This window comes from Amphiura filiformis, chromosome 10 (genome assembly GCF_039555335.1).
Source record: "Amphiura filiformis chromosome 10, Afil_fr2py, whole genome shotgun sequence".
NCBI classification, from domain to species: domain Eukaryota; kingdom Metazoa; phylum Echinodermata; class Ophiuroidea; order Amphilepidida; family Amphiuridae; genus Amphiura; species Amphiura filiformis.
Window position 1 is genome coordinate 23,827,620 of NC_092637.1, and position 72,089 is coordinate 23,899,708.

The 72,089-nt window shown below is 37.1% G+C and overlaps 2 protein-coding genes across 2 annotated transcripts; both read right to left on the reverse strand.

Annotated features, from left to right (window-relative positions):
* Nucleotides 1-8,437: 8,437 nt before the first annotated feature.
* Nucleotides 8,438-43,230, reverse strand: LOC140162663 (uncharacterized). Its single transcript, XM_072185938.1, has 7 exons — nucleotides 43,207-43,230; nucleotides 24,044-24,094; nucleotides 19,003-19,211; nucleotides 16,417-16,602; nucleotides 14,192-14,321; nucleotides 11,744-11,972; nucleotides 8,438-10,186 (listed from the first exon to the last, which is right to left on the reverse strand). The coding sequence occupies exons 2-7, from the start codon at nucleotides 24,072-24,074 to the stop codon at nucleotides 9,823-9,825; spliced, it is 1,149 nt and encodes a 382-aa protein (XP_072042039.1). The 5' UTR covers nucleotides 24,075-24,094; nucleotides 43,207-43,230; the 3' UTR covers nucleotides 8,438-9,822.
* Nucleotides 33,504-34,007, reverse strand: LOC140161754 (uncharacterized). The gene has a single exon (XM_072185052.1). It carries the CDS (start codon nucleotides 34,005-34,007, stop codon nucleotides 33,504-33,506), a length of 504 nt encoding a protein of 167 aa, XP_072041153.1.
* Nucleotides 43,231-72,089: the final 28,859 nt, after the last annotated feature.

Here is a 72,089-nt window from a genome sequence, read left to right on the forward strand (position 1 = left end):
TACATTTTTTTCCTTCATGCTCCGAAAATGTCAAACTCAGTACTTTATCTCTCATTATAATAGGTTGTTATAAACTTCCATGTTTAACCTTCTATTGTTTTGGCTGCTTCATTATGACTTTCGGTGGGTTTAAGCAATTTCAAACAAACACAAACAAAAGGCACTATACCCAGTCACCTTCATGACAATTGAAACACTAGGTAATTTCTTTGCTATATTGAAGTTCTGGCAACACTGTATCCAGGCCGGGCACCCAGAGATATCGATCCACAATGCTAGTATTAGCCTAAGATTTCACGCGTGGATTTGAACATTTTTCAGCTGGTAGTCAAAAATTATGGAATCAAAACGGAAATTCTGACAAAACTATGATATATCGCTCACGGTGATTTGTGTTAGAAAGTTGGGAAAAATCCTTCTTTAGCGAACTATATTACTTTGAAAAGCTAAAAGATTGATCCAAAAAAAGGCTCGCGGGCAGAGTTGAAGCCTATCAAAATCGAAAATCTTACACTAAATGACTGAATTTTACGACTAAGTTTAACACTAAGATTTGAAAAAATACAGTATCAAGCATTACAGTTTTTCCTGACATTTACTGAAAAAATGAAAATTATTGCTTTTCATTTGGCCGAGAAAATTTTTTTTTTACACTGACAAGGTGTAACTCAAAATTGTGTTCATTTGAATACCAAATTCGATCGTTTGTATTGCCTTATTAAATGACTGAGTGAGCCTTGCAGAACAATAACAATCGGTAGTCCAGCGTCCTAATTAACTGTGCATGGGTGAATACAACTGGTACCTTAAGGTTATTAGTTATTTTAAACTGTTGTGATTTGGTAGTTCACAACATCTTACGAATGGTAGTGAGCTTTGGCAAAAACTGCATTGCACAATTCATAGTGAGCGTGTAGAAGAATTAAAATATCACAGATATACTTTTATAGGTGCTGCGGTTCTTGAGTTACATTGTAAAGAGGGCTGAAACAACAACACTTTTGTAAAACGTACATAACTCATTAACAACAATAAATTAAGCAAGTTTGCAAAGTATACGATTTGTAGAATGAACTTTTTCAAAACATCAAGGTGTTAATTTTCAATAATATATTGATCTAGATAATGAAAATCGATTTTAGGTTGCTTCGACCAACAATACCTCGTCTACCCTTAATTGTTTGGCTTAATGTACAGTAAGCCAAACAATTAGGGTACCAGTTGCGTTTACCCCCTGTATATCCTAAACAAAGGCAGATATGTAATAATTGGAACCAACAGCCAATAGCTGCATCTTTTAGCTCGAATTTAAGACCTCATTCGTTGACATTGTTTAAGAAATAAAGACACGGCGATCCAAAAACCCAAGGAAGATGCAAATTTGCCACAGTGCATGCCCTATTGATTTGTACACAAAGCGTCTGCGAACAAGATAACTAGCGCTGTGCTTTCATTGATTAGCACGAAAAACTAGCGTGGTGCTTTCATTGATTAGAACACAAATTTGCAACTTTTTATTTCGTATCTTCATCAGGTTTTGGACTACAATTTCTTTAATTCTCAACCAATTTCAACAAATAAGGTCTTAAATAAGAGCACAAGAGTACACGCATCGGCTGCTTATTTTAATGTTTACACATTTGTCTTTATTTAGGATATACAGGGTGAACACAACTGGTACCTTAATTTTGGGCTTACTGTATATCAATAATCGGCTCGCATCGTCTTGAAAATGTAAGACTAAGGAGATCCATCGGAATGACTTAGTCGGCGAGATTCTACATCGGGTCCGTATATGCGTTTAACTATATTCAAGTGGTATACTTGGTTGAACAATTATCATCGATTTTGCTTTAATACATAAATACAAATGCTGAACTTTAAACAATACAAAACACAAAACACGGACACCCAATTTCCATTGTTTTGTACTGTTTTTTACCCGTTGATTTCTAATGTTTTAATTAAACGGTTTTAATCTCATCATAGCATCACCATCTGCTGAAGACGCCAGGGAAAACGTTCCAGATGAGCGAAATATAGTGTAGTGTTGAAGTTAAAACTTTCATTTGGTTTTAAACATGTAGCAGGTTTATATTTGAAGATGCTGTAGATATTCTTAATCCATGTCATGACTCCCAGGATAGCAGATCGTTCTTTGCCGTTATATATATCCTAATCCCACTATTTATCATGCTCATATATCAACCTGTGATTTCTTGAAATGTTAAAGAGTACTTTGTTCTTTCTATAATAAGGACCAGGTGCAAACATTCGCTGACTAAATCATTGGCGTGACCGGAACACAAGACGCCGACCCAAGACGATTCAACTAACGGTTACAAAAAAGTAAGCCCCCCCCCAAGAAATAATCTAAAACGGCTTGATTAATTCTCTTGTTTTAAAGTTTGGAGTGATTAGTTATGCATCAAGTGTTAATACTTTTTATCATCTTCATTGCAAAATACAGCCATTTATGAAATTTTCGGCCAAAAAAGGTTGCATTTTTCTACATAGGCTTTTTATGCTTTAATTTGAGTTTGACAATTTTTTCCCCTTTACGTGAGTATTTTAATGAAAAAGTTGCATTTTTAATTTAATTAAATGGAATTTAGGTGTCACACATTAAAAAATAGTTTTTATAGTTCATTGAATAAATTAAAATGAAAGCTGCAGCTTGTTAATGTCTTTCAATAACGAATAGGCCTTCCTCCATGTCAGATGGTTTTCAAGCATCGTTCTTCTCTGCTGTTGGTGAAGCTGGTTCCCCGCATGTGTATGATTTGCTGCAAAGTCCTTTAAGGTGATGTTGTCTCTCACTGGTCTGCTTGTAACAGGTTGAGTCTTGATAACGGCCACCCAAATAGAAATAGATAATTTTTGAACCATTTAAGGAATGACCAATGAAATAAGTGTATTGGGATCCAGCATAACAAATTTAACCAAAAATATGTTGATACAAATTAATCAATAAACAAAATACACACATACGTATAAAGGTGTAAATGGCGTAAATTGGAACTTTATTATTTTATTTTTTAATTTCAATATTTTATTTAAAAAATGCATTTTTTCATTAGGTCTAATGAATTTACTTAGAATGAACAACTTGTTTAATTTATGCCTTTTAATGAATACAAAAAGCCAATTTAGAAAAGTGCACTTTTGTTTATATGTATACAATTTCATAAATGGCTATGTGATTTTTCATTAACATCTTAACTTCAGTCATATTGATAAAAAAAAACAATAACAAACAAAACATATAGAAATATTCAAATTTGATTAATTTGCTTTAAGTGAAAGAGGTCTGAAACCAAAAGTGATGCATAAAAAGCCTATGTAGAAAATGGAATTTTTGTTGGCCGATAATTTTATAAATGGCTGTATTTCTCAGTGAAAATGATAAAAGATAACAATAAAACCACCTTCACTTGATGCAGTCTATGTTCCGCACTTTAAAACAAGAGTAAATAAATGTTTGCAACTGATGCGCAGGTACTCTCAGCGACTTAGATTGTAATTACCCCCAGCAGCTTCCCAATTTACACCTGGGTGGAGTGAAGCAATTTGGGAATTAAGCCGTCTTGCTTAAGGACGTACTGATCTTAGGGAGGACTTACTTTTTTGGAACCGTTTATGCTGTGAATAAATATACCGTTGCAATATGGAATAATAAAATATGTGACTGCTCGATAAAAAGCCATGTTCAGTCGCCCGTATTATTTACATTTGAAGATGCGGTAGCTATTATTCTTTTATTAATAGATAATGAATTCGTGTATGATTAAATTTGCAGAAGAAAAAGACAAAGAATATGAAGAAGTAAAGAAAAAGCAGAAAATAAAGCAGCAGAGGAGTATGATGAAAACGAAATTAAATTTTGAATAACTAACGAAAAAAAGCGAAGTAAAACAAGTGAAGACCTGAGCGCAAGAAGACCATAAGTCCACTTGGCCCCTAAACATGTATACACTAAAGTTACGTATAGTTTCTATAATGTTTAATACATGTTCCAGGGTGAAAACATTATGAAAGGTTGTGAAATATTTGTTTTGGCCCCTGAACATGTATACAACATTACCAAACTATACGAAACTATACGCAACTTGAGTGTATACATGTTGAGGGGCCGAGTGGACTTACGGTCTTCTTGCGCTCAGGTCTTCATGTAAGAGATACATGAAGAGCAAGAACAAAATCAGTACTTATTAACTATAATGTAAACAACATTATAACAGAGAAGAGAGAGAAAAATGATAACGTACTAAAAAAACGATTAATGAAATAAAGTACATCATATTCCTTGGTTTATACATTCATTAATCTGTCATTATTGTGTTGAAATCTGATACTTTAGATGTGATCCAATATCGCGAATCGCGCTGTTAGTTTTGGATTTAATGTCGGTAACAACAGTATTTCTCAACAAGCTAACAGCGTCTTTGTAATTCGATACAAATATTTACAGAGGATAGTAATTGTGTTCCAATTCTCTAGCCACGAACGTCTTAAGGTTATATGCTTGTACTGTTGTTTTTTTAGCTTTGCTTTAGTAATAAAGTTAATTTCTTCAGAGTAATACATCGATCTTGCAGTTACTGGTCACAATTATACTTACTTTTCCCTAAGAATGTTGGCGGGTTATTTGTTCTCACTATTTTGGGAACATACACCACTAACAAATACACCGCTCACACCCGCCTTAAAGGGCCAGAACTGGAGATAGCCAGGGCACGTTATTGGATTGCTTTAATTGAACTGTGGGGCTAACTACAGATTTGTACAGGTACACCAATGATTTTTATTATTTAAAATGTTGCTCTGGTGAAAAACTCACTAGTTAAAACGACGTTTGCTTCCATATTTCTAATACAAATCTAATATTCTAATTTTATAGTAGGAAACCGAATTTTAGTATACTTTTTGTACAAGATGAAATATAAAATTATTAGGGATGTTGATCATTTCATCGGTAGCAACACATTGTGGAGTACGTGATGTGTTCCAATCAGTATGTTTTTAATGTTTCAATAGTTCAAAGGGAATAAGTATTATGTTATAGCTAGAACGAAACTTGTACGTCACTATGTGAAACGGAAAATTTTGAAATATTACTCTACACTATGTATCGTGACCGACGATTTGTAAGTGCCGGGGGGGTAAGTGGTTTATTGTGCACCCCTCCCCACCAACAAAAATCAGAAAATTGCCCACCGACGTATGAAAGATAAATTCTGGAAGTCGAAGGAAAAGAAAAGTGGCACTGAGTAGGCAGTTCATCAAATATTAGCCCGATAATGGGTCAAATGTACAGTCACTTATATCTCGATATACCTTTCCCACTAGTAATACCGGGGTAAAATGATTCGTTATTTCCATATAAAAATACACAGAATTACACAAAACTATGCGAAACGAGATTTGTTTTCGTCTTTGCCCTGCAATTTGTATTTTGTAAAATTCCTGCCCCACACCCCGACCAAGAAAGCTGGCAACACCAGTGCCAACATGACTGTCATTTCAATTGTTTTACTGTTGGTTTATTAACTTTGTTTATACGTTTTCTGTTATTCCCCAATTGGATGCTGCGTCATATTTTCCTTGTTCTTAATATTGTATACATCTATTCTTTATCACGTGCCCTGCCCATCTCCATTTCGCTTCACTAATCATTTCCATAATGTCTTTGACTCATATTTTAATTCTTACGTCCCTGTTCCTGACTTTATTCCGTACACTTATGTTTACCATGCGTATTGCTATGGTTCTCTGTGTTGTTACCTTTAGTTGTCAGCTAGGTTTCAGCATCGTAAGGAAACAAACCAAAAGATCGATGACGTCCTATAAACGTAACAAGTTTCGTTTCTCAGCCTACCCCCTCCCTCCCTGTTAGAAACGTAATAAAGAAATGTTGAAAATGTTGACATAATAATAATAATAATGACACATTTTTCAGACCGATGTTTTTGTACAAACGTAATCGAGTATTTTTACCACCTCCCTCTAAACGAAACTAGTTTAGTTTATAGGACGTCATCGATCTTTTGGCTTGTTCCCTAAGTCATGTTGGATAACACACATTGATTGAGCATACGCCTCGACCATGTGTATACATGTCAATTCAGCTTGGGTCAGTGCTACGTGTGGCCTGGTTTGATCGAAATCCGCATAAGCGTCTGGCACTATTAGTATAAGAATCGGAAGATTCGACAGCTCCTCCTAAGTTTGAAGTAGCTGACAAGTCCAGAACAAGTTATAAGAGAAGTTATAACAGCAAAAACAAAAATAGAACTTTTTGAATGACTCTCGTTGTAAAAACGGTCACAAACAGGTAACAGTCCCTCGTTAACATAAGTGTATAAATATTATATAATAAATAACAAAAACATCCGTAAGAGATCCAATCCCGTAAGAAATATCATTGTGCGACTTTGTGACATTTATCTTACAAATAGTATTATACCTTCTCTGTCTCTGGCCCGAGGGAATGGAACAAACTCCCTAAAGCAATCAGGGAGTCTCCATCAATTCCAGTTTTCAGGAAGAAACTGAAAACTCACCTTTTCAGTTAGCTTCTTTCTTGTTCCGCTGTGTTTCCTTTTTTTTCCATCCTTGTTCAGCGCTTTGATAAATTTTAAAGGCGCTTTATAAGTACCTTTATGTATGTATGTATGTATGTAACACGTTGAAGTATTGTATATCACTCTTAACACGATCTAGACGATTTGATTAGATATCAAGTGAAATAAAATCTCACTATTTCAGCCAAAATTATGCCTAGAATCAGGTTATATTTGAACATGAACATCTAGAGAGATATTATTACACTAGAAATAATTTTTAAGAGTCAAGGCGCTCATGATATGATTAGTTTGAAGCTTATTAAAGTCTGCGATATCCATGGACATTATAACATGTGTTTTTGATGTGGTCTTATATTACATAGTCTAATTAAGTTGTGTTTATCATGACAGTTTTACGTTTCTTTAGTTTACAACGCTAGGTAATCTAGTAAGCTGTTATGTAACATACACTTGGAAGATAAATTAAAGTTTCATAAAGTTTGATAGGCAACCTAGATTCCTAGTTATAATTCGCTGCAGAAGCCGTGATTTAATAATAACTATAGCGATTGGTCAAAAGTAATTTTGACTGATTATAGCAACACTAGACGTACGCTGTACATATGCATCGCATTATAAACATCTCAAAAAAAGTAACCAACCCCCCTTAAATAATGGTCATTATTTAAAAAACGAGCGATTGTATTACAACTATGTAAAATGCGTTGGAAGCATAATGTATTTTCCCACATGTTGAAACCTTTGTAGCAATTGACTAAATATTGACGTCACAGCGTACATTTAAATCAATGTAACCCAAGGGTTGAATGCTGCAGTAAATTATATTGACATATGATTGATTTGTATTCAGTATAATGTAAGGAAATCTGTGTAATGATATTGAATGTGTTTGTATTGTTGTAAGGGCAACTTTCAAATCTGGACCTCACTACAATAAATTGACCGATGTGTTATTGTTCTCTGCATGGGTATCAAGTGGTGTGTCAGAATGCGCAGAAATAAAGTCTGCTTCCAACGCATTTTGCAGATTTGTAATATAATAGCCCATATTTTTAAACAATGCCCATTATTTAAGGGGGGGGGGTAATTACTTTTTTTAGATGTTTATATTTATCAAAGAATGCATAACGACATGGACCGTAATTTTATAGAAATTTCACATTATGCTGATTCTCTGTACGTTCGCTGCACATGTACAATAAGTGTCATTGAAAAGACCGGTATTTTATTCAATCTATGATTGCAAGCATACACTGAGTGCAGCTTGTTTAAATTGCGAGGCAATCTATTCAAGATATCTTTTGACCCATCGCTATTGGTAACTAATTATGTAACATAACTACTTCTACAGCGAATGGTTAGATGGGCCATATACTGATTTTGATAGTATCGTGCAACATTTAAAATAATTCTACAAACACTGATTTTTTTTTTTCATTTTACCAGGTTGTCGTTGTGAAAACTTACGTGAGCTGATCGAGAGTACTATTTTGGTTGAAAGACGTCGTAGTTTTACGTAATTTTACCAAAAATATCAACATCAATTTAGTGATATAAATATGAACTTCAAAATAGCGATGTGGATAATACGCGTCACGTGGGATAAAATAGCAAGTAAGTCAATGCGATCAAGCAAAATCAGTCGGAACTCGGAAATATTAAATGTTCAGTTTGTTATAGGATAGTAAAAAGCATTTAGAAAGAGAGACAAGAACAACAGGAAACAAAAGGAAATATTACCTTGTTTGGCTATATCTCAAAATTAATATTTCCGAGTTTCGACTGATTTTGCTTGATCGCATCAAATATGTTGAGAGAACAGTTTAAAATATTACACCTGATATACACTGTTGTCAGAATTAATTGTATTTTATTATCATTGTCATAAGCAAAGAGATCGAACGTAATCCATGCCTATAAATTTACTATCTACCTGCTATGTCTGTTTTACGAAAGTTGAGGGCGTTGTTTATATATTGTTTCCCGATAAAGCACAACTTTGACAAACCCTAATTGCCAAACTTGTAAATAACAGTTTGAATAACTAGCGCCCTCGCTGTATTTTTAGTAAATCATAATTTGTACATATAGCTAACATACGTGAATGGAATCCGACTATACATGATTATTGTATGTGAACATTTCCCCTTCAAGTTTACGCCACAGTCTTAAATCACGAAAATCATACTATTTGGGAGCAAACAATACCACATGTCCTCCACATATTTCACCTTCTCCCAAATAAATTCACAAGTATTTTCTTTAATTTCTTAAAATAACTAAATTTATGTCACCGAAGAGTCATTTTTCTGCGTAGTTTGACACCTCATACCGCACGTAAAAGGAGCTTTTCGAAATTAAAAAAAATTACACTGACTTGTCACCCAAAGCACAAACATTATGAGTCTATGTGCTGTAATTAGCACGTAACAAAGGGTAGCGGAAATATCGTAGAAGCAGGATATATCAAAATGTGTTACTTTTAAAACTAAACATTGTCATTCAAGTGCGTATAACTTGAGGAACACTTCTCTATCTAACTAATGTTTGTGCACAGCAAGTATTGTCCCCAACTAAAGCTTCACAAGTACCAGCTCTCACGAGAGCGCACTAACAAACGATGATTTGGTATATACGATAATGTTGTTCCAAATCCACAGTTACCACGACCCCAGCATTATGACTGGGATGTAGTTATGAAAAATTCCTACCAATGATGACGCCTTATCCCTAATTTGTATCAATTTGGCATCATGCCTATTGGATTCGTTGGTATTGGAAATATGGGTATTTCCCCCACATCTAGCCTCATAGGATATTAGCAAATCATGTTATAGTAAAAATAAATATCGATACGGTGTCATTTTGGAAATCAAGATGGCTTATAGGCTCAAGATGAAATATAGATATTTCTATCAATACTTTTCTTGTTCTTTGGGACTTATACAAGGTATCTAAATAGGTCGGATGTTTTAAAAATACACAGAACGATATATCATGCCACAATCTAACTATAAGCAAGTTAAAATATTATGTAAGAAAGCTGGAGATTTTGTATAACACATTGCATTGAAATGTCAGCGCCGCAGTTATGATTAGAGCAATATTTATACTTTTAATAGCCTTTTTTGACAAGTCGATTACTGGCTTTTAAAAATTAATATAAATTATTTAGAAATACATAGTTACATTACAGTTGTATTAAATGCGATGCAGATTTACTTCATTTAGCCGATCAGGCTTTAATAATATTCTTAGTATTTTTAGGTTTCTTAGGTTTTCCTAGGATGTTTAGCATGTACGTTGCATCAAAGAGTTCACGCGTCGAAACGTAATCCTCATAAGGATCGTTAGCTATGGCTTTCAATCCAACCTTAACAATTGGCCCTACACCTATCACAAAGATGGTTATGTCACCCTTCATGCCATCTTTCACACGAGCAATATTTGATGGGCCTTTGACATCATCTGCTGAATTCCCGTCGGTAACGACGACTGCCACGCGACGTGCGTTTGCACGTGCACCTCTCTCTATACTAAATAGAGTATTGGTCATGACCTTTATAGCGTCGCCTTCTTCCGTCTTGCCCATCAGAAACCTGAAAGATACAGGTACATGTAATACAGTCAATACCTCGTCGGCAGAGTACTACACTATCGTAAGTACATTTTGGACAGTTTTACAGGAGGAGCATACTTGTGTTTTGCGTAGTCATATAAATGGTGTTAAAGTTTTAGTGCAACACTATCGTAAGTGTCACATACGATAGTGTTGCACTCAATTAGAAATGTGTGTAGAGTGCAACACTGTCGTATGTGCCACATACGATAGTGTAGCATTCATTGCTAAATTAGGATATGCGTAAAATCGGCTCAAATGTTCAATATTTTGTCATTTAAGTATTAATTTATTTTGGCACATAACATTTACATTAGCAAGACACCTTTTGCCGTAATGTTATCTCTCAAGATGTATTACTGAATCTAACAATAATAACACCGGGTTTATCGTCTCTATTACCAGTCATGGGAGCTATGAACTTAGCCGGCATGATGACAATGCATACAGCCGTCAGCGTCACAGCCAGTGATGTGTTGGAAACTGTTTTGCACTTACGATGATGTAGCATTCCGTGATTTTGTTGTTTAGGCCCAATAAAATAGCGTATGTGGCACATACGACGGTCTTGCAGCAAATGAAAAACAAAATTTGCGTGCAAGACTCGTTGTTGGCACATACGAGTGTCTTGCATATTGTATTAATTTAAAAATAATTAAGCAATTTTTTAACTTAAAACCTGGTTTAAAATGTTTGTTCTTATATGGCCTTCCATAAGTTGTCATAATTGTCACTTACGATAGTATAGCACTCTGCCGACGATATGTTAACACTATACTAAATCCTACTTAAATGTGAGTGGTCTGATTTTATCACGTTTGTGTGCGTGTTTGCTTGTTTATTTGTTTAGTGTTTGTTTGTTTACCCAGGTTGGTGCGTGAGGGACACATGCTAATCCATGGGAAATCCATGGACCGTTCCAAGCTCATACAAGACAAATGCACAAGCCTGGATAGCCAGTGTAGGCTAATAAGATGCATGCTGGATTGCTGGCCCAGATAACTTTGATAAACAAAGCACGAAATGGAAGAATATAACAAGGGGAAGGAGAAATGAGAGAGGGCCACACCCAAACACAAGTGTACAATTTTACTCTAAGCCCTTACTTCGTGAGAAAGGATAATTGGAATTCCAATCTCATGCCTCGATGCAAAGGCTTGTGGAGCGGTTTTTATCTCTGGTTTGTTCCAAGGTTTGATATAAAATTGGATCGATTGAGCCCATATATATTTTAAAACTCATAGCGAGACCAATAAATGTTGGGCGTAAAGCATCCAATTATCATTATTATGGTTTTCGATCCAATATTTTCACACACTTGGATTCATCACAACATAATAATGGGTCAAATGGGTGCAGCGGTTTGATTTTCTCATATGCCATTTACATCAAATATGTTTCATCTCTAAATGTACTGGGACATGTGCGTGTCAATGAGTAACATATATTTAATTTACATGCATTGTATGCCTATCGTGGAAGGTCAGGTAGTATTGCAAGCGTTCAATTTAACAATGATGATTAACATTACACTCACTTCATGTCAGCAATTGCTTTGTTCACGGCGTTGTTATCTTTTTTTTCATCAAAGCCAAACACAATTTTGGTATTTTGTTTGTCGGAAAACACAATTAGACCAATCCTAGTTTTATCGAGGCCAACATGGAGCTCACTGGCAATCCGAATTAGAAAACGTTTAGTTTCAGTGTAGTCTGGATAGTCACTGACGCTAGCTGAACTGTCAACGACAAATGCCAAATCGAGTACTGTATTCAAAGAGGAAAAAAACAACACAATTTATAAAGATTTGACAAGGTAACATCGGCACATGGATGAGACAGTTCCTAAATAGCATGTGCCGCATTCTTATTTAAATGAGTTATTGTGTTATTAATTAAGAAAAAGAGGGTTACGCTTTACCCTTTAGGACCCGGTGCTCAATCTCACCGATTACTCATCGGTGTGCCCAGGGCCTAAGCCGGTGCATTTCTCGCAACAGATTATAACAACGCGTTGATGAATGACGGAATTATTACTTGATAATACATTATTTTGCCGAATTATATCGACTGATCAACAAATTGCTCAAATTGATTAAACTGAAGTATATACTCTCTAAATGTAAAAGAGTAAAAAACCACTCTGAATTTCAGAGTGAATTTAAGTTAGCTCAAAAAGAGTGGGTTTTAGCTCTAAAAGAGTGAAAACAGTGCACATAATTTCACTCGCGATTTCGAGTGAGCCTCACTCGCTCAAAAGTGGCGCAAAATCTCACTCTTTCTTGGAGTGAACTGTCAGCCAATCAGAAGCGCCGAAAATCGGCCGATGTTTGTTGAACTTGTGTAACAAAATGGCGAACAGTGTGTGAATGAATGGCGAGAAAGCGGAAAGCGGATTTGATGAAGAAAAAGACAGCATATTCAACAGTGATTACATTTATGTGTAGGTTATAACTCGTAGCAAGTATACACTTGGTCTGGAGACAACGGCGACAGTAAGCTGAAGTCATATGTGAGCAGTTTGTTACCGGCCGGCCGGTCTACATGTACGCATATATATGTAAGCTTATGTAGGTTACGCCGCATCACGCTTCTCCAGACTGTGACCGTAAACATGGTATTTGCCAAGTGTTATGTCCTACACCTAAGTGTACGCACCATTGAACAGTTTGACTATTAGCTTCACTAAATCCATAGTTTTTCATCATTCATCCCACACTGAAGTTCGACACATTGTGTATGTGCTTAAGCTTTAGACCAGTTCAATATTCCTAGACCGGGCCCTACCCTAAGGGTCACAACAATTTAAAGCACATAGTAGCTGTTATGAACTAATGTGATATTCTTGTATATAAAATAGGCCTAAATGAATAAATAAATTAATAAATGCTCTTTTCTGATTCCCTCTTTTCCGGAGTGAATTTTTTCACTCTTTCTTGAGAGTGAGCTTCACTCTAAAAGAGTTGTCACTCAGATGGCTCTTTGAAAGAGTGAGATTTCACTCTTTTTGAGTGATTTTTCGCTCTTTCACATTTAGAAAGTACTATATACAATAAAAATTAATATAAAGGTTTCGGGTATGGATGACAGCAAATTGATGGCAAAATGTTACGAAGTCGACGCCCATAATTGCTGGCGAAGACGCAACAATATATATGCCTACACTATATTGATTTATCGGCGTGCTGCGTCTTAAAATTGCAACTTAGTCGGCGAGATTGAGCACCGAGTCCTCAAACCAAATAATCAGTTAGCCCATTGGGCTATTCCATTTAAAATTTACACTACCCTTGTGGAAGATTTTGGAATTATTTTTCACAGTGGAAGTACGCCCACCTGTATTATGGCTTTACCTATATCTTCCACAATTGCAGTGAGTATTTCAAATGGGAGTTACCCAATTGTCTATTCTATTCAAAACTCATACTCCCTATGTGGAAGACTTTAGCTAAATCTTCCACAGGGCTAGTGTGGATTTTAAATGGAATAGCCCATTTTCTAGCTCGCAAACCCTGTATTTATCCACCTGTTACAGTCAAGAGATGAGTTGACTTCTGACGTCAATCCCTGGCAGTATGCGCACGCATCATCACAATTTCCATTGTTTTTTGCCTGGTAGTATGCGAGCGCATTATATTTTGTTCAGGGCTCGTGTTTTTAAAACTCCCGCCAGATCACAATAAGACTATTGAACAGTGTAGTGGTTGCCTTTGTTGATACATATTGAGGTCAACTCATCTATAGTAATATCCATTTCCATTTCCATTGCAGCACCATATTCATATTCTGATATCTGAGTAGCTTCCCAGAACAAATATGACTTCTAAATTTAAGCAAACCCCAAGAGGTTTGTTTTTCCTCTTGCTTGAGTATGATACCATACGGGAATCCCGTATTACATGATTAATTGTTTTTAATAAATTACAATCGATTTTCCAAAATTGATTATACCGGATATATTATGATTTATTTATCTAGGTATTCACCTGGTTCTATATTCACACAGGAAGAGAAATCCTCCTTCGAGTATTTCTTGTTCTTGTGGTAATAATTCTCTTCCCAGAATTTCGCCTGATCCAATAAATTATTTGGTAGCTCGTACTCTTCTGCTTTTGCCTGCATAAAATTATCAAAATCAGCATCAATAATAATAACAACAACATGTAAAAATGTAATAACAATAATTTATATTTTTATTATTATTATACTACAACGTATAATATTTTTTAAATACCACTTTGTGTTTACACGATCTGGTCCATGGGGGCCAAAGGCGGCAAATTTGAAACAGAGATAAATGTAAAAATATGGATTAAAAAAACAATAAAATACAGACTTGACATTTAATATGCAAAAAATTTTTTCGAAAAATATCAAGACTGGTCTGGAAGGGGTTTGCATAAACACCACGGGATAAATATTAATTGGGGTGTGTCGTGAGATGGTGTAAAATAATTGTTTGATAGCAAATGTGCTTTACATGAGTTAACATTATGGTTCTCATAATGTAGCGAATCTGCCTAAAATGGCGGATTTAGGGAGGCTGAATTTGAGCTTTGTGGTGCACACAATTCCGGACTTTATGCAACATTGTTCTGTTATTATCAAATTTATAGGGGTTTGAGGTGATATTTCCTAAACTTCGTCAGCAGTTGGCATTAATCACAGTTGAAATACACTTGCAATGTATCAATTTTTTAAACATGGGAGGAGCTTAAAATATGGCTTTTAAAAGTGGTACGTACTCTGAAAGTTTGAATGGCCTCCCTGAGGTCAAATGTTATAAACTTAAGGTACAAATTAACTGCGCGGATTCTTGGCTGTCCAATGAACTCTCGCACTTTCTTTGTGTACAGTAAGTTTATAACATTTGGCCCCAGGGACCATTCAAAATATCTGAGTGCGTACCACTTTTCAAGCCATATTTTTAAACTCCTCCCACTTTCAAAACTGGTAGATTACAAATGCATTTCAGTTCTGACGAACACTTATTGGTATTTAGCTTCAGTCAATATCACCTCAAACCTCAATAAATTTGATAATATCAGAATAATGTCGCTCAAATTCAGATTCAGTCTACATAAATCCGCCATTTTAGGGTAAATCGCAACATCATGGGAATCATAATTTAAACTAATGGAAAGCACATTTTCTGTCAAAAAATTACTTTACACCATCTCTCGTATGGAAAGCACATTTTCTGTCAAAAAATTACTTTACACCATCTCTCGACACATCCCAATTAATATTCATCCCGTGCGGTTTATGCAGACCCCTTCCAGACCAGTCTTGGAGTTTTGCTAAAAAATATTCCATATTAAATGTCAAGTTTGTACATAAGAAAATAGACATCAACAAACTTTATAACTTTAGATCCAAGTAGGCCTATGTTAGATCTTTGGTGTTTTCAGTAAATGATAGCGGCCTATTGCGTAATGTAATAATTACAGTAACTCACTTTTCAAAAATTTTAATTTTGATATAGTTTTATCCCTCTCACCACCACCTCTAACAATCGGCACATCGTGCAGTTTTACATTGTCCTGGTTAAAGCCAGGAGCTGCTGATGTCGAAGTAGCAGGTGTGTCGACTGTTGTATTTATCAGTACAGACGCACGGCGCACTCCAACACACCCCTATATGCATTTCAATACCCCACCCCACCCCCACCACCAAGTGCTTGCTGTCCGGATATTTAAGATTTCCTTTTCTGTGCTTCATATCTTCTGTGTTACAATTTTCAGCTAATACTGTCCTCTTGAAAGTCACATTGAATCCCCAACCTCAAATCCAAAAACACCCGCCCCTTTGTCCCGTCTCTGAAAATACCTTGGCTAGCACCACCACAAGCATCCCCACATCATGATAAGGGCACGGTGGCTCAGTGGTTACGGCCTTGGACTCATAATCTGAGCGCTTGCTCGACGTGCGTGGGTTCGATTCCCCATCCCACCACCATGTTGCGCCCTTGGGCAAGGCGCTTTGCCTCGCTTGCCTCACCCCACCCAGGTGTAATGGGAAGCTGTTATGGGATAGTCGTTGTACTGATGGACCCTGCGCCACTTGTATGCTGCAAAAGTGGTTCCGACATATTCTAATGACGGCGGAATAAATGTAAAGCGCTTTGAGGCTGTTTACGGCATAAAGCGCTATATAAATATCTATTTTTTTTTACATTTTATACTTCCATACTCTCGCATTGGTCACTTACTCGAGCTATATATAAATAGATTCTTGCTGCGAGTGCCGAGTAAAGAGGTTTGCGAAGGTCTTTCCATTCTACCAGCCGCCAATTGATATACAATTTTTCTTCTATAGCCTTTAACTTGTCAGGTAGTCCCCACTCGACATGATCATCTAAGTTCTTTTGCATGTCAAGAAATACTTCCTTATCAACCTACAAATTAAACATGAAATTCATACAATATTAATACATCCGGAGTTTTTATTTTAGTCAGTTTAAGCATGCATTTAAGGGGGTACTACACCCCTGTGGTAAATTTGTGACAATTTTTTCATTTTTCTCAAAAAATAATAAGACAATTGTAACAAAAGTAATGTATTTTATAGGGGCAAGGAATCCAAATACTACACTGAAATTTCAGTGACTCAAGACAAGCGGTTCAGTATATATGATAGGAAATGAGGTACATCGTTGTGGTACATAATTTCTTATCATAAATAACGAACCGTTTGTCTTGAGTCACCGAAATTCAAGTGTAGTAATTGGATTCCTTGCTCCTATAATATACATAACTTTCGTTACCAATGTGTTATTAGTTATTGAGAAAAATGCAAAAATAGACACACATTTATATACATATATATATAACGGCAAGGGAATTATAAAAAAAATATCATGAAATGTAAGGACTAACTGATATTATTTGGCTAATTTAAAATAAAAATATATGTAAATAGCGCCCTCAATTTGTAGACAAATGTACAGTTATTAGCATAAAAATCACCACAAAAAGTAGGAAAAGATGAATAATTCGATATAGAAATGAAAATCTATGTAAAAAAAATAGGTACAAAATATATATTTATTTTAGAGTGATGCACCCATAGTGGGTAGGAGAACATGAAAACTAATATGAGATACTGTATTAGGATCACATATTAAGTATCATGTGAGTATACTCTTGTACTCAGAAGACAGGATTACATATTAAATATTTGACACCATAGAATATAAAAACTAGTAATTTGATAAGTTAAAATAAGATTTTTAACGGAATAAATCTAAATAATATGATTATGCAGTTTATTCCGTTAAATATTTACCCCATAATTTCCCTCATTCTTCAGGCCCTGCCCTCTATCGGGTGCTAAATTAAAGTTTAAGCTTGATTGCTATTGTTTCTTTGTAAGCCTGCGGCGCAACCTTGAACAATATTGTCCTTGTAAGCCTGCGGCGCAACCTTGAACAATATTGTCCTTGAGATAACGCCCCGTAGCCACCCCCAGCCAGCGCCATACCTCATTTCAATTTTTAACATACCCATATCCTGCTTTTTATATTCCATAGTGTCGCACACTTTAATATGTGATCCTGTCTTCTGGAGTACAAGAGTATACTCTCACATGATACTTAATATGTGATCTTAATACAGTATCTCATATTAGTTTTCATGTTCTCCTACCCACTATGGGTGGATAGCTGTTTGTTTTGTACATGCCTACAATTTGAACATTATAAATATAATGTTTTGTTAGTAAAAGTAATAAATGATCACATCAAACAACTGTGCTTTGGTGCGAGGCGTCCTGGGTTAAATTTCCGAAAGACCAAAAAATTAAAATCTAATTCCCCGCTCCCGAGGGTCATTTGGAAAAGGCGGGCATATGACGCATGATAAAAATATCTCGTTACAGTCGGTTCCGATCAGGGTAATAAATCCAGTTGATTGTTAAACTTGCCTGTTCTCCTGAAAGATGCCCCTATCAGCTATCGTCATAGGGTCACTTATGTCTGGCAGGAGTTTCGTTAGCGAAATTTCCTAGATTAATGCCTAGATATTTTTTTTCTTTTGTTAGTAGCCCTCTATCCTTCGCAAAGTTCCTCGCATTCACTAATCCTATAAGTCTTTCTTTCTTCCTCACTCACTCCCTCATATTATTCTTACTCTCAAACAAACACAACACAACATGTTAGAAACGTCTTATAAGCCAACGTTTACATGTCGGGATATATATAGGACAAGAAAACATTTTAGAATGCTTTGTATGACAAAAAAATACAAGAACATTTTTAAATGTCAAAAATGTTATTGTAAAATATTTTTGGCAAACAATTTTGGGGAATATTTTTTTAAGACTTAAGGGATTGGATAGCAACGTTTGCACAGTAGTTTTGTGGAAAATGAGAGCACATCAGACATATCGAATTGCATTCTGAAAACGAAGATTGTCTTTTTAATTTTCAATTTGATTATTTTAAGTTTGCAAAATGACACACATTTCATGATAAATTATTACAATTTACATTTTTTTATGTTTGATAGCCCTGGAAGTAAACTTTATAATTCAAATGATATGTACACAAAGTGGGAGCAAATCTGAACAAATTTGAATTAATTGTGTCAAACGTTGCTATCCAACCCATTAACAGCATTGCGTTAGAATGTTTAACATAGAGGTTTCAATGTTACCCTTTATATAAACCTACATTTAATTAAACGTTTTCTGTGTTGAAATTGATGGGTCCTTTCGTTATTTGTTTTCTTTCTTTCTGCATTTCATTTTCTCGTTGTTCATATTTTGTTACATATTTTGGTATTCAAACGGTTCCTACCTGCCAAATATTGCCATCGTAAATATCATCGCCGTAATGAGATTCTACGCATGCGATGCGTCTCATTATGCTGAAATCCGGAGGAAATATCCCGCTCTGTGTTATAGCGCTAATAGTGGCATAAGTAACATGTTCTCCTGTTTGTATACGGGCTTCTTCGGTCACGACATTGGTGATAATTGCAAGAAAAACGGTAGTCGTTATCATCGCTGTGGCAAAGTGACAATACATAATTATAATACGATGAAAACTTCATACAGTCAATTGTGTGACGATGTATACGTCGTACAATACGCACGCATTCAGTAAACAGCTTAGATGAAATAGTGTAGGGCCTACAATTAAAGACCTGAGCGCAAGGTATACGTTTGGTAATGTTTTATACGTGTTCAGGGGCCAAGACAAATATTTCACAACCTTTCATGGTGTTTTCACACTGGAACATGTATTAAACATTATAAAACCCTAAGAAACTATACGTAACTTGAGTATACATGTTGAGAGGCCAAGTGGACTTACGGCCTTCTTGCGCTCAGGTCTGCAATTGGAAATAGTTGGGCCTCATGTTCAAAATGAACCAATGTCAAACTATACGTGGGCCGAACTGGGCATTTTTCCTTGCTCACCAACCCCCCCCCCTCCCCTACACCAATATAAACTATCCACAACACTCCAACCTCCACCCCTTAACAAAAATATGTCCAGACACGCCACACACCGACATCGATACTAAAATTAATACCCGGGATCGATACACGTGAATGTGCTATGCTCCCGCAATTTTTTTGTTCTAAAGAAGTCATATTTAGATCCATGCACTTGAACATATGTAATGAAAGGATATGATAGTCATTAGCTTGAGTATTGAGAAAGAATCGTGCGTCTTGAACTCAAAAACTGGCCAACATTCTGATTCTGATTTTATTGCGTTGGTCCTGTATGGACTACAGCGCGTAGGCTATACTCACTCCCGTGGAGGAAGTATAAAAGTCGATGACCATTGACCTCAATGGCGTATACAAGCTTACTCATACACAGAGAGATCAATTACCGTGCTATTGTAAGTAGCCTTAGTCATGTCCCTCGGCTCATTATGCGTCTCAAAGGTCGGAACAAAATGGACATGCGTGGCTGTGGAATCAACCTACGATGGCGATTTCCGCCATGAAGATATCGGGGCGATGACACTGTGCGCCACTGGTCTGTTGTACACCACAAAGCGCTATACTTAGTCCCAAAATGAAACCCAATATAACTGTCCGGCAATGCGATTGTTTGATTTTTTTTGTATTAATTTTGTTTTTGTTATTTGTTTTTGTTTTGAAAACAACTGTAACAGTCCGACAATTGCGCTAAGTGGATTTGTGATCGAGTTTTTTTTTGTAGCGCTGCATGAGCTGACCTGGGATTTTAAAGGCCCTTTCAGTGATCTCAGCGAAAGTGCAAAAAATAAAATAATTAAAATTGTCATAATCGGAAGGTCGCGGGTTCGAGCCCCAGCAACGCCATCGTGTTGTGCACTTGAGTAAGGCACTTCATCTCGATTACTCCTCTCCACCCAGGTGTATAAATGGGTGCCAGCATTCTTAAATGCTGGAAGGTTAACAGACTCGCTGTGAAGGATGTGTATCGATCCCTTAGCAATATTACATGTCTGGCCCAATCGCCAATGAAAGAGGGATGGGCACACCGATCACTGTTTATACAGGATCGTCTCCTTTAAAATTACCATTTACCGGATGAGCAAATCACTGAATGGGTCTTAATAATATTGCCCATTTTCTGCGCTTCGCACGGAAGTTGCTTCTAGAAACCTAATCTGGGAGCAAAATACGCTACTTTGAAATTGCAAATGTTTAATGTTTCATTGTTTACTTTTTGCTTGTTCAAGAAACTTAATCTGGGAGCTAAACACGGTACTATCGGTCCGTCAAACATTTGTTTCGGGATTTGATAAGGTCATAAAGATATATGTCACTGCTATCAACATGCATATTCCCCATTGTATAAATCCTCGATGCAAAAATCATCAAACTCATAGGTCTTTTAAAGGTAGCTCCTTTTAAAAATCCTGGTATCGCGTCTACATACTTGTTTACATCTTATCAAGCCTTTGAATATAATGTGTCCGTGGGTATCTAGATCCATGATAAGAGAGAGGGAGAAAAGTAGCGGGGAATTTACCAATTTTGTATCGGTCCAGTGTTCAGATTCGGACTAGCGCAGTGTTTTTCGGATTCCATGGATTCGGACCGGCGCTATGGTTTTCAGTTTGCTCAATTTCCTCTAAAGAAATGCATGCCACTGCTGTTAACATGTCCCTTCCCGTTACGAGTACCTGCAGGTCATCGCTGATCGGGGGGGGGCATGTTCGGTCATTCTGCAGTAGTCTGAATTTCAAAAACAGCGTGCTGGTTCGAATCTGGAAAACACTGCGCTAGTTAATACCGGACTTGTGCATTGGTTCCCAAATTCGGTTTAGCGCAGTGTTTTTTTTCAGATTCGAACAAGCACGGTGTTTTTCAGATTCGGACTAGCGCAATGTATTCAGTTCAAACTAGTGAAGTGTGTTTTTTTTTTTTTTTTTTTTTTTGATGGACTGGTTTTCATTTCATTTCATATTTATTCAAAATAACATCGTGACAAATCGTTAAATTGCGTTACCTTTTACAATCTTAAAACATCATTTTTTTAAATACAATTAGTACACATAAAAAGTATTAAAATACATTATAGCAAGAAATAAACATAAGTAAAACATAAAATATTTCATTGCACATAATGAAAGCAAAACCCCTGTCTAATCTTATCTCCACACTCACCCCACCCTAACTCCTAAGCGCACCCCTACTCCCAAACACAGTGCCGCCAACTAATACTTGCCACAGATCAAATCAATAAGCATCAAATAAACATAAGATATATAAACAATTATGAAAGCAAACCCCCTGTCTATTCTTATCTCCAGACTCACCACCCCCACCCCACAAACACACACACCACCACCACCACCACCACCACCACCACCACAGTGTCATCGCTCTGATATCTTCATGGCAGATATCGCCATGGTAGGTTGAATCCACATCCACGAATGTGGGCACGCATGGCCATTTTGTTTTGACCTGTTTAATCGTTTTGAGACGCATAATGGACCGAGCGACATCCGACTAAGGGAACAAACCAAAAGATCGATGACGTCCTATAAACGTAACTAGTTTCGTATCTCAGCCGACACCCTCCCTCCCTGCCAGGAACGTAATAAAGAACTGTTGAAAATGTTGACATAATAATAATAATAATAATAATAATAATAATGACACATTCTTCAGACCGATGTATTTGTACAAACGTAATCGAGTATTTTTACCCCTCCCCTAAACGAAATTAGTTTCGTTTATAGGACGCCATCGATCTTTTGGTTTGTTCTCTAAGGATATTGACAATAGCCTGGTGCTGACCTCTCTGTGTGTGAGTGAGCATGATATACGCCATTGGTCATCTGCTTTTAGACTGCCTCCAAGAGTGGCCTACGCTGCGCTATAGTTCGGCCCATATAAACTCATAACTTTGTCAGTTTTTGTGCTCAATACGCACGGTTCTTTCTCAATACGCAAGCTAACGACTATCATATCATATCAACCCATGTATTCAAGTGCAAGCAAAATAACATGGCTTCTTTACAAGAAAAAAAAATACGGGATATATTCATCATTTTCTACTCCGGTATCCAAAGATTTATCGTCTGAATATCAAATCGTGCATAGCGCATTCACGTGTATCGATCCCGGGTACTGATTTTAGTGTATCTGCTGTACAAAGTAATTATTAACCAGGCGATGTCGGTGTGCACCACCACCTCATTCATAAGCGCACCCCTATACTCTCAAACACAATCATTGTAAATAATAGTGCCCCACACGAAATCACTCTTATTCACACTGATACCCATACCATAAAAATGATCACAACAAAGTAATAAAATTGCATCAAATTAAACTGCATCATTGGGTGCATCAAAAACATCAATGAGCATTCAGTAAGTCGATGAAGTGTGCAAGTGGACTCTTTCTGAACCGCTCAGTTCTACAAAGCAGACGAGTGACGGAATCTGATTTTCTTAATTCTCTGCCATGCATAGGGCGCCTTGTAGTGGGATGAGATGGAGCGACGGAGAAATTTCCTACTGTGGTTTTGCTAGCTTTGTTTTATACTTTTTCAAGAGAATTAACATGTTCACATACCAAAGACGAATCCCACACAACATCATCATAATATTATTCTATTAGAATTGTTAAACAATGACCGTACATAGCCTTTGTAAATAACTGCAAGTTCATCAGATGTAAAACCAAATCGTTTTATAGTTCGGAGCATTCATGCGGCTATTGGGGTTTTTTTTTCAGCATTTCATGAATTTGTATATCCCACTTTAAATCATCCTGGTGTAGTGCATTTCAGATTTAGACTAATAGCTTTTCGGACTAACGACGCGCTTTAGTCTGCGGCGTGTCGGACAAACGCCCTGTACCCGATTTACGTAATAATAGAATCGGGCTAAATGAACGAAACTGCGCCTTAAAATGTCGCACTTTGTCTCCCGATGACACTCATCCCTCAAATCTTCCGCTGTGGTTCGTAAATTGTCCAGAGGAACTTAAAGTATACCTTTTTTACAATGAGTCAAAGGTATATGTGATGCGATCAAGCAAAATCAATCGGAACTCGGAATATTAAATTGTCAGTTTCTTATAAGATAGTAAGAGGCATTTACAAAGCTGCATTTCGCAGAAAACTCCATTGAAATTGAAGAACCTGTTCCAAAGATATGAGCAATTAAATAGTTTCCAAAACAATAGGAAACAAAAGAAGATATATCCTTTTTTTTTGTTGCTATATCTCAAAATCGATTGATTTTGCTTCATCGCATCACATATACAGAAATAACTACGATATGATGATTAGTTATTTTAAATTAACTAAACAAGACATGATAAAAGGATACATAATTACATTAATAATAATAAAAAGTAAAACCTACCGGTAGTGCTTAAAAGAGACATGGTACTCATAACGATACCAACCACGTCAGCTAAATACATCGAATAATCAAATGGTGGAGAATTGGTTAGAAAACCTATCACAACTTGCACCTGACAAATTATATTAACATGTTACCAAAGAGCATGCGCAATTAAGGACCAGAAACAAGATTAACAAGTGATCAAAAATTCATTAAATGTAAAACTTTTAAAGGGATGTGCTATATCAAGATAAGCTCTGAAAATGATTCATTATTTGGTGATATATTATTAAGAAGGAGCTTTAATGAATTACCCCCTTCTAGATTTAAGGTAAGAATAGTTATACTATTATGTAGTTCTTGTCCCGATTTTGAAACTTGAAAGGCATTATTGTTGAAGGCTTTGTCATATATTAATATTTTATTTAATCATCTTTATTAACCAAAAGAAGCAGAACATATAACCCCAAGATCAACCGAGATCCATACCGATCTCAGGGAAGGGTAAACACAATTACAAACAGCAAATATACACATAAACAATGAAGAAATACATCATGGCGGGGAGAAAACAGTTATATGACTTCTTGGACATTCCACTTTGGCTCATGTCTCGAGTTGAAGATGGAATGAGATGACATGAGAACAGACTTGGTAATTTGGTATTTCAATACCTTGAATTTTGTGGTTTTGTGGTTTTGACAAACGAGTCAGCCTATTTTTGTTCTTACCATTACGACCATAATCATTCGTCTTATTCGTTGCTTTTTCCAATATGTTATTCCATTTAAAGTCTACCATATCCCTGTGAAAGATTTAAGATAATCCTTCCACAGAGGGGGTATTTTTTCGAATGGAATTGGCTAGGGTTAAAAATTTTGAAAGCCATCCTCTGTGTTATGGCTTTATGATACAGGATCTTCGACAACTGGAGTGAGTATTTCAAATGGAAGTTACCCAGATAGCTTTTCTATTTGAAACCTGAACTCACTCTCGTACTTCAGCTAAATCTTACACAGGGGGAGTATCAATTTCAAATGGGATATCCCAATCAAGTCAGAAGTTACAGTCAAACCCCGAATTAAATTGTAAATTAAAGCATTCTCGGAAGAAAAATACATCAAAAGAGGATTAAAAATAAAATTTTGTACAAACCCTTTAAAGTGAAGGATAAGTCGTTAAATTATCATTAGGTATTTCTGAAATGACAAATGTGGGTAAAACACAAGGAAACAACGTTATTGACAAAGTTGAAGCGCCATTAAAATGTATGTAGCAAATTTATATTATTATTCAGTAGGACTATATAAATTGCAGATTCCTTAATATGGGGAACAATGAGTAATAACTTCAAATGGTCATGTTTAGCTATTGATGAATTCATAACATATATTTTTGGAATTAATTTAGGACATGAAGGAGGATCAAATCACCAAACTATTTATACACTCTCCCTGAAGAGTATAGCTATTTTCAAGACCAGCTTGTTGCGACTAGGCATAAGTCCTACTCTTACTCCCAAGTTGCAAGATATTTTTTTGCATTGGGCATGTTGGGTGTGTACTTTCACTGATCAGTATTATGCCGATGATTAGTAATAATTAAATAGACACCATGTGTGTGGGGAAGCTTCTCTTGCAATTAACATTTAAACGTGCATTAGATATAGACACCATATGCGTAACGAGAAATAGTCCGAAGGTTCCTTACTCCGAAGGCTCCTTAGTCGGAAGGTTCGCTAGTCCGAAGACGTAATTTACCATTCCCTAGTCCGAATTCTGAAAAAATGTTCGATAGTCCGAATATCGGGTTCTCTAGTCCGACGGTTCGTTAGTCCAAATTATAAATAACGTTTCTTAGTCCGAATATATATAGAATAAGGCTCGCTAACCCTAGGCCTAACCCAAAACCTTATTCTATATATATATTCGGACTAGAGAAGCTTCGTATTAGAGAACTTAACTTGGTTTTCGTACTAGCAACCCTTCGGACTCGCGGTTGTTGGATGGCATGTAAAACTGAGCCATTTTAAAGAAAAGTTGAAAAGTGATGGCGCTTTTTATCCAAAATCTTGTTCGCATTTTTACAAGGGGTAGATCACACTTGTAAAATGGTATTAAAACATCGGCAAACAGACTAACAAATGACAGGGGAACTTAAAAAACCTTTTTATCATGAAATGTAAGTATAACTCATATTATTTGGTTTGTTTAAATTTAAAATAAATATTAACAGCGCCCTCAATTTGCACAAAAAGTTACCACAAAAAAATATGAATAATTTGATATTGAAAACAAAAATTGATACAAAATAGGCTATGTGTATACAGGTCTAGAATTGAACATTATAATAATTTCTCGTTAGAAAAATTAATACATGATCACATCAAACAACAGTGGACTAGAGAAACTTCGGACTAGCGACCCTTCGGACTAGAGAGAAGTCACGATATGCGTGGGGAAACTTCTCGTGCAATAAAAATATATTGATATGTAAAAGTGCTCGGGAAAAGTGCTTACGTATACCTGTTACTGAAAAACACATGTGGGTTAAGCACGTGATAAACATTCTCAATAAAGCTTATACTATTTAATTACTTTGGTTTGTAAATCGTTTTTACCAAAACAAATTTATATTGAAATGATGCAGTGCTGTAACCAACTGAACAATTCTATCCCGTACGTTGTGGTTTATCTTAAGTCTGCACAAAAAGTAACGCAGCTGTTATAAATACGCCTATAGCTTCAGAACAATTGTTTCCTCAATATTTCGTTCAACGTTAACAACACAGTAGTGCTTTAAAGAGAAATACCCGAATTTAAATGTTGCAGTTTACAGCAATCAATGGTTATTACGCAAGCATTGTGGCACATAAAACCACCCATTATTTTTGCGTTGAGTTCAAGTCAATACAAATAGCTGCAACATCTAAATGCAGGCACTTTTCTTTAAAAAAACACTGCTGTATTATTATTATTATTCAGCGAAATTGAACAAATGGGGTATCAAAATGCGCGTAAATAAATCTTCTTTCTATGTTGAAATATTGTGAACACAGTTATTTGTTCTGACGCTATATGCGTATTTATGTATAACAGCTGCATTACTTTATGTGCAGTAAGCCCATCTCCACGATCCATCAGTAATCACACAGGTCCAAATGTATGACCATTTCAAAAACATTTACCAGTTTCACTATCGCTGAGGACAAATGTGATGTGATGTGACGAAGTTCAGGTTATAAAATCATACAATAGAAAATGGGATCCACGAACAACCCGTGAATGAGTCTTAATGTTAGCAATTATTTTACACTGTTGTGATTTGGTAGTTCACAGCATCTTGCGAATGGTAATGAGCTTTAGCCAAAATTGCATTGCTCAATTCAAAGTGAGAGTGTAAAAGAATTCAAATATCACATATATAGTTTTGTAGGTCCTGTGGTTTTTTGGGTTATGTTGTAAAGAGGGCTGAAATAACAAAACTTTTGCAAAACGTACATAATTCACCAACAACAATAAATCAAGACTATTTTCAAAGTATATGATTTGCAGAATGAACTATTGCAAAACACCAAAGTGTTATTTTTTCAATAATATATTGATGAAGGGATGGGGTATGAGCGTCGGACTGTATTTATTGTGGGACATTAGAGCACATCATTCATATCGATTGCATTCTGAATACGAAAAATGTCCTTCTGATATCAAATAATTTTGATTTTTTGACATTTGTAATGTATAATACACATTTTATGGCAAATTATTTAAAATTTATATTTTTGATATTTAACAGTCCTCGAAGTAAACTTTATAAATTTGATGATATGTACTTAATGTGTATGTGGGTGGGATGAAAAGCCGACGATCAATTGAAAATTTTGACCTTTCGTATTGAAGATATGGATTATTTTCCAAAAACACCAAAATAAATTAGGTCTTTTGGGGAAAAAAATGTATATCTCCAATATGAAAGGTCAACATTTTCGAATGATCGTCGGCTTTTCCTCCCAGCTACATACATTTTAAGAACATATCATTAGATTTATAAAGACTGTTATATATGAACAATTTGAAAAATAATAATTTAATAATTTGTTATAAAATGTGTGTTATATCGTGAATTTCAAAAAATGAAAATTATTTGATATCAGAAGGACATTCTTCGTATTCCGAATTCAATTCAATATATCTGATGTGCTCTAATGACCCACAAAAATACTGTCAAAACACTCAAAACGCTCCTTCCAGATCCCGTAAGATCATGGTGAAATCGATTTTTCGGCAGCTTCGACCAACAGTACATTGTGTACCCTCAAATTATTGCACTACACGGAAATATTACAAACACAGGGAATATCTGAGCTACTCTAAATTGCTGGGAACAAAGCATGTGCAACAGATACGATATAATTAACAATAAATTGGCAATTATCTGAAAACAAGTAATAAATATGTATTCAAAAATTATGACCGTTTTTAACTTGGACTAAAACAATAACGATATGACGACACCGGGAAATGTACTCGTGTAAGCCTAGGGCCTATGTTTCCCGTGAGCAGACAATGTTTGAAAACTGTAATTTGGGCGATACATGTATACAAACACTCATCTAAAATGCTAGTTTTATGTTTTATCTACCCATAAACATATATTTAAATAGGTTAAAATTGCTATAACTTCAATCGGAACCGGAATTTTCTTAAGCAGATCCGGTTTAACCTTTTTGAGGGCTCTGAAGCAGTATCAGATTAGGGCTCCCAACCTATCCAGTTCACAGGTTGAAACATAATTTTTGGACTTAAAAACATTTGCATAAGCCGCCATTGAAGATTTTCCTATCATCACTGAGCCCCCTACTCGAGATGAAGTAGTCGAAGCAATAGTCATGAAGACCAACAATGCAGCAGCCATAGGTTGCGGTAAATGCCGCCCACAAGGACTCAAAAAGTGCCGTTATGGTAGATGCCGAGCAAACACAAAACGTGTTCGACATCATCGCAAAAGGTTATAAAAGGTTGTCAGAAAACGTTTAAAGGTAGGGTTGTATAAAGGGTACATTAATGTTATAAAACGTTTTCATAACATTAAATAACATTTGTTGGTAATTTACAGCACAGCAAACACAAATGTTTTACAGAAAACATTTAAATGTCGGGTTATATAAAGGGTATAAAAGCATTTTAATAACATTCCAAAAACATTTTTGAAAACTTGGTACAAATCATTCTAAACAGAATGTTATTTTGGGGTTAAAAAATATTTTGCAAAAAATGTTTGCCCAAAATATTTACAATAACTTTTTTTAAATGTTTTCACGACCTTTATATAACCCGACATTTAAATGTTATTAAAAGGTTTTGTAAAAAACATTTTAAGAACATTTCTGTGTTTGCTGGGTGCAAATATTTTAACACAATGTTATTTAAGTGTTGACAAAAATAGTTTACAATGACATTTCGAAAACATTTTTAAAAATATTATAGTGTGTTTTCATACAAAACTTTTTAAAACGATTTCATGACTTTTTATATAACCCGACAGTTTAATGTTATTAAAACGTTTTTACCTAAACCAAAACCCAAAATATAACTTATTTAAAACGTTTTAAAAACGTTTTTTGTGTTTGCTGGGTGGAAGTATCTCAGAGCCTTTCCGAGTAACAACTGGAGTGCTTCAGTGTGATGCGTTGGCACCATTACTGTTCATTATCCTGGTAGACTAACTTATGAAGAAATCAACTTCTGGTATTGACGCTGTAATTGTTACCTACCCACGTCGGTCAAGCAGGTATCCTGCTAGGATGCTGAAAGACCTGGATTTTGCTATATGCCCTGTTGGAATCATCCATAGGCCGGGCACAGTCGCAGCCTACTAGGACTGCAACTGCAACAGCAGATCTAGGCCTTGTCATCAGCGCACCAAAGACAGAATATATGCCTCCAAACTGCGACGCCCAATCAGCACTTGAAGTATATGGTAGTACCATCAACCATGTCACACTCTTCAAGTACTTGGGTTCCGTGATGGGCTCTAGTGCTGGAGACCTAAAGTGAAGAAAAACACTATCCTTGGCATCTTTCTGGAAACTGTAACTGGAGAAGTCAATCCCTGCCAATCGTAACAAAATCAAGCTGTTTGAGACAACGTGTATTACTGTGTTTCTGTACGGGTGCGAGTTCACGGTTGTTTGATGGGATCATTTGTTAGATTTTCAAACAAAACATCATGTGTTAACCAAATTTTAGGCTTAAACAGCTAAAAGTGATATCGTGCTAAAAATGTATACAGATGCTTGCTTTTGAGTCGTTCTCAACTTTATTTTTTCTTTTTTTCCCAAATTATTCACTTTTATAGTATTTTTTAAAGCTTTTTCAGATATAAAATGTATCTATTAATGCCAAACTTATAGGCGCTGTTTAGTTACTGAAAATTACCCTTTCAAGCTTTTAATACAAATATTGTTTGCTAAAATATGTTTATAAAATTGCCTTGTTTCTTGTTTACATCTATATACATCAAAAACAGCCGTGAGTTATGGGTAATCACCAAGGACATGGAAAACAAGATCAATGCCTTTGCAACATCTTGCTACAGAGTCATGTCAAAAATCAAGCGTGTGGATTGGATTCCAAATGAAACCATCTATAATCTGACCAACACCACTCCACTGGTTGCCAGAGTCAAGATTCATAGACTCAAATTTCTCGGCCATATACCATGTGTATACTGCGTCTTGAAGACTACGAGCCTGTGAAAGAATACGCCCTTTATATTCCACCACACGGGAAGAGGAAACCGAGACGGCCGCGCACACTGTACATACAGTATACCTCCTGGGAGATACTGCAGGGATGCTGCAACCAAACAAAATTGTTTCGCTTGCCCAAGATCGCAATAGTTGGAGAAAGCTTATAGTCGCCTGCTCCGCAGCCGACTGATGATGATGATGCCGCCATTTTGGACTCATGCAAATTAGGCACCGTTCCACTTCTTGGACTTTTTGGGACTTTTAATATGTGACCCGGCAGCACAAACGAGCCGTAAATTCCCTAAATTGTATTCCGAGTTACGGTGTAAAATGTGCATCAAGCTTGTATTCATAATGTATCCAATAATTGTCCTACAAGTTTCTCATTTCAGTCCAGTCCGCAAATCAATCTTTAATCCTATTGTTGAAGAGGATAATAAGCTTATACTTATAGTAAATAGCTTTAGTCTTTGTTTGCTATGGCTAAATCCTGTTCAAGTGGTGGGTTAACCAACAATTAACAATGAGAGGACATTCCTGAACCTCGTTGACTTGGGGATGATTTGAAGTGACCGCCAATTATCACAATTTAATATTTAATACCAGCAATGTAGAAAAAGAGAAATATTGCAGCACCAAAATAATGTACCCTTTTACTGAAGGAGCAAAGTTGAACAAGCCATAACTCCGCTTATAAATATCGTTTGAAGTCAAATGATATATCATTGTAAAGCTTATGATATACATTTTCTAAACAGGGAAGAAAACAAAATTGACCAGGGGCCGACTTTACGGCTCATTCGCCGTGGACGGTCACATATGTTCTCTAATATACTTTTTTTTCTGAAATGAATGGTGATTAAATTGTTTCTGTTGCAATTAGTGGTGAGTAATTCCTTAATTTGATTGGCTTATCGTTTACTTGGTTGCTTACTTGCTTATTTCGGGTGGTTTTCCCGAACCATATCTCTCCATATCCTCCTGCCCTGCATTGCCGTTCCCAAGTCAGATGCTTCCAGCCCGGTGTCTTGCTTGAGTACATCTACATATGTAAGGGGTGGTCTACCAAGGTTCCTTGTTCCATGTTTGGGTGCCCAGTTTATCAGATTGGCGACAGGTTCACAATTGCTCCTGAAGCAGTGGCCAGCGAAGCATGTTCTCCTTTCTCTGATCTTCTCTGAGAGCCTTGGGAGGTCTCCATACAACTCTTTGTTGCTTATCTGCTGCTTCCAATGGATGTTGTACACTGCCCTCCAGCTCTTTAGATAGAGACTCCACTGTTGCACGGAAGACCCGCAGTTTGAAATTCTTTGGTAGAGCAGACTTCCAGATCTTACTTAGGCTGTTGCATGCTCTCCAAGCGGGTGCCTTGCGTGTTTTGACATCATGCTCTGTACTAGCCATCCATGCTCCGAGATATTTGAAGTATTTCACCTCATCTAGCTTTGTACAACTTGCTGATCTTGGTTTAAGGACATGAACTTTGTCTTGGTGGCATTCATCTTTAAGCCGACTCTCCCGACGGATGCTTCTACCCTTTGTAGCAGTTCCTGAGCTTCTTTTATTTCTTCTGACAGTAGGGCGATGTCATCAGCGAAGTCCAGGTCGGTTACCACTTCACTTATCGTTTACGGAAAAATTGCGATATAATATGATGTCACATGCAGTGTCATTTTTTTCGCCGTAGAAGTGATGACGTAACATGATTAGCCACCACTGCAAACCGTTAAATCAATTTTTGAATATATCGCACTAAACTTTCACTTTCACGGATCATAGTTCTATAGAATAAACATATCTTGCTGAACATTCGCACCTGTAAGATCAGTGTCTTTGAAAAAAAAAAAACCCGGTAGGCACCTGTATTGTATTCAATATATAATTACAGACATAAACAGGTGATGAGTGCGACCTGCTTTTAGTGCATGGCGATATATTCAAAAATTGTTTCAACCTATTCTTCTTCTTCTTGGCTTGACTTCGCTAACGAAGATTTAAGGCTTTTGTCCACGTTTTCCGCTACAGGCTCGCTGGTGGCTAAATAGGCCGATGCGGGATAGGCAGGTCCGACTGCAGTAGTTGCAGGTAAAAGTCTGATCAGTGGTGGGGGTCCTGTTGCTGCTCTCTTTCCGCCGCTTTCTCTTGTCTTCCAACTGGGTTCTTCTTGAAACTTCAAAGTCAGAGACAGCTTGCTGCACAGTGTGTCTCCAAACAACACGGTCAACAGCCAAGGTAGACCAGTGCATGGGGTCCATGTTGCAGGCCTTCAGAGATGACTTAAGGCGGTCTTTGTACCTTTTTAGAGGTGCCCTACATTTCGTCGCCCAGATGTCAGCTCGCCGTACAGGATGACCTTTGGCAGACGGTGGTCTTCCATTCTATACACATGTCCTGCCCAACGTAATTGTGTCTTCAGTAACATGGTCTCAGTGCTGGGGATGTCTGCTTGCTCGAGGACTTCGACGTTGGTAATGAAGTCGCTCCAGTGGATGCCAAGGATACGACGGAGGCATCTCTGATGAAAGCGTTCAAGGATTCGTAGATGTTTGCGGTATGTTACCCATGACTCAGAGCCGTACAGGAGGGTGGTCAGAACCACAGCTTTGTATACTCTGATTTTGGTGGCTTTCTTCAGGTGCTTGTTGTTCCACACTCGTTTGTACAGTCTGCCAAAGGGGCTGTTTGCTTTGGCCAATCTGCTGTCAATCTCTTTATCCAGCTTGGCATCTAAATAGTAGATCCCAGGTAGGTGAATTGGTGCACTGATTTTAGTTCTGTCTTGTCGATGAAGATGTGGGGAGGTTTGTGCACATCGTGGGATGCTGGCTGATGAAGCACTTCAGTCTTCTTCAGGCTGACTTCAAGTCCAAAGAGTTTTGTGGCATCTGCAAAACAGGATGTGATGCGCTGCATGGAACTTTCTGTGTGGGCAACAAGAGCGGCATCATCAGCAAACAACAACTCCCGAACTAGTAGATCCATTGTCTTGGTACGGGCCTGTAGGCGCCTCAGGTTAAACAGGCTACCATCAGTTCGGTAACGAATGTAAATACCGTCATCATCATCAAGATCAACAGTGGCCTGATGGAGCATCATGCTGAAGAAGATACTGAATAGAGTTGGCGCAAGAACACAGCCCTGCTTCACCCCATTGGTAATGGGGAAGGGCTCTGTGAGGTCGTTATTCAGTCTAACCTGACCAAGCTGGATTTCATGGAGCTGGATGATCATGTTGAGGAAATTTGGGGACAGCCTAGGCGTTCCATGATTTGCCAAAGTCCTTTCCTGCTCACAGTATCAAACGCCTTGGTCAGATCCACAAAGGTGACAAAAAGTCCTTTGTTTTGTTCACGACACTTCTCCTGGAGCTGGCGAAGAGCAAACACCATGTTGGATCTAAAACCACATTGGCTTTCTGGGCGGTGCTCCTCTGCAATGGTGGTTACCAGTCTATTCAAGAGGATACGTGCAAGAACGTTTCCAGCGATGGAGAGCAGGGTAATCCCCTTATAATTGGAGCAGTCAGACTTTTCCCCTTTGTTCTTGTACAAGGTGATAATAACTGCATCTCTTAGGTCTTGGGGAATCTTGCCTTGATTCCAACAGCAAGAGAAGAGTTCATGCAGTTTGGTGTGCAGTGTCGGTCCTCCGTGCTTCCATATCTCTGCGGGTATGCCATCAACTCCTCCTGCCTTTCCAATCTTCATCTGCTCAATTGCTTTACAGGTCTCTTGCAGTGTAGGAACCTCATCAAGCTCTGTTTTCATCGGCTGCTGAGGAATGCGGTTGAGTGCAGTGTCTTGTACTATACGCTTGGCACTGAAGAGGGATTGGAAGTGTTCTGACCATCGGTTCAAAATAGAGGCCTTATCCGTGAGGAGTGTCTCTCCAGCAGTACTGCGCAATGGGCTCTGAACTTAAACTGACTTCAAGGCTGCATAGACGCTGGAGAATGCTACAAGCAGTTCTGAAGGCAGCTTTCTTTTCAGGACAAAGAGGCTGGGCCAGGTGGGCCTGAAGTGCTGATCTCTTCTTTGGATTTTTGTGGAGTTTGGATTTCAGCATTGTTTTCGTCAAACCAGTCACGATTTTTCTTGGAGGTGTAACCCAGGACTTCTTCAGACGACTGCTGGATGGTGGTTTTCAACTGCTTCCAGAACACTTCTGGTGAACTGTCTATGGAGTAACTTGAGCCTTCGATTGGAGTGGTAGTTAATTGGAGTGGTAGTTAATTACATCATCACTTCTACGGTGAACAATACAGGGTATGATATGATTAATTTCGTAGAAGTATAACGGTAAAAATATGTTTTATATGTTGTTCGGACCATTTACATTTTGTATTCAACTGGCAAACTAATTAATTGTTTGAACACTCGAGGCACTAAAAAAGCAAGTGGAATTGTACTTTAACAAACAGTATCGCGAAATTACATTGTTTCTCAGGCTATCAGCTAAGTTAATAGTGTTTATTATTGACGTTGATAATATTGGTGATTACCTGTAATTATCGTTGTGCACATGTTTAATTTTGTACCGATTAAGAGCACTCTATGTTTTATTTATATTCAGCTAACATTTTATATTGTACATTTGCAATTAGGCACTTATCCAACTTCCTTTCGTCGTAGATTTAAACGATAATTTTTGCACGCACATACCTTTTCCTTAGACAAATGATTGTACATACTATACACATGTATTATGTAGAATTATGTGTGGTATGTGAGCTATTACTTACAATTATAAATTGTAGTCCAAAAACAACTTTACCCAATTTCAAAGGTTGGTTTCTCACAGTTGAAAATCTGTTTCAAGTTTTTGTTGCATATACTGTCCTAAAATAATATCTTTCTGATAATATTTGGCGAAAACTTGATTGAGAATGAATGTAAATTATGAATTACATATTTTAACGTAAAGGGTCAAAATAATGTTTATCCACACGTACGCCTATGTGGGACTTGTCACCTGTGGTGCAATTTCGAACATGTGTGAATAAACAACCGACAACGCATCATACTCATCTTGCAACGGTTTCCCTACTGAATTTTATAAGTTTTTTTTCAACGATATTGTTCACTTTCTTATCAACAGTTATAATTATTCTTTTGACAATGGAAGCCTTTCAATTGATCAACGTAGGGGAATAATTAACCTGATCCCGAAAAAAGATAAAGATCCGATCTACCTGAAAAATTGGAGGCCTATTTCATTACTCAATACTGATTATAAAATTATTACAAAATGTATTGCCCTCCGTTTAAAAAAGGTTTTGCCTAATATTATTCATAATGACCAGACAGGTTTCCTGAAAGGACGTTACATTGGTGAAAACATCAGGCTTGCCCTTGATGTTATTAATTATGTAAATGAAAATAATCTTGTTGGTATTATGTTTTTAATTGATTTTGAAAAGGCATTCGACAAACTTGAATGGTCCTTTGTGTTTAAGGCATTAAAATTGTTTAATTTTGGTGATGATTTGATTAATTGGGTGAAAGTTTTCTATACAGATATTACCTCGTGTGTTATGAACAATGGACATGCTTCTGATTTTTTAATTTGTTTTGTGGACTTCGTCAAGGTTGTCCACTTAGTCCGCTGCTTTATATAATTAGTAGTGAGATTTTGAATTTGGCCATCAGAAATGATAATAGTGTTAAAGGTATCATGGTTGAGAATACTGAAATTATTATTAGTGCTTATGCGGATGATACCACTATTTACTTAAAGGATGTTGGCTCCCTTCACAGAGTTGTTCACCTTCTTGAGACTTTCCAAATTTACTCTGGCTTGAAAATTAACTTGGATAAATCTGAGTTACTCCCTTTAGGTTTGTTTAAGGATAATCCTCCTGATTTAAACAATGATGATTTACATTTTACTGCCAATCCTGTTCGTCTTTTGGGTGTAGTTTTTAGTTCTGATCTGAGCAATATTTTTGAATTAAATTTCGTTAAAAAACATAAAAAACTCAAGGAAATCTTGCGAATTTGGTCGATGAGAGATTTAAGTCCAATTGGTAAAATTACAATTGTTAAATCCTTGGGTCTTTCTCAATTAATTTTTCTGTTTTCTGTTTTACCTAAACCACCTGATAATTTTTTGAAGGAGGTTGACTCGATAATATTTAAATTTATTTGGTCAGGAAAACCAGATAAGCTCAGCAGAAAGTCCATCATTGGTGACTATGAGAAAGGGGGCCTCAAGATGGTTCACATTCCCTCAGTTATTAATGGGCTTAAAGTGGCTTGGGTTAAACGTCTCTTGGATGTGAACAACAATGGTAAATGGAAATGTTTTTATATGTTTTATATGAAACAGATTGGTGGTAATCTTTTTTGGGAATGTAACACTAAACCAGAGGAGAAATGTATTAAGCGTATTAAGAATGTGTTTATTGGTGAAATTCTCAACGCTTGGTGTACAATTACTTATGATTCTCCTTCAAGTCATTTTAGACATCAAATATTATGGAATAATTCATCTATTGTTATCGCCCAAAACACTGTCTACAAAAAAGTCTGGCATGAGAAAGGTATTAAATTTATTTCTGATATTTTAAATGAAGATGATAGTTTTCTTCCCCTTGATATCTTGAAGACCAAGTATAATTTACAATGTAACTTTTTGGAATATGTTGCTCTAATCTATGCCATTCCAAATGTATGGATCAGAAGTGTCGAGAGGGGGGAAGACTTGGGAACTGTTCAGAATGATCATGATGATATGCTTGCTCTTATCTGTTCCTCTAAGAAGGTCTGCAAATTGGTTCACAAAATTTGCGTTGACAAGTTGTTTAAGACGCCCAAAGCCGAGGCCAAATGGGGTGTCTTTTTTGATGATATGAATTTAAATTGGAACGATATTTACAGGATTCCCTTGTCTTCCTCCCTATCAACCAAACTTAGGTATTTTCAATTCAAAATTCTGCATAGAATTATAGGTATAAATGAAAATCTATTTAAATATGGTTATGTTGATTCAAATCTTTGTACTTTTTGTAATCAGGAGTTAGAAAATATCCCACATTTATTTTGGCAATGTGGTACTTCTGCTCAATTTTGGAAGAAGGTTCAAGATAATATCTTTAAAAAAGAGTTACTCTTACCATGAAGGATGTTCTGATGGGCATATTAGATGTTGATTATTGTCATTATAATTTTGTTGTTCTTCAGGGGAAAAAGTTTATTTATAATGCAAGATGTAATAAAAATAAGCTGGACATACAAGGTTTTTAAGGTATGCTTAATAATGTCGCCGAGAATGAAAAACACATTGCAAACAATAAAGGTAAAATGTATGAATGGAATAAAAGATGGAACTCTATAAATATGTAATAACAGTTACTTTCATCAATGTAATATTATTGTAATTATTCTGTATAATTGTGGCTTTTATAACTATGTATAACTGAGATCATGTTTGATAAATAAATACACAGGGCACCTTGTGTGCTCTGTGGAAAGATAAAAAAGAACTTACGTGTAGACGAGGTATTGTTGGTCAAAGCAACCTAAAATCGATTTTCATTATCTAGATCAATATATTAATGAAAAATAACACCTTGATATTTTGCAAAAGTTCATTCTACAAATCGTATACTTTGTAAAGTTCGTTAATTTATTGTTGTTAATGCGTTATGTACGTTTTACAAAAGTGTTGTTGTTTCAGCCCTCTTTACAATGTAACTCAAGAACCGCAGCACCTATAAAAGTATATCTGTGATATTTTAATTCTTCTACACACTCGTTATGAATTGAGCAATGCAGTTTTTGCCAAAGCTCTCTACCATTCGTAAGATGTTGTGAACTACCAAATCACAACAGTTTAAAATAATTAATAACCTTAATGCGTTTGGAATACCAAAATAGAGTCGTCGCGTCGCGAGCATCGATTTTCTGTCTCATGTCGGTTCTGGCAACGACTCTTCTAAACTTTTTACGACTGTGCATGCCCTGTGTTATTCTTGAAATTACCAAGAGTTCCGCTTAATGAATTAGGCCTACCTGCATGTATGAAAACACGTTTTAGTTTTAATTTATGTTATGGTGTTATATATATATAATACTGATGAAGGCAATTTGTGAGTATTGTTAGCGATTTTATTTTACTTTGAATTTATCGTAAGTGCAGAGTTATTGTGAGATATGCATTATTATAGGGTCTAAGTTTAAAAAGCAAATAGCATAAATTATGTCCAAAAACATAGGTCTTATGCATATTAACAACTTGTGGAGATGCGACATGTTATGTCAGAGGGAATGACGTTTTTGGTATAACATGTGTACGTGCATATAGATTTTCCCAGAATAACAGAACAATATTATGTCTCTTTAATTTAGAGTTATATGTATGATGCAGCTAGCATTTTAAGCTGTTTTCTTTTTTAATTAACACGCCACGTAAATGTATACGTATTTTAAGTACCGTTCCAAAATTCCATCTGAAATTGCAACGTGTCTGTGTACCATCACGTCCGTGGGGGTAAACACTATACTATGACGCAGCAGCCATATGCTTACACGTGGACAAAGTAAATTTTGACACTTTGACTTAAAACTGTTTTGACTCGGACTTGAAACTGCCGACACATTTGCAATTTTATTCATTTTTTCATCGAATACTCTTAGGAAGATGGTCGTAAAGAATTTGTTTTGACTCCCATAGAGCCAAAAACATGGCCTTGGACCTTTTTGGTTATAACTCACGAACGGTACGTCCTAGATAGGTCAAAATGATTCCATGTGACTAGAGGAATACATTGAAATGTTTTTTAACACAATTTGAGCAACTTTAAAATATGACCCTAAGTTCAATGACCTTTTCACGCCAAAAACTACTCCGGTTCAATTGTTATCAGGTATTCTTGTGTAGCCCATGATGTCACCTATGGTAAAAGGGGAACTTTGCCCTCCAAATGCTACCGTCCAACCTCAATGACCCGTCAGCCATGCCAAATGGATCACGGGTGTCTGGCAAGGTCTTAGGTACCGTTCCATTTTCACACAATACGTAATTAAGGACAGTTGCTTCTTATGCCTTAAACATGAACCATCGGGCATCCTTTTCGCAGTTATTTTAGCGATATAATTCATAAGGTTACATTGGCTTTTGAATTACCGTGAAAGAAACCAGTTCTACTTTGTTGCATCCGTGTGTTGTATACGATATTTCTGATCACGGGTTGCGAGTTGAGCGCATATTTATACGACCTCGTCATTGACATACAGGCTGAGTCAAAAAGAAGTAAACTCATGTTTGAGGGGCTGTAACTCAAGATCTGCAAGGAATCTGCTAAAAATAAAAATACCACTGGAAAGAGCAAATTCTACATGGCTAGATAAAAAAAGAATTGTTGCAATTGCAGACAGCAAACTCGAGTTATACTCATTTGAATACAACCACCCATTTTTGTAGCTGCACACGGTTTCACTTCCCAAGTAGGGGCATACCTGTTATATTGATTGGTAAGGCGCGATATTCAAATGCAAATAAAGTTCTGTGCCAGGTGTGGTTTCGATCAATAATTCCTACATGTTAAAAGGCTCTTTAAAATATGAATTTTACCTCATTGCACTACATTATAATAAAACGGGCCAAATTACAACATGGCACCACAATTTACCGCACGGGAGCGCACGTTTCTGTCGACAAAGTATCATGAAACTAAGAGTCCCACTGAAGTTCAGCGTCTTTTAGTCTCCAATTTCCTACACCTAACCGGGTTTCATGTAAGGTAGCAGTATATAAAAATGTGAACAAGCTCAATGTGCATGGGACACTAACGAACAGACAGCCGGAAGCTTCAGGCAGACCACGAACTGCTAGATCACAAGTGACCATTGCTAGAGTTAGACATGCGTTACAGCAATACCAAAGATCAGCTCAATCCTTTACCCAACATTCCCCAATCAAGCTTCTGCTGGATCGTTCGTAAAGACTTGAATTGGTATCCCTACAAACTATAGTACCGTAATGGACTTTGTTGAATATTAATTAAAAGCAAAAGTTGTCTTTTCAACAATACATCCTGTTAGCACTTTGCTGATTCGTCGAGATTGAAATGGATGAAAATCAATCAGCCGTGTGCAGCTACAAAAATGGGTGGTTGTATTCAAATGAGTATAACTTTACTTTGCTGTGAGCAATTTCAACAATTCTTTTTTTTATTTAGACGTATAGAATTTGCTCTTTCCAGTGATATTTTTATTTTTAGCAGATTCTTTGCAGATCTCGAGTTGCAGCCCCTCAAACATGAGTTTACTTCTTTTTGACTCAGCCTGTAAGGTGCAGTTTTTTAAAATTTAAAAGAGACGCCGAGAGACCGAAACTACTACAACTAGACCAAGGTCAGGTCGGCCCCGAAAGACAACCGACAGGGAAGACCGGTCTCTCCTGAGACTTCACCGCAATGGTCTCACGAAGCCTGCATCTCGGCTACGAACAGAATGGCTGAGGTCCATAAACGCACGTGTTACCAGGAACAATAGACTAGATAATTCAGGTTTTCGCGCAAGATGACCAATAAGAAAGCCGATACTTCTGCAAAAACATCGGATGTGCGCTTGCTTTGATCACAGAGACATGGGGATTTGACAGTAGGTCGCTGGCGTTATGTGACCTCCAGTGACGAGACTCGTTCCTCCGCTACAGACAGGATGGCCGATTCAAGGTCCGAAGACAGGTTGGTCAAATCTGCTTGAGGATTGCATCCTACCAGAGAGTCCAGGGAGATGGTGGTGGAATCACAGTATGGTGAGCATTTCACAGTAGATCTAAATCACATCTCTACATGCTAGAAGGACACATGAAGAGACTTCGGGAACAATTACGTGATCCAAGATGACAACGCCGCGGCGTACATAGCCCTACGCGTGTGAACACCTGGACTGGTAGGCTTTGAACCCGTATACGGTATGAACCCTATAGAGAAGTACCCCGCAAGTTAGGTAACATGGACAACCAACCAATCGCCCTGCAGGAACTTAAACACGCCCTCGTTGCTAGCTTGGGAGATAGTCCATAGGGAACCTAAGAAAACCTGGTCGAGGGAATGCCACGTCGCGGACAAGACCTTGAGCTGGAAAGAGGAGGACACACCAAATATTGTGTTGTGTTTTCTGAAGGAAGAGACTGATCTAAAATGTCACAGTGAGAGGTTTTTTTTAAAGTTTGCTATTGTATTTAATCTCATTTTGTGATACAAAGAGATCGCCAAAACTGTTGCGATTGTCTAATTTGTCCATTGTTATGCGCTTCCTCAGGTAATTCTTTGTTTAATTGACAGACTGTGTGATGTAAACATCAAAGGACAATTGAATCTTTCAATTAAATTCAACTGAGCACTACTCCGGACAAATAAACCTGTTCCTAATACGATTGAAAACTGCATTTGATACAAAAAATAAAATATACCAAACTTTTGTCCATGACTGTATAATAATTAAATAAAAAGCAGGTATCAAAAAATTAAATCCATAAACATGTAAATAAATAAATAAATAAATAAATAAATAAATAAATAAATAAATAAATAAATAAATAAATAAATAAATAAATAAATAAATAAATAAATAAATAAATAAATAAATAAATAAATAAATAAATAAATAAATAAATAAATAAATAAATAAATAAATAAATAAATAAATACATTATATTATATTAAATACATATTATAACCTAATGATGATCATAAAATGTTAATGGTTTTCCATGTCATTTAACATCTGTCGGAAAACTAAACGATACATGTGGCGGGGACTAATCACTGCTCAGATATATCACCACATAGAACGGAAGCAGTTGGAATTAAATCAGTGTTTATGTTTGCGGTGGGGGTAATCCCGCCAACATTTTAAAGTAAACGGTTTTAAAAACTAAATATCTCTCTGGTATCTTCGATTTATGAGTTATTGCAATTATCTCAAATAAATATTGATCCGTTTGTACGGAGTCATTAATTTATTGTCAATGTTTTATTACTCCAAAACAGGAGCACTTGTTTGAAATCCAGACCATAGTTCTCCTTTAATAAATATTAAGGGTTGGGTAGCAACGTTGGCACAGTATTTATTGTGGGACCTGAGAGCACATCAGACACATAACATTGCATTCTGAATATGAGGAATGTCCTTCTGATATCATATAATGGGTGATATAATGCAAATATGTTTTTTATCATTTAACAGTCCTGGTAGTCCGAACATTAAACTCCTTTTGCAGACAGGTCACACACGTATGATTATGAAAAATGTCCAACCGAGTTTGCTGAAATATCACCACTGCATACAGTAAATATGAATATTTTTTCCCGCTAGACTTACTTTGTATGTCTTTTGGGAAACATTTTCAGGTAATCGTCGGATTGACATCAATGCTGCATACATTTTCAGTGCATAGCATTATATTTATAAATACTTACCTAGCTTGGGTGAACATCTGCATTTTTGACATGACACACGGGGCCGAAAACAACGAGATGAGGATTTTTTTTAATATGAATGCTGAGACGTGTGGTACCCGTCACTTCCACACCCAACTATTTACACATTCTGTCACACCCATGTCACACCCGGCGTTTTCCCGTAAGTCATAACTCATTACGGCAGCACATGTTCACCGCTGGGGTGGAATACACAGCACGGGCCCAAAAAATATTACATAGCTCATAGCTGCTGCTCGCGTTTGTTTTGTTGTGCACACTGGATAAATATTGGTAAAAGATGTTATGTTAAAAGAATTTTGTTGGAACAATTATATGCATACGTGATAACAATTTAAATTAGTGATATCATTATGCACAGTTACAGAGTATCTTCTCTGATATAATATGTTTATAGGACTGTCAGTTGTAAAAAAGAAATCAGAATTCATATCGACCTGTCGCCACAGCAGAAAAGCATCAAGTCGTGCAAAAAAGAAACAACAATATTGGCTCAGTGATGGTCGCCCGTAGAACGCAAATATCATAGACTAATTATGTTAAAACTAATGTAGGCCTATTTTGCATTTTCACACTACCTACTCTTTTATGTGTGTATTTCGCTATACTGGATATTATGCTATACGACTTTAGACTTTGCAGAGGCCTAATTTAAAATATATTTAACTGGGCAAAGGCGCTAATTGATAATTTCAAATCTTTATTCATGAAACATACTCTTAATTCGAAATTAAATGCAGGAAGATTTTAACATAAATAAATACATACTGTTATATAACTGAAACATATTTAATTCAGTTCCACGTTATTGTTTCGTAATTATATTTTCAACGCTTTAATTTCAGACATATGAATTATTGTTCATGAAAATGCAGTATGACATCAATTAATGGTTTATGCAACGCGTGTGTATTAAATAAACTGAAGTCATATGCATAGTATCATTCGGTCATTTCAAATGTTTAGTTTTAGTTTTGGTTTTGGTTTTGGTCACGTGATTTCCTATTATCCTACCTAACCACTTGACTCACAATATATCGAATTCTTGGTTTCTACCTTTTTGTTAAAAACTGAACATTTGTATCAGGCAGATTCGGTTTTCGTTTTAGTTTCCTATATTAGTGGTTGAAGTTACCTGATCTAAGATACAAAAGAAATGTTTAAATTTCACAGTGCAATATTCACGAGGAGAGAAATCGAGCATGGCAATCTACATTGAAAGACGTGGTTTACAAAATCGAATAAGCCATGGCTATTTGAACACTGACAATATATAGACCATCGAAATATTTACATTCGACATTACAAAAGGGGCGACTATTGTAATTGTATAGGTGTCTCGGGTTCGATTCCCATCTGCAGCTTATTGCGAATTTTCTACTTTGCATCTTTTTTCAACAACAAAGAGGAAAAGTTATATTGTAAATCAAGATGTGTGACATAGAATTACAGATCCATACGTAGTGGTAATAACAATGAAAATTATTAATTTAGACTTCAACACTACTTGTTTATTTCGCTTTAATACCGGGAGCACTTTCGAGGAACTTCCTCGTCATCAGCCGACTTCGGTGACGTCATCAAGTGTGATGTCACCTGATCAGGTTGGTCCTTAACTCCTTAGCCGTTTCTAAATCACATCAGAGCTAACAACATCGGCTGATGACAAGCGCTCCCGGTAAGCGAAATAAACAAGTATTGTTGAAGTCTAAATTAATAATTTTCAAGATGTGTGATTATTTATTAACTTATTTTGCCCTCACGTTTAGTTCAGACTCTTCTGTGGCTGCTCCGTTAAAGACAACCTCCCTCTGCAATATACCGGCGGATGGGTACATAAGGTTACGAAGAATTTAAATTCCATTAAACGTGCACTTTGCTTTTTTATTAAAATTTATGAAGTACCCATTGCTAACTCAGATATGCAGATTCTTATTAAACCTGTTAGTTTTAGCATTTTCAATTCAGTATTCAAAGAAAATCGAAGAAAATATATTCCTAAAACATTATTTTAAACAGTCGCAGAACGTTCAATGCGATACAGCATGCATTGATGAATGATTTTTTGAGTTTTAATCGATCAATGATAAAACATCAAGGATATACGCACCTTTATATAGTGGCACCATTTGGATGAAGAAACACTGCACGGAATTAGCCATTGCATGCACAAAGGGGAAAATGCATATGTACAGGGTGTCCCAAAACAAAGAGGCCCCTCATTGCGCCCTCATTTTCTTCTTTTTTAGAAAAGTTGATCAAGTTTATGTTGGTATGTAAAGAAGCCTTTACCCGGTAGCTTTAATAAACCGAAACAATTATTTCAATCGGCTCATAACTTTTGAAGATATGCCATTTTAAAGAAATGTATCCGTTTTTTCACTCTGTCCACGGAGGAGGTTTGGCTACTTCAAATATTGAAAAGTGCATATACCATGCATGAATATAAAACATTCCTCGATGATAACGTTATAAAATAACAGGTTTATTTTAGGGAATGGGATTTACCGGTGGGCTTATGGGTTATAGATTTTGTTAAGTGTCATTAATTTGGGTGAAATTGATGTGGGATGTGACTTCTTTTGGCTACACTTGCAATTACTTATGTTTTTCTCGGTTATTTTATGTATTATTTTCTTGCTTTATTTTTATTGACAACATAAGTCATTTCTCTTTTTGGAATAAAAGGTAGCCCTGAAAAGAGTCACGTCACGTCAAAAGGTTCTTTTGATGTGAGTTTACTGTGCTGCGCTGCCCTAAACATGGTTGCCTCCTTGACGAATACAGGTTTCATCCCTAGTCCTCATTGCATCAATTGCGATGCGTATCAACCTTGTGCGTCGGATACTTGCGAATATAGCAGTAATATGTTTGCAAAGATCTTGGATTTTGCCACAAATGAAGAAATCAAGTGGTGTGAGGTCTGGTGATCTTGCAGGCCACTCCACAGCATGACCAATCCCAATGATCCCAACCACCATGTTTGCTATCCGTGGACAGAGTGAAAAACGGGTACTTGTCTTTAAAAGGGCATATCTTCAAAAGTTGTGAATTGAATTTGAAAAGCCGATTGAAATAATTGTTTCGGTTTATTAAAGCTAATATTTAAATGTTTCTTTACATACCAAAATATATTTGATCAACTTTTCAGAAATGGCGAAAAGGAGGATGTAATAAGGGGCTCTTTTTTTGGGACACCCTGTAGCAAAAATTGAGCACATGTCACAGAATTCGTGCCTGTGCCTGGCTATTTGGTAAGTTATTGCAATGCATTAGCTTTCAAATGATTATATGCATGCTTCAAAGCATTTTGATTTAATTCACACGTAGTGGCTAATTATTTCACCTCTGAAATTGCCAATTAAAATTGCTTTAGTCAAATTGCTTCTATACAGTGCATATCATTCTCGTTATTTTTGTCTTGACGGTCAATTTTTATGAGTTAGCTCCGCTCGTAATTCTTCAAATTAACTTTGGCATTGCATTTATCATTTCAATCAAATAATAACTAAACTAAAATAAATAGTGGATTAAGCAATTTGACATGACATATATCATTTTTATTTGAGCAATTTGAGGAATGGAGGGATGCTAGCACCACTGCCCCTGGAACTAACAAACAATTTTAGGCTACAATTTGTTGGACCAAAAAGATGTTTAAAAAAAGATTTGGCCTTCGGAGCGTCGGGTCAATCAAAGGTGCCCACACGGGGTTACATTTCAAACGTTCAAACAGTCTCTCCCCCATTTCTGTGTTCATATCATGGAATAACATATATAACGGCTATTTCGGTTTTTAACTAAATATACCTACTTTACACATTGGTAGATAACTTTTTAATCCCATTGTTCGTTTCTTTTTAACAATGACCATTGTTTAAGTCGAATGTGATTTATTGTCTCTGTATGACCAAGAGCTGTAGGCATTCCTGTATTGTTTGTGATATTTGTACAATGTGTGAAATAAAATACGTTTTTAACATATATTATGTGTGAATCTGTCTGATTTTTTTACTCTTTCTGATGTTTTAATAAATTTATAATTAAAAGACACAACAAAATATTGTTAATTCCACCGTAAATGATCGTTTTAAAATGGTATTCATTTACTTGCCCCTCTCCCCCTGAGAAAAATATCCTTCCGAAACGCCACCACTTTTCTGATTTTCACGACACTATATACACGTAGTAAACACGATACGATTCAATCGGATCATGATAACATGAATATTCATGATCGATAAATGATATATTATTCATAAGTAGTGTTTATTTCCGCATATTAAATAGAGAAGGGGTGTGCAACACTCGCCGATTGACCAATCAGAGACCCGCATTATCACCTTTCAATTCTGACGACAATGTCACACCGATGACCTCGCAATAATTTGTGTGATTTGCGTGACCTCGAAATTCGAACGCACTTTCACCCGCGATTTTTACAATTTCTTGCCGGAAATGGGAGCAGGTGGGAGTTTCACTTTGTTTACAAGTGAGATGCGATCGTGAACAACCGGAGATTCGGATGATGTTTTCTTAATTTTGTGAGTAATAATCATGTATATTCCAGATTAATTCACTGGGGGACTGATACATACAAATAATCAACCGAACTGAATAAAATCACTGAAATTATTCAGGGACACTGATCGACAAATGTCAGTACAATACATCAGATCAGTGCATCCCGATGTAAGCTTACAAATAAATAAGTGATAAATATAACATGATAATGGAAATGCCACCAGCCATGCGCGGCGAAATCGACGGCATTCACTATTCTACAAGTAGTCATGGTAGTGGCTGGCATCTATGCATCACAGATCCTGGCATGCATGGGCCCAAGCCCCTGGCATAACATGCATTATGCATGGTAGTACAGTCAGTAGGCCTACCTCATAGTACGTACAGGCACAGCACAGAATAGTCCAAAAGCACAGACTCCAAAGAATTCAAGAATCAAGCAACCAACTATACACTACAGGTATTAAAGGGGCATTTCGTGATCCACAGCCTCATCCCCCCACTTTTCTCAAAAAAAGTTGAGATTTTTATATCACTGACACTGGAAACCTCTGGCTACATAATGTTTATGTACAAAATATTTCTTGCAGATTAATTCGTTTCGCAAAGATATCGTGAAATTTGAAGTTCGTTATGGTGCACCAGAACGAAAATACAACGTATTGTCTATGCATGGAGCAATGTAATACACATAATCATGCATAACTCGCAAACGCAAAATCGGAATCAACTGAAATTTTGAGAATATGCTTTTTTCGTGGATATGTACTGAAAAATGTCATAAAAAGAGGATGCTAGGATCACGAAACACTCCTTTAAAGCCATAATATGTGATTTGCTCCACAGCAACGCCCTCAATTTTTTTTTGAATTACTACTTTTTGCACCATTGACATTGTAATGGCCATTGGTGTAGGTATCCCAGGCAAACCTTAGTTAACACATTTGCTAGTCAGCGAAATTCGCCGAGACCGGGGCCCAAACACAATGCATATTTACATAGAAATTTGAATTTTTTTTCGAGAATAGGTCGGTGAAGGAAACCTACATAAATATGTTTTCTATACTTCACTTGACCCAAATATATGATTTTTATGGTGATAATCAAGTCGCACATGGAATTTTAGAGGATTTTGATAGCAGTTCCATTAAAAAAGCTGCTATCGCCATGAGACTAAGATCTAGAAACACCCCGAAATGCCGTTTTGGGGAATTTTGCTAGCTTAATCTTTTTGATGAAAGTCAGTCTTTAACAAGATGTAACTTTGCTACGGAAAGTGCTATGAAAAAAAGGGTTTCAGTTTTGGCTTTGTTTACTCAAGGGCTTTAATTTGATATATAAAAGTTTGATGGCAAATTTGAATTCACCTAGCATACCTAATTGGTGTACATGTCCTGTGAACGACTGTCTATAAAGCCTGAACTTAAGTGCTTTAATTACATTAAAATTTATCATTTATTTAAACCGGGTCGCCCCGGTTTTATTCTGAGCTCATCGATCGAGTACTGAATAAATACGTCTCCTGCGTGTGTATATTGAATCATTGAATAAGTGACGTTAAACTGTATGCATATACCTTGGTAGAACGTCTTGTTTGCACATCCCATCAGCTGCGTGTAGCTCCATCAATAATCATAATATAAATAATACGATTGGCAAGATTATACATTACTGTAGGCGCTGTACGTCAACTTGACGCATAAACTGTGTGTATATCGCTATTCAGGCCTTGCCGTTTGAGGTGAGCGATCACTCTCGCTCGCCCAAACTCGATTTCTAGTGAGCGATTTTCCACTCGCCATAGACACTAAATATCACTCGCTGCAAATCTCTCAAAATCAGCCATCGAATCAGCCATTTCAGCATTAAATCGAGTCTGTGCCCTCTCTAAGCGGAAAAAGTCACAAATTTTAGTGCGCTTTCAACATAAATACGTAAATACCGTATTAAGACCGAAGCTCTATTTTATTTTTATACCCAAGTGGTATTCGTAAAAATTCGACCACTCACCTAGCTAACTAGGTGTAGTCCTTGCCCCTATAATATACATATCTTACTTGTCACCAATGAGCTATAATTTTGAGAAAAATGCAAAATAGGCACAAAATTGGCCAGGGTGTAGTACCCCTTAAAGCAACCGCATGTGCACAACCATTCCTGTTCGTTTGGCTTTACCTGAAGTGTTGGGTAGTATCGCTACTATACCAAAAGAACCATGATCAGGGGCCATGATAATCGATTGAGATTTGCTAATGGCCATACACTGCATAGAACTTAGCTCTACCATTGTCTACAGTCTATGCACTAAAATAGACAGTCTCTACAACTACATGGTCTGTATGCACAGACAAGCTCTAGTCTCAAGCCTTGTTCACACAGTCGGACTTAAACCACTTAATACCGGACTTAAATTACGTCGGTAATAGTATCGGGTATAAGTGGCAGTGTGAATGAGCGTCGGATATAACTATATCCGACGTAATGTGGTTTAAATCCGACAATTTAAATCCGAAGATGACCAGGGTTAAGAGCTGTTAAGACCGATCGAAACGTTACGATCGGTAATAGTAATTACGTGTGAACACTGAACAGCGCTTTTGGACTGTCGGATATAACTGTGACCTTTCACCTTTCTGCGTGATTCAGCGTGAAGAACACTTCCGGGTTAAAATTAAATCACTCGCGCAACTGATTTGAAGCAGAGTATAAATAGTGTGACCAGTGAGAGATAAAACAAAATCATCTTGGATGCAGGTGCGAATATCAAACGCAATAGAGGAATGAACTGGCAAGAGAAGGAGACATTAGCTCTGCTGACCATTTCCGGTTAGTTATGACCGGTAATAGCTCGGATATAAACACGTCGGACATATAGCTATTGCCGACTCGTCGTGTTCACATAGTCGGACTATTACCGGACTTAAATTACGTCGGTAATAGTATCGGATATAAGTGGCAGTGTGAATGAGCGTCGGATATAAAAAAAATTACTATATCCGACGTAATGTGCTTTAAATCCGACAATTTAAGGCTGAAGATGACCAGAGTTAAGAGCTGTTAAGACCGATCGAAACGTTACGTCCGGTAATAGTAATTACGTGTGGACACGCAGCACTATTGGGCTGTCGGATATAATTGTGAGTAAGCCTATATCACTCGCGGAAAATTTTAAGCAGAGTAATGTATGGCTGCAGCTGCAAATATTAATATAAACTAGCGGGATGCAGGCCTTGCCGTTTAGATTTTAAAGGCGAGTGGTTAATCACTCGCTAGCATGATTGTAGGCGAGTGGTCGAATTTTCACAAATATCACTTATTTAGGAAATAATCAAGTAGAGTTTCTGTCTTGACACGGTATTTATGTACATTTATGTTGAAATGCGCGCGAAGCGCGTTAACATTTTTCACTTTCTACGCTTGGTGATTTTGGGAGATTCGCAGCGAGTGATATTTAGTGTCTATGGCGAGTGGAAAATGGTTCACTAAAAATCGAGTTTGGGCGAGCGGCGGCGAGCGAGAGCGATCGCTCGCCTCAAACGGCAAGGCCTGGGGATGCGATTATTTTTTTCGGACATCACCGTTAGATGAGTAAATGGGAGCGTTCACTATAACAGGAAGAATTACTGAACAGGTAGAATCATTGAAAATGAACATTAAAATATGTTCTTTCTTATATTTCCCTTTTAGCTTGTGATTTCCCGTTTCCATAGAGGGGTCAATTGGAATGACAAGGAAACATTGGCTATACTCAAAATTTGGAGAGACACGGAAAGTATTTCTGGGATAAAAAAAGCTTTGGGAGGAGATAGCCACGCTATTACATGACATGGGGGGGTCCCGATACGGTCGGGGAGCAGATACCTGTAGTGATAAAGGCACTGAAAACTCTCCATCGCACCCTCCATGATCGGGTGAAAAATTCAGGCGCAGGAGCAATTGACCATCCTTATTGGGATAACCTACACGAGTTTCGGGGGGGGGGCAGCAAATGTTAACCCCCAGAGGGTTCAGTGGGGGGGGCAGTATGGCCCTGGATGTAGATGGAGATGAAATTTATTAAGCCATACGCATGATAACAGAAAGGCATGCAATTGCATTTTATAAGATGATTAGGGGGTCCCAAATATATACGGAAAGAAAAAAGAGGGGGTGTCATAAAATATTTTTGATGACCAAAATGTAGGAGTCACAACACAGCATGACTACAGATAGTGTGTTTATTTTATTCAAAAAGACTGATGCCTGTTTTTTTTTTGGGGGGGTGTAAACGGTGGGGGTCATAAAATATTTGCTGCCGAAATAGGGGAGGTCGCAATTTTATTGAAGCCGACTTTTTGTAAATTTGGGACCCTCCTCCAAGAAAAAAATAGCATGATGATGGGAGTCAGTGTAAGTTTTTTTTATTTTTGTCATTTTTTCAAAGATGTCCACCATAGTAGGGCCTACATGTATAAAATGCGATATAGAGCTAAGTCTACTGTAAAATGGGACTACTTTGTCAAACTAAAATAATAATAATAATAATAATAATAATAATAATAATAATAATAATAATAATAATAATAATAATAGAACCTACATAAATACAAAATTGGTCTTAATTTTGGAACTTTTGAATTTGCATTTTTCTTACATGACATACCTACCGCATTGTCTGTAATTTGTTCTAAAGAGGGCGTTTATTGAAAGTGAATTTTCAGTGAAAACATTTAAAATCGGGTTAAATTTTCTGATGATGCTCATGTAGAAAGAAGGGTTTATGACCGGTAATAGGCTTTAACGGACATAACACGTCGGGCATACGCTTGCGAAGTTACGTCATTTATCGGATTAATTACCATAGCAATAGGTGAAAACAATTTTGAACATTTCGCGCTGTTTTACAAGCAGGTTGCACTCATCACCTGTATGTCTGCAATCATAGATTGAATACAATACCGGTCTTTTCAAAGATACTAATCTTACAGGTGCAACTAATCAGCATGATTCACCTATTGCTATGGTAGTTAATCCGATTATTACGTAACTTCGCCAGCGTATAGCGCTATTGCCGACAAATGTGGACGCACTAAGGGATTAGCGGAAATATTTAATTCGATCGGACATAAGCCTAGATAAAATATTACCGGTAATAAGTGCATGTGTGAACACAGCTTCAGTGAGTTTAAATTCTTGTGCGATTCCAAATATGCACATATGTCGATCACTGCCATGTGTCTTAAGGTGGTCATAATTTTTGATTCATCATCAGGCAAAAAAAATGTCAGGTTGCCCTCAGACTACAGAGACCGACCCAAAAAATTTTGGTTGGGCTTTTTTTTCAATCACTCTTTTAGAAGCAACCTTAAATTTGGACAGTACTAAGGACATTTTATAATTGTTATTCACTCATTTTATCTATTAAATGCATATTTGAAAAAAAAAAAACACAAAGTATTTACATTTAAATTCAGTCCAAAAACACACAATTTTTTTCCTTAAGGTTGGTCTCATAACTGCTTAATTGTTGGTCTGAAGTATATAAAGTATACATATTTAGAATGGCAAAGACTTGATAAGTTTATACGTGAGGTCAAATTTGGGCCAAAATCCCCAAAATAATGGTTTTTGGTCCACTTCTTTTTCGTGCAACGTAACAAAACAATTCTTGGGCAAAAAAATGTTGTTTTATTAATTTTTAAAACTAGATAAAAATATCTAGGAGCCGTTTTTTTATTTTTTTGCTGAACCATCATGAAATGGTATCAGCCTATATTAGTGTATGTTACTAGCTTACTTACTTACTAGCTTACTAACTGACTAACCATTTGGTCTAAAATGGACATATCTCTAAATGCCACGAAGGTATGACCCCCCCAAGTGGTGCCATATGAAAGAGAAAAATATAAAGAATATAATAAAAATATTTCCAAATGTCAGAAGTCATCCAGGGGTCACAGCGGTCAAAAAAGGTCATTTGAACCGAAAATTAATGACACAGTCTTACTACAATCCAGCACAGTATTGCTGCTTGATCAGATCGTCACAATCATCCGCCTAACTTACCTCGTGCCCTTGCAAAGGACACAGTTGCTCTAGTTTATTTTATATTCTTTACTTTTCCTCTTTAATTAACACCACTCGGGCGGTCATACCTTTGAGATTATGTCCATTACAGACTCCGGGTGACAGTGGTATAGGCCTACCACAATATGCTGCCGAAGCCACATGGTTCAGCTATGGTGCGGTTATCGCTCTAGTTTTAAATTTCGACCAACTTCGAGAAATTTGCAAAAAAATGGTCAAAAAATGCTGAATTTTCAAAAAAATCATAAAAAAGGGCAACCAAACAATTTACTTTGGCCTCGCTAAATTTTGATACTCCTACTTCTTTTTTTGTTTCATTTCATTTTATGAGAAAAAGTTATTGAAATCTTTAAAACTATAGACCCAATTACAGCAAAAGTATACATATTTGGAAATCTTATGTTCCAAGCAATGCAACTGTGCAAAATGGAAGTTGGTATTCAGGGTGTGTAAGGAAAAATATAGTGTGATATCATGAAAAAAACCTGGTTTTACTTGAAATTGATAATTTATTGCATTTGCTATTTAGTACTTGTATTGAATGAAACAACTAAAAAGAAATCTAATTTTGTTACACAATTCACTATGAGCTTTAATAAATTTAGCTATGCAATGAGTAACTAAAGTGGTGATACGTACAGGGTGTAAAATAATAAGTAAGTTCATGCACTTAAGGGCAACATTTGCACAGTATTTTTTGTGGGATAAAAATCTTGTGAATTGGACGATCTTTAGGGACCGTTCACAAACACTTGTAAGGGGGGCCTGATGCAAAAAAATTTCATCATGAAAGTTTTTGGCCCCCCCCCCCCTTTACAGACCTCAAAAATTTCAGGCCCCCCCCTTTTTTTTTTTTTTTACATGAAAATTATGGGTCAACCCCATAGAAAAGCATATAAACTAGATTTTTCCAGGAAAATTTGTGGTAATTTTTTCAGGGCCCCCCTTAGGAGGGTCAACAATTTTCAGGGCCCCCTTTTTGCATCAGGCCCCCCTTACAAGTGTTTGTGAACGGTGCCTTAGCCCGGGCCGTAGCTTGTTTTCTTTGTTGAAAGGGATTCAGTGCAGAGTGTACTTCCATCATGTATCTAATATTCAATTTCCTGTACATTTCATGAATACAGGTAACAGTATCATCAACGACAGGCATAATCATGGTCAACCAGAACCAGCATGATGATAGTACATTGTATCTCAGTTGAGCTGTTGAGAATGAACATCTGCAGGGACTTCTTGCTATACTTTAAATCAAGGATGATGACTTCTGTTCAAAACAGAAGCAGAGAAAGAATACATGCAACAGGTAATATATTTATTTATGTTTTTTGGGTGGGGGGGTGAAGACAAGCATGCCTGTGTCATATTTTCTGCTCAAGTTTGTCTGTAGCACTGTATGATGTGTCATGGAGTTACTTGAGGGAGGCCTGGGAATCACTCATTTGAACAGTAAACGGAATGAATGAATGAATGAATGAATGAATGAATGAATCTTATCTCCTTAAAATAAACCAAATACAATGAAATTTAAGGCTGTGACCTATCGGGTAATGACGTAGTCGGGTACCCGGGTGAATTTCGGTGGGTAACCTGGTACCCGTATCAAACATATTTTTTCAAGTTATTTATTTTTTCGGCTTTGTAGTGTCCCTGGACCTAGAGCTAATTAAATGCTAGGATCATTCAATTTTTTCATGGCTGACTTATTAAAAAAAAATGAGGCCTATGTCATTTGAATAAATTTGTACTCATATGTCATACTCTATTAATGATTTCAAAATTGATACAAATTCAATGAATGAATAAGTCAACAATGAATTATCCTAGCATTTAGCTCTAGGTCCAGGACCACTACAAACCCGAAAAAAATAAATAACTAAATGGGTAATCACTAATCCGTAAATGGAATTTATATCCGGATAGTGAAAAATTTCATGCCATTATGAAGCTTAACTGTTGAAATATGGTGCAAAAATGGAATAAATTTGAGTAGTGCGAAGAAATGTGCACTTTAGGGGCTAAAATGGTCAAATATGAGGTTAATTTGATCAGAACAGGTGTCAACATTGGGGGGATGATTGTATGGACCATTCCTCAGGCAAAATATTGGGGGGATTTATCACCCCCGGGATCTACGCCTAATCGCCTATGATATATATTTTTTTATTTAATGACTTTTTGTTTATTGTTATCCTTGCATTGCAAGCAAATTAAAAAATATATGACCGCTTTTTATGGCGACAGTAGTACTACTTCCAACTTCCAAGCTCTTTCGTGCTCAATCTGATGATGTATACTAGTAGTTATTAGTTTGACAGGATGTAGTGTACCCTTCCTAGGTTATAGCAGAGAAAGTCAAAGGTCACATTTTTGGTCTAAGGGGTCAAAAATATCAGAGTGCTCTGATTTGGACAATAGGTGTATCAAAATGTTTGTTTTCATACAACAATTCAAATAAAGATAGGATTTAACAATTTAATGAATAAATCTAGGATGTTTCACTTTCCATGTGTTGCAATAGGTGCAGGTCAAATAGGCCTCAATGGTATTTTTAACTTGACCTATTTTGAGAAGCTTGATGTGAATCAAAAAATGCAGTACTTGGTCAACTTGTTTATGGTGTGTGCCAATGTTATACTGAAAATTTCAACACCTTTTGTAAATAGGTTATAATCCCTCCTCTCTCTTTCTCTCTCTCACTGTTTTTCAGAGTCATAGATCCATGGATATCCACCTGAGTTCTGATTGATCAGCTAAAGAGAAAATTTCCCTGCTTGTGGTATTAGAGAGTGCATATGTGATACATTGTTGTTTGCTGCATTCTTTTCAACATCAGCCAGGATGACTTAAAATGCAAGACCTTATGATTATGTCGGCCATCAATGACGTGGAAGCTTCTGATGTTGATGAAGTAGACCTGGTGCCGGGACCTGGTCCAGTTCGCTGATGTGGCTGACCCTCCATAGTAATAACCAATTGAACTACCCTGCCCCCAGGAACTGAGACATTGTTATCAGCCCTAAGCCCTCGAATTAAGGATCTGAAGGGGCACGGCAACTTTTTAGGGCAAGTTGATAATTGCCTTAGATGTTCACTGAAAAGGCAAGGCAGCAAAGCACTTTGTAATATTTCAAGAGGGCATCATGGCAACTGTTGAAAATTTGAGAAGGGCACCAAGGCAATTTCTCAAAAGTGAAGAAAACACACACAAACACAGATAGATAATTTTATAATGTAGAGGCAGGGCTGGGGTACCGACTGCCTTGGGTAAAGGACATATTTTGAGAGCCAGAAAGCCTTAACCCACAGTCACCTGCACAAAATGAGCACAAGTCACCAGAACACTAGAAGATCAGTGGCATAACTAGGGGGGTGGGGGATTTGAACCCTTGCCCCCCCATGAGAAAGGTAAAGTAGGCCTACTTCTGAGAGTTAATTAACCTCATATTTGGTCATTTTAACCTAAACCCTAATTTTTGCGCGTGCATTTATTCCACTTTTATACCACATGTCACCAGTTTAGAGCTCTTCAATATGCCAAAAATGTTCATGCGCATTTGTACCATAAACTTCTTTTGTCGCCAAAAGGTGCTGGACTGCTGGATTCACTATACTTCAAGACAAATTTTCCACCCCCCCCCACCCACCATGTCAAAAAGAAATCTACGCCACTGTTGCGGGACACATTCACGGTTTTCTGATTCTGAACCCTTGATATGTATAATATTAATTTCCCATGCATGCATCTTGCTCACACAAAAATTAGGAGGGTGTAATTTCATTTCAATGTTGGTCATACAATAGTTTAAAAAAAATACCAATGTATTCCTCTCATCATGACCTAGTATATCTATGTTACAAAACTATGCAAACTATCTTTACTTTGATGTATCTATTTATTTAATTTTTACAAACTTCAGACACATTTTATGTCTGTGTAGGGGTGGGTGTATGCGTGTCTATCACGTATGTGTGCCATATGACTTTCCACCTTTTTACCTAGAACTCTCAAAAAAACCTTTAAATTTCAGTTTATTTCACCACATATGCAAAGTAGGGACTTTTTAATTTTTTTATGTGAGCTAGCTTTTACGGGATGGATGCATGTGAAATGGATTGGATTCTGTTGCAATTACTCCAGATTCCAGAAAAAAATACAACACTAATTTTTTTGAATTAAAGACAAGATCTTTGCCAATTGAAACATTGCTAAATCCTAATAAATCCAGAGGTGTAGCCAGGATTATTTATGGTCCCCAAACCCCAAATTTTGTCCCCATTTATCAATTTTGCTATTGTTTGGCTATTCCCTGTTTTAATCCTTTAGTTAGTTCTAACAATAACGTCAATCTTTTTTGTGGCAATTTGAGGGGAAATTAGCCCAAAACATGCGATTGTCCATATTTTCTGTCAATTTTAGTCACAAATTCTAAAGACATGGTGGAGTCTTAAGTATTCAAAATCTTTAATACAGACTAAGAGTGAGCTCATAATTAAAATATTTTAAGTTAATGTTGATTACCGGTATTTGGTTATGGTAAAGAACAGAAAATCTGTTTTCTAAAAAAAAGAATGCAATTAGTCTTAGTACAAGTCTTTGGGCTTCGGATTGTCACAGCCTATGAAAAATGCCATAAACATGCATTATTTTGGCCCTTATTGCCAAAAATTGACCAAAATATTAAAATTTGACTTTCATTAGAACTAAGTAAAGGATTAGGATTTAGGTATGTTGTTAATGTTTCATTTAGCAAAAAGGGCTATATTTTTCTAGAATAGGAACTAGTGATGGAGTCTCAGGCTGTTAACCTAGGGGGTTATGATTTATAAGGGGGGTCCCAAATTTACAAAAAGTTTGTGTCAATAAAATTGCAACAATAGGGTTGAGTGGATCAGATTGAATGATATATAGCTAAGGTGTATCTTGTATCATGATCAGATATTGGTTAATCAAAAATTTTAGTGGTAAAACGGGCACCTTTTTGAAACAGTATTGCTGTTTGATTAAAATTGATTGATTTATCTAAATTTGTTGCACAACAGATATTTATTATCGTATTTACCAAATTCCACAAACTTCTGGTCTGTGACGTAAACTTTGACATATGTGGGAATTTTCACGCAATCTATTAAAGCTCATGTTAGTCATGTAGTGTTTGTGCTTTACCAGTTTTGGAGAGGGCTAAATTGGGATGAGCAAGAAACAATTTCTGGCAGGAAAAAACTACTATATGTGGGAGGCTATACAACAGGCTGTATCAAAATGATTGATACACAAATATTTGTGTATTTGCAAAATAGAATTCTCTTGAAATGACAAAAGTTTATATATTGATCCACAATTGGGTTATTTTGTGTTGCAGTCTTGTACATACTTGTACTTGAAACTTGGGTAATAATCATTTTGATACAGCCTTATACATAGGTATAGGCCTACATGGCTATACATAGTTATCAAAAAAACTACTAAATACAAACAAAACTAGCAAAGTTTAAAAGCAGTGTGCATTCAAAACATGCTGCTGGAGCATGTTGGACATGCTCCTTGAGCATTGTGCATTCAAAACATGCTCCTGGAGCATGTTGGACTTAGAATATTACTCCAGATTATTCATGCTCCGTGCAGCTCTTCTTGGAGCAGCTGCTCCTGGAGCATAATTTAGGACCAAAAGTATGCTCCAAGAGCAGTTGCGAATAATCTGGAGTAATATTCTAAGTCCAACATGCTCCAATTCCTTGAGCATTGTGCATTCAAAACATGCTCCTGGAGCATGTTGGATTTAGAATATTACTCCAGATTATTCATGCTCCGTGCAGCTCTTCCTGGAGCATAATTTAGGACCAAAATCTCTTTGAGATTTTGGCCTAAAATGATGCTCCAAGAGCAGTTGCAAATAATCTGGAGTAATATTCTAAGTCCAACATGCTCAAAGAGCATGTTTTGAATGCACACTGCTCCAGGAGCATATATATGTTGGACATGCTCCTTGAACATTGTGCATTCAAAACATGCTCCTGGAGCATGTTGGACTTAGAATATTACTCCAGATTATTCATGCTCGGAGCAGCTCTTCCTGGAGCACTCAGCAGAGTTTCCTGGAGCATAATTGAGGACCAAAATCTCACAGAAGCACAACTACTTGGATATTCTGTGACATTTGATGTTTTTGCAAGCTTTTGGGAGATGGACGCATGTGAAATGGATTCTGTTGCATTTAGTAGTGGGTAATTTCATATTTAGACTGACCTATGATTACACAGTGTATAGTGCTATCTACTGAAGATAACAGACACACTGATCAGCATGGGGTGTAAAGTGCTATCAACGGAAGATAACGTATATACCACTGATTACAGTGTATGGTGTTATCTACTGAAGATAACAGGCACACTGCTGATCATGCAGTGTAAACTACTATCAACTGAAGATAACAGATATACCACTGATTACATACCGTATAGTGCTATCAACTGAAGATAACAGTGTACCGTATGGTGCTATCTACTGAAGATAACAGACACACTGCTGATCATGCAGTATGAAGTGCTATCAACTGTTAACAGATATACCACCGATTACAGTGTATGGTGTTATCTACTGAAGATAGCAGACACACTGTTGATCATGCAGTGTAAAGTACTATCTACTGAAGATATTAGATATTACAGTCATCTTAAACTATTTAAATACAGGCACTTAATTTAATGCCCCCGTGGCCAGATGGGTGCTGACATTACAGCTTGTAGACAGGATGGGTCACATGGGCATTAAATTAAGTGCCTTAAATAGCCTAGGATGACGGAGAGTGCTGATCTACTGAAGATAGCAGACACACTGCTGATCATGCAGTGTAAAGTGCTATCAACTAAAGGGTTATTAGTCAATAAATACAGCAACTTAGTTTTAATCCATAAACCTTACCCTAAATGACACTAAACCTAGGCCTAACTCAGACTCTAAAATAGCAGTCAGTTGGTCACTTTTAGTTCCATTCCATGCATGTTTCAGAATTATTACCTACCAGCCCAGTCTAATTAAAAAATGACCCACCACTAAATACACCAGAATCTATTACATATGCACCCATCTCCTAAAAGCTCACACAAAAATATCAAAAATTACAGAAAATCCAAGTGGAACATTGCCAAATTGGCATAAATCAACAATGGCCACTTATACAGGGGTGACATTTCAAAGTTGGTCAAATCTTGTTAAAAAGCCGACGATACCAATTTATTCCCCTCGTCATAGGGATTGAGTATACAGCTCTTTGAGTAATAGGGAAAAAGGTCAAATGTCAAAATTTGGGTACCACAGGGAATAAAGATGTAAAAATTCTATGATTGTGAGAAAAACAAACTCGGATTGCTATGCTTGCAAACACATTTTAAACCAAGAAAAGTTTGTCATATCTCAGGTGGTTGTTACTTTGGTAACATGCAGTGGGAGTAAAATCATCAAATTTTGCTGAAATTTGCCCCTAAAAGTAGACAATTCCCTAATTTTGGGTGTTTAATGGGGAACAAGGGGCAAGAGTTCTGAATGGGGGAATTTCCCCCCAGGCTCCACCACTGGGCTGAAGGAATAATTTGAAACCAGTTTCATTAAAATTATAATATTTTTCAACTGTAGCTGCCTGTGGACCCCAAAATTTGACCTATCACCTTTTTGCCTATAACTCAAGAACTCATGTTGGAGACAGGTCAAACTATACTTTTTCTGCATCCTTATATGAGAGGAGTATGGATATTATCCAGAGTAGAATAACTTTGAAATCTCACACATGCATAAGTGGCCATTTTGGATTCATGCAAAAATAAAGCATTGTTCCACTACTTTGACTTCTGGTGAATTTTATTGATATATTCTTTAATATGTTTTTCTGAAAAGAATGGATGATAAATAGAACTCTCCCAATTTGCAAAACCGCAATGCCCCTCAAATAGCGAGTGAGTTATATTCGTAAACTGTGATACCCCTCTAATAGCACGCATCTTAGATCATTGTACGAGGGCCAGCTTGGAAAGCAGTGCTTGCCATTGAAGTAGTTTAAAGATTCCACAAATCAAATCAAACCCGTATAGGAGTCGAGCTCACCCGGGGGGGCACTCAACACAAATGACCATACGGGTATGCTCCCCGGAAAGACCCCCTTTTGGGTTTCGCAGCTCTGAAAGACCCCCTATTTTTGACCAAAATAAAGCTCCGAAAGACCCTTGATTTTGATAATTTCAGCTCTAAAAGCCCCAAAAATTGCTCATTCCTCATATTTCTTGTTTTTTCAGGCGATTTTCAACCAAAAGCCAAGAAAGACCCTTGATTTTGACTTTTCGCAGCTCCAAAAGACCCCATTTTACTTGTTCACAGCCCGGTTCGCAGCTCCGAAAGACCCCTTTTACCGGTACGCCGTCAGCTCCCAAAGACCCACCACCTCCAAATTCCGGGGGAGCATACCCACCAAAAAGCTATTTAAATACAGGCACTTAATTTAATGCCCCCGTGGCCAGATGGGTGCTGACATTACAGCTTGTAGACAGGATGGGTCACATGGGCATTAAATTAAGTGCCTTAAATAGCCTAGGATGACGGAGAGTGCTGATCTACTGAAGATAGCAGACACACTGCTGATCATGCAGTGTAAAGTGCTATCAACTAAAGGGTTATTAGTCAATAAATACAGCAACTTAGTTTTAATCCATAAACCTTACCTAAATGACACTAAACCTAGGCCTAACTCAGACTCTAAAATAGCAGTCAGTTGGTCACTTTTAGTTCCATTCCATGCATGTTTCAGAATTATTACCTACCAGCCCAGTCTAATTAAAAAATGACCCACCACTAAATACACCAGAATCTATTACATATGCACCCATCTCCTAAAAGCTCACACAAAAATATCAAAAATTACAGAAAATCCAAGTGGAACATTGCCAAATTGGCATAAATCAACAATGGCCACTTATACAGGGGTGACATTTCAAAGTTGGTCAAATCTTGTTAAAAAGCCGACGATACCAATTTACTCCCCTCGTCATAGGGATTGAGTATACAGCTCTTTGAGTAATAGGGAAAAAGGTCAAATGTCAAAATTTGGGTACCACAGGGAATAAAGATGTAAAAATTCTATGATTGTGAGAAAAACAAACTCGGATTGCTATGCTTGCAAACACATTTTAAACCAAGAAAAGTTTGTCATATCTCAGGTGGTTGTTACTTTGGTAACATGCAGTGGGGGTAAAATCATCAAATTTTGCTGAAATTTGCCCCTAAAAGTAGACAATTCCCTAATTTTGGGTGTTTAATGGGGGAACAAGGGGGCAAGAGTTCTGAATGGGGGAATTTCCCCCCAGGCTCCACCACTGGGCTGAAGGAATAATTTGAAACCAGTTTCATTAAAATTATAATATTTTTCAACTGTAGCTGCCTGTGGACCCCAACATTTGACCTATCACCTTTTTGCCTATAACTCAAGAACTCATGTTGGAGACAGGTCAAACTATACTTTTTCTGCATCCTTATATGAGAGGAGTATGGATATTATCCAGAGTAGAATAACTTTGAAATCTCACACATGCATAAGTGGCCATTTTGGATTCATGCAAAAATAAAGCATTGTTCCACTACTTTGACTTCTGGTGAATTTTATTGATATATTCTTTAATATGTTTTTCTGAAAAGAATGGATGATAAATAGAACTCGCCCAATTTGCAAAACCGCAATGCCCCTCAAATAGCGAGTGAGTTATATTCGTAAACTGTGATACCCCTCTAATAGCACGCATCTTAGATCATTGTACGAGGGCCAGCTTGGAAAGCAGTGCTTGCCATTGAAGTAGTTTAAAGATTCCACAAATCAAATCAAACCCGTATAGGAGTCGAGCTCACCCGGGGGGGCACTCAACACAAATGACCATACGGGTATGCTCCCCCGGAAAGACCCCCTTTTTGGGTTTCGCAGCTCTGAAAGACCCCCTATTTTTGACCAAAATAAAGCTCCGAAAGACCCTTGATTTTGATAATTTCAGCTCTAAAAGCCCCAAAAATTGCTCATTCCTCATATTTCTTGTTTTTTTCAGGCGATTTTCAACCAAAAAGCCAAGAAAGACCCTTGATTTTGACTTTTCGCAGCTCCAAAAGACCCCATTTTACTTGTTCACAGCCCGGTTCGCAGCTCCGAAAGACCCCTTTTACCGGTACGCCGTCAGCTCCCAAAGACCCACCACCTCCAAATTCCGGGGGAGCATACCCACCAAAAAGTGTTGATGTGCCCCCCCAGGCGAGCTCACAGCCTGTCTGTACTAGGTGGTTATGAATTATGTTGCAATTAGTGGTGGGTTATTCAGGTTAAGCCCTTATTTACCTTTGACTGGGCTACCTCTTCCACAACAGTTTAAAAAAAACACAATACAGTTTCATTCATGTGAAGTCACAAATTTAGCACTCCAGTTCTTAAATATAGTCTGATAAAATGTCACTTTAATATATTACCAAAGATAATTCATTTCACCTCTTGATTTTTGCTGAATACTGGTACTTTACATTATACTTTAACATTGTTTGCCAAATGTGTAGATTGAATGACCAACAAGAAAATGTACGCTCTATACAAAAAGCATATTTGTTTATGGCAGCTATCATTCATGAGATACATTGTAGATTGATGTCCTGAGGTCCCTTTTTCAAATCATCATGCCCCTGTGAAACAAAAAAATAAGAAGAAGAACATGATTATTTAAAAAGCTTGAATTATAAAACCATTTGATGTATGAGCAATACATGCAATGCATAGATGAAATCTACCAACATGAATTTCAATTTTCAACCAATGAATTTCTTGGATCTTGTATTCTATATCTACATCTACCTGTAGAAGTTTAAACTGAAGGTATAATTGGGAGGTCTATTTTTGGAGTCAGGGTACGGTACTGTGTCAGAACATTCAGCTAGAACAGATTTGAAAGCTGAAGTTGTCTGATGAGTAACGGGGGCAAGGTGGCGCAGCAGTACAGGTTCTTGCAAGTTTGAGCCCCAGCAGTGCCATCGTGTTGCAAGGCGCTTTACTTCACTTGCCTTTCTCTACCCAGGGGTGAAATGGGGAGCTGTTAGGAATATTGTCCATTTAGCGCCGTCCAAAGGTATGAGCATGCTTTAGGCATTGTATGGCAGCTGACACATTCTAACAACAGCGGAATAAATTTAAAGCGCTTTGATACATGTGAAAGGCGCTGTATAAATGGCAGCATTTATTAATGGTGGATGTAAGCAAGTTTTTCCACTCTTTTACTGAATGAAAGAATTGAACATTGTACAATTCGTATCCTCTGAACATTTTCCCCAATACTTGACTTGGCTATGAAACTGCTTAACCCCAACCACCTCAGGGTTTTTGGCACCAGGAAGGGAAATAAGGAAGGAATAAAGAGAAAACAAAGAGAGAAGTTGTTTGCTCTGGGTGGGATTCAATTTATCCCAAATTTTCAACAATTTGTTTTCTGTATTTAGTTTTGATGTTGACTGTAGTCTACTTACCAATTTGCAGCAACAGATCAATTGTATCTTCACAGACTCTTTATAGAGATAATTAATCCAGTTTCCACATTGATAAGCTATGTCAACTGCAAACCAAACACACAAAAAAATAAAAGCATTTAATATAAAATATGACTAAGGGACCTATCGTTATTTACAGCAGGGGGAATGGGCGTTTTGGAAAAAATATTGACAGGAAAATTTGCGTCCGCTCAAAAGTTTAGGATAGCCCCTTTTTTTCCCGGGGTGCACCGCTCAGTCCGACACGCCGCTAGTCCGACAACACAAATTCCCTATACTTAGAGGTGCGTCAGTCCGAAAATGAAAAGCACGGCGCTAGTCCGAAAAAAGCATGCGCTAGTCTGAAAATGAAAACCACTGCAACAGTCCGACACGCCGCTAGTCCGAATCTGAAGACACAGTTTTCATTCCGACACGCCGCTAGTCCGAATCCGAAATACACTGCGCTAGTCCGAATTTGGAAAACACTTCTTCAGTCCGACACTGCGCTAGTCCGAAACTGAAAACCATGGCGTTAGTCCGAAACTGAAAACAACAGAGCGGCAACACACGGCGCTAGTCCGAATCTGAGAAACACTGCGCTAGTCCGAATATCAGACTAGCGCTAGCGCAGTGTTTCCCCAATTCAAATTCGGACTAGCGCAGTGCTTTTCAAAATCGTTTTAAGTTTCGTACTAGCGCAGTGATTTTTAGATTCGGCGCAATCTCGGACTGAAAGAGTGTTTTCCAGATTCGGACTAGCGCAGTGGTTTTCAATTTCGGACTAGCGTAGTGTTTTTCATTATCGGACTAGCGGCGTGTCGGACTGGCAAAGTGTATTTTAGATTCGGACTAGCGGCATGTCGGACTGGTGCAGTGCATTTCAGATTCTACAAATAGGGTCTACTAAAAAGGTCAATTAGCTAAGACCATGGGCCTGGGGGATTGGCTGGCAAATATTTTGATTTTGAATTTGGCCAAAAGACAAAATCCAGATTAATTGTTTGTAAGTAAAATTGTTTTTTATCCCTAAAAAATGAAGTTACTTTTGCAAGGACATCCCTGTTGTTTCTTAACCGGCACAAACATCTAAGCAGTAGAATCGTGTTTTTAGCTTGCGCACTTGTAGTACGCAAACCCATTATCATACGATCATCAAGGATCTACAAGTGTGCTGCTGTTGTCGGCCCATGCGCGCTGTCTTATGCTGGTTTCATACTTGCCGCTTTGAAGATGATCCTGATCCTTTGATTGCGTGTAGTCATGGTAGTGTTAGGCCTATAATTTGGTTCATCAAGTTCGGTAGTGACCTAGGTGCTTATTTTGCTGAATTTGCTCGCCGCCCCAGACAAACAAGTAGACCAGTGACTTTGACAAGGACGCAAGCAAGCAGATTATGTTCGCGTCTACAGAACATGTTGCATTTGACGCGAGCAATATGGCACAACAATCACGCAAACGAGCGCGCCTTTCTCTCCAGACATAAACGCTTATTTCTCCGCGTCCGACCACCAGACCAAAATCAGAGATATATGTGGCTTCACCTACTGCCATGGTTAAGTATGTGCACTCATAGGTCTAGGGAGGTGGTATGTCTATGCTTGCCGCAGTATCGAATCGCGCGCGTAAAGTTAAACGCCATGTACACGCACGTGCACAGGGGCGATTTGTCAGCACGCTTGCGGCACAACCGCGAAAGAGCATTGACATCACTACCAAACTTGAGGTGTACCAAATTATAACTTTTCAATAGAGGTAGTCATTGACATTGTGACGCCAACGCCGCCATCTTGTGGGTATGAGTACCTTGTTGCTATTTGCTAAGATCACCGCGTTGACGCTTGACTGAAGAGGTGCGCAACGCGTTGCGACTACCGCGTAATCGAGGACGAAAAGGCTATTGCTGTTGCCGATTGCTCAGACCATTTCGTTCTAGTTTCCGGCAGAAACCTAATTAATTAACCTCAGCAAGGACAGGTCAAGGACAATGTCAGGAATACGTGTAAGCTCATGAACATATTAAATGAATACATGAATAACGTCCATGTTAACATGTAACATCACGACATAAACATAAGCAGTTAAGCACATGCCAGTGCATCTCGCAATTACATTTACAAACATGTAAGCTTACAAAATTAAACATTGGCCCGGGACCGGGCGGCCCTCAGTCAGGCCGATCAGACAGTCACATTTCTCTCAGAATTCAGCCCGGCTTCAGCTCACGACAGGCAACTGCAGACAACAAGGCTAGTGGAAAGGTTTGTGTACTCAAGGAATGATCAATCATGATTCCGATCATACATCAGGCGACAGGAATGCACGTATCCGTATTAATTTACCATGGCATGACCCGGAAGTTTTTGACTGGTTAAAAAAAAAAAACTATCCGATGTCCTCAAAATTTACCCGCAAAAATCAGTTTCTAATGTCGCTTTTATCAACATTCGATTCCAAAAACAAGTATAATAATTTAAATACCTTGTTTCTGCCGTGTGCCCGATTCTGCAGCAATAACATCTATCCATTTAGCCCGGCCATTTGGTTCATCTTTGTTGACAAACTCCGCTGAAATTGAAATCCGTCGATGTGTGTGCCTGCCAAATCTCTTTGTGTTTCGCCGCCGACCCTTCGCCCCGCCCACAATTTCTTAAAACTTTTTACAGATTTGTATCTGTCCAGGCTCCGACGTCACTCTGCCCTAGCGACCAGGCTGCCCTAGCGACAGTGTGACATTGTGGTCAGATAAAAATTGCCTTCGTTGCTCACCCCATCTATCTAAGAGATCAAGCATTACGTTGAAGTGTTCTGATTGGTCCGCAATGTTTATCTCGAAATGTCAATATGAATATTAAGTAGATATCATGAATACGTAATGAAGTTCGGTCGTCTTTCATCTTTGTCAGGTCGAAGTATATAGTGATTGTGAAGAGTACGATCGGGAAAAAGTGGTGGCGCTATATTAATAATTAATCAAACCAGCAGGGACACGATACGATGATTCGATCTTTATTGAATATTTTTTTATAATATTTTCTGATTACTTGTAACAAACAGAAAGAGACAAAAATAAGATAAATTTTTTAAATATGTATTTTATTTGACAAAACATTTTACAAACAATACAAGAATGCCTACAGCTCTTGGTATGACTACAAGTTTTCTCGTATGTTTATGACTATAAATAAATCACAAAACCAGCAGAAAGAAATAATATACATCAAAGAGTAATCTTTGAACGGGACTACACAAGCCCGGGTCTCTCTTTGGCTACAAAATGGTTAATTATTTAAATCAATCACACAGCGGGATACTGGGGAGTTGGACTGACTATGATGTATCATGTATGTGCAAACCATTGTCTTTGACAGATGAAGGTATGTTTTTTTTGTTATTAATAGCATGCGTAATGAACCTCACGAATACCGCTAGCCAGGTAATCAAGCTAATACATTATAACACAGTAGCTTCTACCATGTCCCTAATAATAACGCGAGGTAGTCAACACTTCCGTTGTGATTTTCTCAGTATGCTGCGGAAATGCGCATCGAAAACTAAATTGAAAATATGTGTAATGAATTTTTCCCTGTGTTATTTTTGGAATATTTCCCGTATACCCTGCGCATACATTGCTTATTATCCGGAAATTTTAAAGTAAGCGTGGATATGAAAATAAATTCAAACGTGTTTGCAGATTAACTTTAAATCTCAGATGAACCATTGATGATAGAAAACGGTTTTATACGAGACTAATGACTATAGCATTCTCTTTAAAGCCATATTATAACATTTTCATACAAAATAGATTAGCATTTCTTTGCCATAAAATGTTAGTTTTTACTGTCAGATATATCCCCTTCTATTTTTGAGCCGAACGACTACGGCAGAGCAAAGAAAATTGGAATTTACTACCAGCGCATATGTCGTCAATACGTACCACTCCTTCGGTCATGCTATGGTACGGCCCTTTGTTGTGTAGATCACCGTGGCGCACGCCGTGTACGTACTGTGTGTTATGAACATCGTGTATGCGTTCGACTAATAATTCCATCGTAATAATAAAACGCTGATTCAGGCGTTTTATTCAAAATCTCGGATTTTGACAAAACTACAACACCTAGAGTCTTGATTTTTGTTAGTTATTTTGGTTTAATAAAGTACAATACACTGAAAACTTTAATTGGTCAGCTTGACTAACGTAAAGTTAGTCCAGATGGTGCCCATCTTGACTAACGTAAGGCTAGTCAAGCCTGCTTGACTAACGTGCTTGACCAACTTGACGTTAGTCGAGCCGGCTCGACTAACTTGCTTGACTAGCTTGGACGTTAGTCAAGCCTGCTTGACTAACGTTAGGTTAGTCGCTCGACTAGTGTATGACTAACTTTAAGTTAGTCCAGATGGTGTCCATCTTGACTAACCTAACGTTAGTCAAGCATTTCTAAGCTAGCCAGGCAGATGCTTGACTAGCTTGCTTGACTAGCGTGCGGCAAACCACGTTACTGGTAAAAAAAATTTAAAAAGAGACAAATGTGGATGTTTATCTTGTCTGGTGGGATTTATTCTCATAGTTTTGCGTTTTGAAACTGACATATTACTTGAAGAAAATCCTCTTACCTGGTAATCATGATGACAACACATTTATGACACTTACCTTCATAGGGAATTGAACTCGGACCTGGAGATTACAAACCCTATACACTCACCACTAGACCACGGAGGATCTTACAAATCATGGAACATAATATTAGTACTTATCATGTTTAGTATGCTTACCTCAGATTTTAAACTCTGTAATCGCATGTCAATATCCAAAATATCACTAAATTACATTTCATAAAAACCATCAGAAAGCTTTTACAAATATAAACAGTAGTGTTGTTAACAATGATGCTAGTGCCATGATGTCAATCCTAAACGTTCCATTCCGATAATATTATTTAACTATTACTAGACAACTACGTATAATGGGGTAGCCATTTCAAAGCAATTTCCTATGTGTTGAACATGCACGTGCAAAGCGGTTGCACAATTTAGTATTGTGAAATGAAAGTTTCGAAAGTCATTGCTTGACTAACCTAAAGCTAGTCAAGCCGGTTTGTATCTTTAAGTTAGTCAAGCCATCGATATTGTAAGCTAGTCAAGCACCGCATTACACGTTAGTCAAGCAGGCTTGACTAGCTTATCAAAATTGCAAGCTAGTCCAGCAGGCTGGACTAGCTTGAGCTACGGGCTTGACTAATGTTAGGTTGGTCAGGCGGGCTGGACTAACATGCTTGACTAGCTTTAAGTTAGTCAAGCAACTGCCTGACTAGTTTAAGTTTTCAGTGTATAATCGTGTAAAAAAATTAATTTTAAAAAATCAGTGAGGGCGTCCTCCTCAGCAAATGTTATAATATGGCTTTAATCACCGTTTTCTAAGCTGCGAATGGCAAAAACAAAACGAATAGTAAATAAAGTTAGTAAAATGTTTGTGAGTAACTTTTCTATAACGCTAATATTAATATTGTTAAACTTGACATTTCAAATTTTATTAACCGCTATGACGAGCTTGATGGATATAGCATTTAAAGTGATAGTGTGTGCTAAAATTGCCACTGGGGATATCTCTCCCCGGAGCAAATAACGCGCATGGTGTATACTTTATAACATGAGCTCTCTACTAAATCGAATATCATTGTTTTATTCAACGGCGTATCTCTCTGAAAAGAAACTGTTACTTTTACCAAAAGTAAGGATTCAACCATCACGATTACTCCTGTGTAGAGTCTCAGTGGCCAAATAAAATCATAATATGATACGGCAAGCTCTCTAACTACAATCACCTGGTTAGATCTGTACATGTTTGAGGCATAATTTAAGGTCTTTGACTCTGGTAGAAGAGATCCGGTTAAATGCACGAGTTCATGACTTCACGCATTGTGCAATAGTGCCTTCAGGTAACGAGGTATGGTATTGAATATTCACATTATATAAGTCGTTCCACCGTTTATTTAAGATAACTTACCGTAATCGGACAAAGATGATGGTTGGGACGGACATTATACAATATTGTCAAGTCCAATTCACCAATATTACACCGAATGTTTGACATACTCAGTTATTCACTTGGTCACTTCATAGCCAAGGAAGGGGTGGTCCGGACATGTGTAATTAAATTACTCGTTAATTGACATTTCTTTCTTGTCTTGTTATTTATTAATAATTGCCATAAAAAATACGAAAACACTGTAATTATTATATTTGCTCTCTTGGTGGACAAACGTTTGTCTCAATCTCCCGCAAGCTTCGTGCGCGATGGTCATCCCTGAACCTAAAACAATTGTGTCATTCCTTTTATTTCATACGTTTTACCAATTCTGAATATTATAGAGTTAATTATAATATATCATGGGAGAACACCGGAGGAGCTCTAAGAAAAACCTTTTCATTATAAAGTCAGTCACAAGTATTTTATCCATAACCATACATTTCGAAGTTTATTAACCGCTATGAAATGTCTAATTTGATAGATACACAATATAAAGTGATGACGTGTGATAAAACTGCCGCTGGGAATATCTCTCCTCGGAGATAATAAAACACACAGTGTAAAATATTAACTTCCCTTGACAATGCAATTGATTTATTGCTCAAATGAGTTCTCGACTAAGACGAATATCATTGATTGCGGTGCAACGGTGCATTGTTCTGAAAGGAAACTTTTACTCAAAGTAATGCTCGAACAATCTCACGGATTATCAGTATT

Coding starts and splice junctions, on each gene's coding strand:
- LOC140162663 (XM_072185938.1), bottom strand. CDS start 24,074: ATGAGTACCATGTCTCTTTTAAGCACTACCG. Junction 19,212..24,043: donor GTCTCTTTTAAGCACTACCG/GTAGGTTTTACT, acceptor ACTTTGCCACAG/CGATGATAACGACTACCGTT. Junction 14,322..16,416: donor TCTATTTATATATAGCTCGA/GTAAGTGACCAA, acceptor AATTTTATGCAG/GCAAAAGCAGAAGAGTACGA.
- LOC140161754 (XM_072185052.1), bottom strand. CDS start 34,007: ATGATCATCCAGCTCCATGAAATCCAGCTTGGTCAGGTTAGACTGAAT.